We start from the raw sequence: 60,948 nt of genomic DNA on the forward strand, positions 1-60,948 counted from the left end.
CACTTCTGCTGTTTGTGTACATATGACCATTCTTATTACTCTTCTGTAAATCCTCTTATTTTCTGTAATACTGTTTTTGAGATGTGGTACTCTTCCTATGACAGTAATAATTCTTTTATTATGACACATTTGTTGGTTCTTCTGTCATCCTATTGTCTAGTTTCTTGAGCACAGATGCCACTGGGCTGCAATTTTGATTCTCCGCTACAGAAAAAGTAAACCCACAGCACTTTGCAGCAAAGCCATTTAAGTGCTTCAGTTCAGCATGTGCCACTGTCCACTCAGTGTCACTTAGAGACCACATCCCTCTGAAGGTCTCTGCTCCCAAAAGCCCCAAGTAACTGCAACAGCTATGGATTTGTTAGTGCACAATCCAGCCAGCACAATAGACAACGCGGGTGGGACCACAGCATTCTCCTGCCTCAGGGGCGCCTCAGGCCCCTTCTCACTACTGCCGCCAGGCTCCCAGTGGCCGCAAGGCCCAGACCGGCCACAACTCGCCCTCTGGTCTCGCCGTCTCTGGGGCTGCTCGGGAGAGCCGGGGACCACCGCGGCTAGCTGCGGCCTACGCGCCGCCGTGACACCCGGGAGAGGCCTCCTTTCTTGCTCCGCCTCCCAAAGGAAGGCCGATGGCTGCAGCGGTCGGGCCACAAGACGGTTTAACGGCCGCGGCTGCTCTCGGGCGCCCGGGCCAAGCGCGGACCCGCCGGCGGCACGCGCCGTTGCCAGGCGGGCCGCGTTGCCATGGCTCCCAGCCCCCTCCTCCTTCCCGGGCTACGGGACCGGAAGCCCCCGCCGCGTGCCCTTTGAACCGGGAAGTCCTCGTGGAGGCCTGGGCGGACTCGGTTTGAATGAAATCCGGCTGATTCACGGTGGCCCGGGCCGAGGCGTCGCGGCCGGGGAGAGCTCCGGGTGGAGGTAAGGGGCCGGCAGGGCGGGCGCCCTCCTCACAGGGATCCTCGGGGCCCCGCCGCGGCCCGTGGGGGCCTAGCTGCGGCGTGGGGCGGCCTCTGCGTGGCGGCGGGAGTGGGGCCCGCCGGGACTGGGCCCGAGCGCCGGGCACGCAGGCGGGTGGCGGGGACGGGAGCGACGCCGGGAGCGGTGCCGTCCCCTCCCCGGGCAGGTCTGGTAGCCCTGGGGGTTGGGAGAGCGGTTCTCCCCCTGGGGCACCGGCCCGGGCGGGGAGCGCGCTGGGCCCCGTGGGGTCGGCGGTGCCTGCCCGCGTTTGTGCTGGTTGGGCCCGAAGAAAGTTTGGGCGCTTTCGGGCAGCGGCGGTGCCGGGGCGGTGTGGCCGCCAACAGGCGGGGCCGGGCCGGGGGAACGGCGGAGGTTGGGGGGGGGTGGTGGGGGTGGTGTCCCGCCGATGGAGCGGCCCGCCTGGGCCTCGGTGTCTCACGGGCTCGGGGCGGCTCTGCTGCTTTCCCCGCTGGGAGCAGCCGCCGTGTTTCGCCTCGGCAGCCCCAGGGTTGCAGCCGCTGGCGGGTGTCCGGGGACGGCGAGCGTCGCAGGCGGTGCCTCCGAGGGGCAGTTTATTCTAGGGGAAGCAGCAGTTTGTCTCTCATCAGAGGAACTTCACGGATTTGAAATGCTTCTGCTGCTTCTGGAGCGAAGCATTGCAACGATCCGCAGTGCTGCGCGGCTCGATAGAGGGAGGGGAAAGCGAGGGCAAAGCGCTGTCTAGGATATGTGAAGGAGAAGGAATCTTTAATTTGTGTCAGGAAAGGTAAAGCAGAATCAAGTAGAAAAGGAGCACTAATCAAAACTAACAGCGCTGTTTCTAGCGCGCAGCAGACTTAAGAATCGTTTTCAGAACAAATTTTTGTGATGTAGTTGGATAGTTGTAAACAGTTGAGGAATCTGAATGTGTGCTGATGTCATCTCTTAAAGTTGTACGTGTTTCCGGTACACTGTAGAAAATCAGAAAAACAACAAGGATCGCGACTGACTTTTTAAAAAAGAAAAACTTAAAAAAAAAGTTTTATGCAGATGTGTTTGAAAGCTGCATATAGCTGAAGAGCTACTAGGCAAGCTGAAAAGTCTGAGAGGTTTGTATTAATCTTAAAGCTTTCACCTCCTGTGAGTCCAAGGTGTACGGCATGCCTCAGATATAGGGAGTACACTTGGAAGAAGATTCTGCCAGGCAGAGCACTGTTTGTGAGCTTGTGTTATGAAAGCAAGGAAAAGATTTGTGTTTGTGAAGAAATCCAGAAATTGACTTGTAAGTTGATTGCTTCTGAATCACTTAACGTGTCTGTGAGCAACCAGGTTTTGCCCATAGCTTAATGGCAGATTTGTGTTCCATCTGCTGTTATAGCATTGGGGATATTGATTTGATATCTATGGTTAAGAAAATGAGGAGTTAGAGCACACTTCAAAATTAAGATTATATAATACCAAAATATCAATAGATTTATAAACTTTCCGGGAAGTGATTCAATCTTGACAAGCATTGTGGAGTGTACACTAATAGTAGCTACAGTTATCTATCTCCTAAAGTCTAGGATGATGGGAAAGGACAGGTAGTAATGATACCCTGAGTAATAGAAAACTGATGTGATGAGTACTTGCTGGAGTTGGTGGCGAGTACTTGATGGAGATGGTGGCGGGGGGCAGTTCAACAACAGTTGTGTGCCTATCCCCTCTTCTGCAGATTTTAGAGAAATTATTTTATACATAGCATAAAATTAAAATTAATTTTGTGTGTTTCTGTTGTGGTGTGATTTGTTAATGCATCTTCCCTTGCCTGTAAATTTGGTGTGGATATACTTAAGTAGTTTTAGAGGAGTCTGCTTGTGTCTGGGTTACTTTAGTAACTCCATTTCAGCAATGAATGTAGTAGAATTAGATTTGCTGTGCTTCTGGAAATCAGAAAGCAGACTCTGAGAAGCTAACCTGCCTACTTTCTAGTCCAGCTCAGGTCTATTGAGATTCGGGTCTATACAGCCCGGAAACATGGGGTTAACAGGGCTGAGCACATTATGGAAGCAAAATAGTCAACTCTGGACTTACACTACTGAGACTGCATTAATTCATGGTGTGGTTAATCTTTAGCTTTAGTGAACAGATTACTGAGAATTGATGGTAATTTTTTTTTTTCTCTTTTCAAACAAAACGTATAGAAAGATAGACTTCCCCCCACCCCATTGTCACATGTGAAATCTCTGTTCTGGTTCAAGTTTCTGTCATTCAGCATTTGCTGACTTTACCTGCAGTGAGTTTTTGTTCTTTTCTCCATGAAATAATGTTTCTCTGCAAGATGGAATTCCTCAACTAATTTACCTTTATCACCCCTAGTGAAATTGAAAATGTTACAGTTGCAGCAAGAACCTTAAACCATGTTTTTAGTTGCTGTTAAGAAGATTGTTAATCCATCCACTAATGGAACTTCTCAAGAGGAGATCTGGAAGTGTTTATACAAAGCTTAGTATGCAGTCTCAGGTGGAGAAACTGAGTTACCAAAGATGAAATTATTTGCATGAAGTCACTCAGTGTACAAATTGCTAAGTGTGGAGTAAACTGCTGTCACCTGAGTCTAGCCTGATACTCTCTCCAGTAATAGAGCAGTTTAGTAGCCAGTGTTTTCTCTTCTGTGTATGTTGAAGCTAATTTTGATTTTATTTATTTTTTTATTTACCAACTCAAAAGTTGTCAACCCAGGAGAACCCTCTTTCCTTGAGGGATTGCCTCATGAAGTGTTAATGCTAGATAAAAATAGTGCACTGTAGTGTGAAACTCATGTGTCATGCAATGAGATGCAGTAATTTAAGACTGTGTTTCAAGTTGATTTCAAAATACGTGGTGAAACAGGCCAAGTATAAGTGTGGTAGCTATTGATTTATACCTAGATGTATATACACATTTGTGCATAATACACTTATATAATTTCATCCCTATGTTACCTAAAGAAAAACATTTTCATTATTAAAAGTCAGCATTTAAGTCAACATTTAAGTGTCTTGAAAGTAATAGCCAACAACTGAATGGTGAACCAGAGCTCTCCAAATGGACAACCGTTGCCAATTATTACAGTTACTGAGCAGTAGTATTATGAACAGATATTAGACATAGGTTTTTAAAAAATTTCTGGTTTCAGATCAGTTCTGAGATGCTCTGTGTATACTTCCACTGCATTATTAGTAACTGCAGACTTTTCCCTTTTGAGGCTCGGACAGTTAAAAGAAAATTGCAATGGTGGAGGTTTGGGTTTTCTGAATACCATCCTATAACCAAGGGTTTTTAGCTGAGATGTTTCAGTCATGGACATAAACAAGCAGAGAAGCTGCTTAACTTTTTTTAAGCCATCAGTGACCACATTGATTTCAATGACTGCATATCATCCAAATCCTGCGATGCACCAAAATGCAAATTCATTATGACTATAACTGGCCTTCTGCAATTTTCTGATATGGATATTTGATATGTGTACTCACTTCCTTAAAGCTTCACTCTAAACAGAGACTGTTAACTCTTCCTTTCAGACAGAAGGAAATATTACTGAAATACCTTTTGCTGATTTTGGAAGGAAAGGAGGCGAGTTTTAATGTGAACTGTTTATTTTTCTGTTTTTTTATATATATATGGAAGAATATATGTGTGTGTATATAGGGAAAAAACAACAGGTAAGCGTGTAATCAAAACTAGCCTTTTGCACTTTGCAGCAGAGAAAAATTCTCAACTATGGGTTACCATGTGGTCTGCCTCCCCCAGGGAACCAACAAAGCTCACAGAGATCTGTTTCTTTAATATCCTTGTAGGAAGTGGGGAAGGGAATGCAAGACCCCCGGATGGCTAAACGTGCGTTGGATTGTAACTCTGAAGTCCACTTGTGAACTGGTTGCAGTTCTGTTGCAGCATGAGCTAATACAACTGCTGGCTGTTGTGGTCCTGTCTCATCTGATCTCTCCTGGATCATTTCCTTGTGCAAAGCTGGTAGAAATGTAGCAACTTTTCTTTTGACTTGTTAGTGGAATTCTACCCCAGCCTGTCAGCATGGAGAAACTGACTTGTTCTTTCTCCTCTAACTTTCTAGGAAGATTAGCACATCTTCCTTTGCTTTTGTACTTCTGTTGTGGTTTAGCCCCAGCCAGCAACTAGGACCATGCAGCCGCTCGCTCAAGTCTCTTCCACCTCAGTGGCATGGGGAGAAGAATCAGAAAAATCAGGGAAAATCACAGGTTGAGATAAAGACAGTTTAATAGGACAGCAATGCAAGAGAAAATAATAATAATAGAATATACAAAGTGACAAAAGGAGTGATGCACAACACAATTGCTCACCACCTAGTAATCTATGCCCAGCCAGTCCCTGAGCAGTGATTCTGCCCCACCCCACCCCCCTAGTCAACTCCCCTGGTTTATATACTGAGCATGACATCATATGGTTTGGAATATCGCTTTGGCCAGTTTGGGTCAACTGTCCTGGCTGTGTCTCCTCCAGCTTCTTCAGTGCCCCTTGCTTCCTTGTTGGCTGGCCAGTATGAGAAGCTGAAAAGTCCTTGACTGCTTAGTAACAACTGAAATGTTAGTGTGTTATCAACATTATTCTCATCCTAAATCTAAAATGCAGCACTATACTAGCTGCTAGTAAGAAAGTTAACTCTATCCCAGCCGAAACCAGGACAACTTCTTTGGGATAAGGTTCAGAAGAGTATCTGTTAAATTACCTCAGTTACTAAGAAAAAAAAACCAAAGCAACAAAACCAAAAACAACCCCAAAGATATTCTTTGGGCAGCTTTAGCTTAACAATTTGACATAAATGTCTTCTGGAGGCTGGATCAGCGTTAAAAGCAATCAGCTCTTCCAAGACCTCTTTTTCTGTTATGCCAAGACAACTGTTTCTGGGATGCGGTGTGAATCCTCTCAGAAAAGTGAACAGGGTTAAAACCAACATTTTTGTTAGCCTATCAGTTTACTGCAAGGCTGCACAAATGGCTGTCCTGGCAGTACTGAGAAAGCAGCATCAAGTTGGTAAGCAGCAGCAGCAGCTTCCCCACTGCTCCTTATGTTAACATTGACATTGAAAAAAAAATGTCTATCAAATCATGGCCACAGATCATTTCACAGATCTGTTTTAAAGCACCACACTACAAATGATTCAGTGGCTGCAGTTAGTGGGCAGTATTCTCTGGGAGGAGGATAGCACGACTTTTAACCCCTAAACTGAATGTGAAGCAGCCTTTCTCAACCTGAATTCAGGCAAACCTAAAGGCCATTGTGACTTTCCCAGTCACACCAACTGCTCTTGCAGAAATAGGCAAGAATACTGTCCATCTTTGCAGACCGCTCTTTGCCTTTGTGCTTAGGTCATCTTAGCTAGGGCAAAATATTCTAAAATAGTAATAAAGGACCATAGTTTCTGTTTCTAACAGCACTTCAAATTATTGATTAGCTTTAAATTGTTTAAACGGGTTATTAAAATACTTTGCTCTTCCATGTAATTTTGAGGAACTTGGAAACTTCTTTCAGTGTTACAGGTACTTGGGCAAGACATGGCATGTACCGCTTCTAGGGATTATATGATACAGCAAAAAAAAAAAAAATAGAAGGATTCTTTGGGTGATTCTTCAATGGTGCTTTGTCATTCTGTAGGTCATCGATGTAACATTTATTTTTACATGTGCTACTATTTCTAAAGGTTATTGGTTTTCTGCCCTTCCCTTCCTTTCTGTTTCCTTCTATAGGAAAGATACCTACTGACGTCATCTTTGTAGTCAAAAGTGGGAGCTGCTGCTGAGTTTGTTCTGTGATCACCTCTTGCTGAGCACCAGGTTAGAAATCCATATTTGCTTTATTTGTAAATGCTAAAGTTATTTTAACTAAGATCTAAAAATTTTGCTCAAGCTGTTTTAAGGTTTACAAAAGCATTATTTCATAAAAGGCATTTATAGCTGAAATAATATTTGGGCACAGTGGATTAACAAAAAACAAAATTAGTTTTAATTTGGATTGCTAATCTAAATTTTTCAGATGTTTATACAGAGTAAACAAATATGTTTAGATCTAAATATACTATAACCTACTAAACCACTTTCAGTTACAAATAAGAAAGTGAAGTATTAGTTGCCAAAACTAACCAGATTCAAGCCACGGCACTAGTGAAATAATTTGCAGTGCATCTAGAACTCATGTGTGGAGACTTTCTGTCTGTGCTAATGTCTTGAGAATCTGAATATCTTCGGTTCAGTGGCTAGTCTGTGATAGTTAGGTGGGAAATGTTACATCCCTCCAGCTCTGTAAGACAATGAGATTTTGTTGTTCCAAAACATGGAAAGTTATGATGATAAATAATCAGTTTACATAACTAATTAGTCTCATCCAACTTTATTACAGCAGAATATGCTTCTATAGATGATGTACTATTCTGTTGGGTTAGAAACTGGAATAAATTATGTAAATAAAATATTAATGGTCTAGAAATAGCTATTGCTTTTCGCTTGCTGAAGTGAAATATAAATAGGTATAAGATTTGTTATTCAATATTGTTTCTTAAACGTGCATAGGTAACGCACCTCATCAGCTTATGGAAGTTGCTGTAGTTGTAGGAAAGGCCAGTTTTATGGTTACCGGCTGTAGAGACTAGGAGTTTCTTAAAATAAATGTATAACCATGATTGATTAAAATCATCATTTTGGTAGTTTAAATCTACTTCTCAGCTACTCTTCAGCCCTCATTAGTGTCATGAAAGATGAATCATTGTGGGTTTCAATGGAGGAGTATCTACCACAGAGGGGTAAAATGAAATGTAGTTGGCGTTAATTTGTACTCGTGACTGTTTTATTGGAGCCATTTACCATGTGCTTACATAATAGCTTTAAACAGCAACTTAACCTTTCCATGGAAATCCTACAACTTGATTTGGAATTTATTGTAGTTCAGGATAGAATACTATATACACTTTGTGCGCAGCTTTTGCCTGTAATAAAGAAGCTTCGTTTCAATGATTGTCTGAAAAGAAAAGCATAACCATTGGCCCTTTAATAAACTCCTATTTAATTCATATACTGCCAAGGCAGCTTTAAGAAAGTACTTATTGTTAGTTGAGGCTGCAGTTGTTGGGTTTGCATGCTCTACAGAGTCAAGGTAGTGAGTCAAATGAAGCTAATAGTTTGCTACTGTGATAAACTAGGAAAGTGAAATTAGCAAATAGAGCAAGTGTTATTGATCCATGTGTCTTAGAGATTGTTGTTTAAAATGGGTGAAATTCCATATATGATTAAAGTAGGAGTTAGATAATCTTGTCTAGTGGTGGGTTTAAACGCTGCCTCTCTGTGTGTTAACAAGAAGATTAAAATACTTGTTTTAAACTTAAACTGAAATAAAGCCTGTTAGTATATAGCCAGTAAAAATATTAGTAAATTTAGAGGGAATAATCGGATGACATTGACCTTCAACATAAAAACTTTTTTATTTCTAGTATACAGAGCAAATTTATTTCTATGGTAAGTTCAAAGTTCCTTTGCATAATTAATTTTAAAAGAAGGTTCTTGAATTAGTATTGTTGAAGTGGTCTGTTGAAATTATGTGTATAATTCTCTAATGTGTAATGTAACATCAATTTTGAGGATGAATGTATTTTGGAAATAACATTACTTACTGTTCTCAATTGCTCTTATATCACCTGAACAGGCTTTGTGTCATATTAAATCTTCTGCAATTATGGTCATAGTTTCTGGTGCTTTACTTTGTATCTTGTATTTCACAAATAAAATAAGCCAATAAAATTTACTCATTGTTGTAAGCCTTGGAACTGGCTGGATTTGCTAAAAGCAGCTGTTTAAAAAGTAATATTCAGTAGTTTATTTTATCACTTAGTTTTGTTGTATAAAGCTAAGAAGCTGAAAAAGCCAAGTAAACAAGATAAAGGTTTGTTACTGCTGGGACAGAACCCTTAGATACCCACAATTAAATACTAGATTGCCTTTCAACAATAGAAAGTGAATAAACTGCAGACAAATAAACATCAGTGCAATTTTTTTTTAGATAAGAACCTTAATAATTCTTATTCCTGTAGATCGCTCATTTGAAAGTTGCAAGATAGAAAAGCTTTTTTTTTTTTTTTTTTTTAAGTAACAAGTTAGTTACATTGATTGGAATAATCTTACACTAAAGCAATGGCACATGCAACCCTGGAAATGTATAAAATGACTGTACTGTCACTAGTGTTCTAACTATATACACATTAAATGTTTACTTTACAGTATTTCTTTTAGTATAATGAGTTCATTAAAAAAAAAAGCTTTTGATGCTAATTCAGAGATCCATAATCTGCTCAGTGTCTTTCACATGTAGTTTTGATGATAACTGACAAGCTGTAAGTTAATTAGCACAGAACTTACTAATGAGGATGCTAAAATCCTTACTTTCACATTTTTATTGATGCTTTCTGAGCAAATTGGAGTAAACTTGATTGTATATCTAATAAGTTCTAGGCATTTCCTGGATGTAGGTGCTGTTCTTAAGCAACAAAAATCCCCCAATTAACTGAATGATAGGAAAGTTTTGAAAAGTTTGACAAGAGTGCTTGTCTTCAGAACTGGGGATAACCCAAAACCAAAGCAATAAAACAAGGTCTGTTAATTAGCATGGAAGACAGCTTCTTGAATTAATATGTGGTGTTAATTAACAGGAAGTCTGATGTTGTGTTGTAATTACCACCAATATTTTTGACATACTGAGTGACTGAAGGTGAATTATATAGATAGCAATTTAGTAAACACTTCAGAGCTTGGGAACATTTTTCCTTTGTTTCTGTTTTTCTAGAAATATGGATAGACTTCTGCGACTTGGAGGAGGCATGCCTGGGCTGGGACAGGTTAGTATATAGCTTGTCAATGTCTTCTCTTTAATATTAATAAATTCTGGAATATTTCTTTTATTATACTTAAAAAAAGCATCAAAAAACAGAGTTCATAGTAATAACTGCTCGCTGTAGAGATGCTATACAAGTGTATGCAAATCATTGTTACAGCCTGACTGGGGTTTTTTGTCAGTATGAACTTTTATGTTGGCACTGAGTTTACAGAATGTTTATAAGCCTTTCATTTGGTGTCTGAACACTTTAAAGTTTGGATTGAAAAGCATTGGAAACACAGAATAAAACTTAAAAATTAATTTCCAATAATACGGATTTTTCAGAACATGAAGGTTGTTCTAAATGGGTGAGCATGCCCACTTACTCCTTCATAAATGATGTATTTTGGTCCTTGGATCGTACTGTGATGGGCATTATAAGATATTGAAGTATATGTAAATTTCAGGACGTAATTTGAGTTTATCACTTGCAGGTAGTTGTAGCCACCTCTATGCATGTTTTAGTGTCTTGTCTCGTTCGCTTTGTCCTCACCTCTGTAACTCTGCTCAAAGCAAAAAGGCCTCGATGGCAGCTGTGGTGTTCCAGTGGGAGACCTACACACATTGTATGGCTTCTCCTACCACTAAAGCAAGTCCTAGTGCTTTTTAACTTGGCCAACTGGTGTGGCCAGCAGTCTTCCAAAATAAAACCAAGCTGATCCTATTACATTGTACTGACTACTGTGGATACAGGAAAAAAAAATAATTAGGAACAGCTTTGTCTGAGGCTTGTAGGAAGAATGATTTCCTTAAGGAAAAGGCTCTGGTGTAATTTCCTTTTTAGTCTTGTCTGGCCGCAGTAGCGGGCCTTTCTCTGCTTTCCTCATCTGCCTCCGGGGCTCTGTTCTAAATCAGGAATCCAGACTCTTCTTCTGGAGGAATCACTTCTGTTTGCCTTAGGCTTCATGATGTGTGTGTGTTTGCTTCTGGGTTGACTGAAATTGCTCAACGCACAGCTTCTTTTGGTTGTCTGTAGTGTGTTTGTGTCCAGTGTAACTGGGAAAGGAGTGGTTTAATAGTGAAGCATTTGGTGAAATACTGTAAGCTGATTTACAGCCTCTAGGTGTTTCTGCCAAATACGCTTTAACTTTTGGTGCATAATTTTTTTCCTTTTTATAGCTAAAATTCTATTCACGCTCTCTTACTGAATTTTCAAGCAGCCCTTAGTTATTTTTAGTTTCACTTTCTTAAACAGTTATTTCTCTTGTTCCTCTGAGCTGCCAGCCTGCTTCATGACTCTTCATTTTTTTAACATCTGCGCAGTCTAATCACTCAAGCTTTCACTTCTTAGTCCTCTCTGAACTTGACGCATATCAAAGCTGTTTTTCAGATTTACAGTTAACTCTCTCTGCTGCTTTCTGAATTTCTCAGCTTTAACTTAAAGCTTGCTAGAAAATTGTGGCAGACAATAGAACATAACATTCAGAAGCAGCTCGCTGAACTCCTCTGGCAGCTTTGGCCTGCAAAGCTGCTCTGTGTTTGTTTAAATATGGAATTGTCTCTTAAATGAATTGATGAATATGTGTTGGATTAAAAAAAGAAAAGCAGAAAGCTGAATTGCTCTTTATGCAAGTTGCTGCTTGCACTGGATATCTTGACTACTTTTGTGGTATTTTGGTTTATTGAATCAGCAGGAAGGCTTTTCAAAAAGAATAATTTTATATCCTTAAAATATGGTGTTTCAATAGACCTCCAAAGCTTACTTCTCTTCTGGATATTGATTGATTGATAATTGAAATTGAGAGATAATCTAGAGTGAATCAGATGGCTTTGAGGTAGAAGAGAGAAATTGGGTATTTCTAGCAGGACAAAGTATGTCTAAGAAAGTAAACTAAGTTATTACCGTTCATTTACACTAGGCTGTTTTAAACAACTGTGCAAAGCTTTTTGTTTTTCTTGTTGCTGTGTCACAGTTCTGTCTTTGGAGGTTTTGCTTTTAAGGTTGAACATAGTATAAAAACACTTGACAGTCATTCTTGCTAACACAAGAATCATCTGTGTGTATAGCCTCGTAGAAAAAGAGAAGCATTTTCAAAGTGATTTTATAACACAATTTGGGGATTAATTTTTTTTTCTTGTAGCTAGGGCTTTGCTTAGAAAGCGGACTGCATCACATGAGGTTTGCTAACAGTCAGTTTGTAACTAATGTTCAAGTAACAGCAAATGCTTGGTCAGCACAGTTCCTATTTGATCGCTGCTAAGGAATTCTCTCATTGACTTTTCTTAGCTTCTTCAACAGCAGTTACTTGGCTTTTTCCCCTTAGTAAAACCACCTTTTCTGTTTATTATCTAGTTTGGGGTTTTCGTTTGTTTGCTTTTCTTCATTTCCCAACTGAAATAGGCTGTCCCAAGTGCCGTTTGGATTCATGCTTTTACAACTTTAAGTCTTTTGATGTCTTGTATTCCACTTGAAAACTGCTTTCAGTGAATTCATGGTTCTCCTCTTTTTCTTACTACTTGCTCCTTCAGCGTGCTATTGAGTGGCTGATTGGCTTCCAATGTTGAAGAGGTGGTCCGGTGCTAAATTCCATTGACCCTAAGCCTGTCTTCATGTGGCTAATAAACAAATATTTAAGTGATCTTAAAGTGATATTTCAACAATAAACTTTCCCTCCAGTGATTTATAGCTTAGAAATTTTGAGCCATTTCCTCTCTTTTAGTCTCACATGGACAAAAGACTGTCTTCATAGGGCAGCAGGTGGACAAGAGAGGAGGGAAGAGAATCTGATAGCTTTTGGTGGCATGTAAGCCATCCACAGTATTTTCTGGCAGTGAAATTGATCATTAACTTTGTGTTCTTTGTATGGGAAGGTACCTGTGTTTAGTTTTGAACTTGATACCATAGCTAAGACCTTTGCAACACTGCTTCACGTGTAAGTTGTCTTACATGCCTGGTATTGTAGGCATTTGAATTTCTGCTCTCATGATACACACATAAGAAGAATGAGTGATTGAAGCTTTTTAAAAAAGATGTGGGGGAAGAGTTAAAGTTTGAAAGTGTTTTGATGTCCCAGACAAAATGCTTATTACTTTAATTGTCCTTCTGTAGCTCATGGAAGTTCACATTTTGGCAATGCCCTTGTTTTCCTTCTTTTGTATGGTTTCTTCTCTTCCTCCTACTGCCCCTTGTCACGTTGGGGGTTTTTCAGTTATAATCTACCCTTTCCTGGTTCATTCTTTTCCCTCTCTCCCTGTTCATCCCCCAGGAATACTGCCTACCACAGAATTTCACTAGTGATTTAATACTTCGCTTTGATTGTACGTTTGCTGCAGACAAATTAACAGGCTTTGTGGGGTATGTAAAAGCATTCCACTTATGTAGCAGGCAGGAATTTGGAGCAACACTCCTCTTCATTTTGTTTGCAGAACTATTGTTTGCTGGTGAAATCAGCTCCACATATGCCTCTATTAGGCAATTCTACTGGATACCATTTAAAAGTGTAAGCAAATTAAGTGTGTTTTTAGCAGAGTTCTCTCTCCCCAATGCATTCAGAAAAATACTCTAAGCTATACAAGTTCCTGTCCATGCTTAACACGTCCTGTCTATTTTTCTGAATCCAGATGTGGTAGGAAGCAGTGAAATAATGACACTTTTAAATGCTGTTGAAATAATTTTTCGTTACTTGATGGATTTTGAAAATATTCATTTACATTGCTCTGTTGGTGCAGGCAACTGTTCTACTGCAATAAATGGAAAATAAAACTGATTCTGTATTTCTGAATTAACATATTTGATGGCAGAGGGAAAGGGAAAAAATCCAAATGGGAAGGGAGGGAGAGACAGGGAAGTGACCTGTGTCTTATAAGGAGTGTTTACACCTTGACTTGGAATATAGAAAATAGAAGTGTAGATAGCTATTTTATTTGAATAATGGACTTGCCAATTAGCCATCAAGTGCTTCCATCTGTGAAATAGTTGATCAGATGGGTTATCTGGGATGTTTCCAGATTAGGGCATTGTAAATGGCACTTGAAAACTGTCACTTTGATTATGAGGTTTCAAGTATTGCACTGCTTGATGCTGTGGAACCTTTTTCCCTCATATTATCATGGTTTTTTAGAACATGCTGATCCCATTTAGTAAATCTGTGGCACCGTGGGAACTTGGGAGACCTGCCACTGATCTAAAGTTCTGTTTCATCTGCTGATCTAGCCAGGATGGTTATTAGAAAAGAGCACTGCTGGCTTAGTATTTTGCAGGGCTTCAGAATAAGAGTTGGTAATCTGGCAGGCAGAGGAGGGTCAGGCTCAGTGTAGATCATTCCCAATTAACAATTAAATGCAAGTTTCCTTGAGTTAGTTCATTAAGCTGATGTGCCTCCTGAAGTAAATGATGTGTTCTAGCTGGCTAATCTGCATCCAAAGATTCCCTATGCAAAAAAAAAAAAAAAAAAAAACCAAAAAAAAAAAAACCCAAAACAAACAAAAAAAAACCCCAAACCAAAACAATAAAACCCTCAACAGCAACAACAACAAAAAAATCTCAAAACCAAAACAAACCCAAACAAACGCCCCCAAAAAACCCCAAACCCCCAAAACCCAGGAAAAAACCCCAACACCTTAACATCTTATTGAACATTGTTTTGATTAATTGATTCTTGAAACAGGTTGGGGTTTAGTTTGAAAGGTGCAAATGTGTTGTCTTTAATGTAATTAAGTGCTTTTTCCTTTGGAAAGCTGTAGTGTTTTGGTGTATCAGTATCTGTTGCTCCTGCATGACTTTTTCCTTCCTGTGTCTCCTGGGTTTATATGCTTTATGTGGTTTGAATTGTGGTGATACACTATTGTCTGCTTCTCACACGTATTTGAAGCTTCAAATACTCCTTTTGAGAATATTCAGCCAGGGGAATAAATCTGAATTATTGCTCTTAAAATTGTGCATCGTTTCTGTGCCATTGCTTCTGAGACATTTTCCAGCAAAGTTCTCAAGTACTAAGAATGCTAGTATTCCTAGAATTCCAATATACCTCCTAGTAGATGAGATGGTGTACAATTTAGGTGGGTTATTCCAGTTCTACTTTTTTTCCCAGAAGGTATCAACCCATTTAAAGAGCAGAAAAACTTTCTCAGTGACAAACGCTTTTCATCCATTAAAAACATCCAACATCAACTCCCATAAAAAGTTCAAAAGACTTAATCGATTGCCTATGTTATCTATCTCCTGTAGAAAGTCTCAGCGTCAGTTTATGTATCCAAAATACACAATTTTGTTTTAGGGAGAAAAAAAATACACCTTAGCTACAGTAAACTGGCTGTTTTACTTTCATTGACTGGGATGAGTATTTTTCTGCATTTGTTGGTGTTTTAATACAGGGGTGTTCGAAATATTCATATAAAATATCAGCGTAGTGGTGTGGCCTGGGTTTGCTTACACTGGAGATGATGACAGCTCCATGGGTAGTGTAGGCTTATTTGAAAGTTGTTGTGGATAGCTAAAGGCTGGGTATATTTTTTTTCTACATTTGAAACACAGTTGAGTGAGTCTAATGTGATTTATATCTAAAAGTGCTAATGGGAGAGAGAAACATGCTAGAATTGGGTTTAGGAACAGTCCTGTGATTGTACTTACAACACAGTGTGTACTTTGTGTTATAAAAGCTGCCTTAAAGTATGATGGGCTGCACTATCAGAAAAAAAAAAAAACAAACCCAAAACTAAAAATAACAAAGCTAGTGTGTTGTGCCTGAGCATTATCAGTTTCCTCTGATCTACTATTTTTCCTATAAACTCTGGAGACCATTTTTAGCTGCCTCCTCTTGGCTTCAGATCTTAAACTTCCGTATTTCTAATAATTAGGCAATTAGCTTCTCTCTCCTCAATTTAATTGCCAGTGTAGTCCAGCCGACTTTCCCCAGAAGAGACAAAGAGGCTTGGACAAGGAAATGAGTGTAGCCATAATGAGAAAGAACAGGGGAAAAAGACTAAACAAGAGCAGGCATCTTTGCCTTTTGCATTACACCTGTTCACTTGAAACATTGCTTTCTGTAAGCAGGAAACAGCCTCCTGACAGTGGTCGATTTAAGTATTTCTCTTAGAAATTGTTTCTTCTTTCTGAGATCCCATGCTATTGAATATTAAGTTGCAATGCTGCTATACAGCACCTTTGAACAAGGGCTTCTGTTTTCTTCCTGTGGTGTACAAGAATTCCCTTCAAACTTTCCTGGAAGTTTGAAGTGGTGTTCTATTAATAGTGGTGTGGGGTTTTTTTGGTTTGTTTTTAGAAAGTGTTACAAACAACTAACCTTCCTGCATTTTTGCTGCTGGGTATCCCAGTTCACCTGCTTGTGTCCTGAGAACAACAGAGAGCCTGTAGGCTTGTAGAACCTGAAGCATTCTTTTACGTATTGAGTAAATCCATTTGACGGCTCTGCTTCACAAAGTGTACTTTAGGGTGACTTCAGGCAGCACCCGCTGAAGGCTACCTTGCTTTCTTAGCAGATCTGTGTCTAGAATAAAGTAATTAAAAATCTGCATTAGAGCAAGACTTGTGGAGGCAGACAAAATGTACAAATGGTGCCTCATTATCTGCCTTGAGGCTCTCGTTTCTAAGTCCCAATACCTTCTGTAATGGTGATAGGAACAGATAACAGGTTAGTCCTGGTTTTATTCTAGAGTGAAACTGACCTTTGTATTTTCTGGCTTTTCTTTTCTCCCAGCAGCTTGAGGTTGGAGAAAACAGTAGTTCTTTTTAAAAAACATGTGCAATGTTACTGAGGATTTCTTTTGTGTCCCTGATCTTATGGCTTTTCGCGAACCATAACATTGTCATAGAATCATAGAATGGTTTGGGTTGGAAAGGACCTTTAAAGGTCATCTAGTCAAAATATTCCTTAGTATCAAGCTTAAGAACTATTAACTTCAGTGATGCAACATACCTCCCCTTGCTTTTTGCGTGTCTCAATGAACTTGTAGACTGTATGGGGTAAAGAGAGAGGAAACACTAGAACCAGGAAAGATTATACTTAAGCAGCCATTTCATGTAACAGTTGTGTTGGGAACATTGCAGAAAGTCTGTCTAATGCAAATTACATCAAGGTGATATATGTAAATAAATTTCTATCATGAATATATGTTAATATTGGGTAATAAATATTTCTAAAAAATTTAGACTAAGTAGAATGAATTTCTGTAAATTACACTTTAGTAAAATTAAGCTTATCTGACCTCAAAATAAATTCAACTAGCATCATTTGATGCCAAATCCTGCCAAAATTTGTCTTAGTAAGCTTTGAGCCTCAGCCTTCAAGAATATTTTCAATGGTAATATTGGAAAATAGGAGTGCTGGTTTTGTAGAAGAACTTTTAATTTATTTATTTTTTTTTCAATTTTGGCCAATTAGATGAGCAAAACACCAAAACATTACATTCTATAGGTATATGGGAAATCCCGCATGTGCCTGTGTTGGTGGATTACTATACCTCTTCCGTGAAACTGTAAAAGGTACAAGAGAGATTACTGATAGATGGATAGAATAGAAACATGAGCTAAACTTTGGTGGCTTCCTCTCTTTCTTTTTTTCTTTCTTTAAAATTCTGGCTGGGTTCTCTGTGGTGTATCCCAGTGAACTAGATATTTTTTTTGTTTGAAGTTTTGCTTAATTTAAAAAACCAAAACCCAGAGAAACAAACAAAACAAAGCAAAACAAACAAACAAACAAACAAAAAAAAAAAAACAAACCAGAAAAGGTAGGTAGTAAAGTTTTGGCTCTGCACAGAAGACGTGTTTGCAAACTGGTTATCCCAGCCCATTTAACCAACTGCTCAGAGCTATACAGAGTTCTGTGTTCTGTAATTTTGCTTTTTGAAAAGGAGAGATGGGAGACGTTATATATTTCAAGTCCATCTATATTGCTGTTTGTGGAGTTCTGTTGTAAATGTGAACCTGGATAAACTTTTTTTAGGAGACAGGATTTTGTAAAACATACTGAGGCGTTGCTTTTTTTTTTAATCCAGCCAGTTAAGGTTTTTTGGCAGATATTTTTAATTTAAAGTAGCAATTGATGCCATAATCCCTAGTATCTCTACTCCATTTTGGAGGCTATAAGACTGTCTATGAGACTAAATATATTACTACAATTTTTATTTCATCTGACATATGGTGTAACAAGACAATGTGATCCTTTCAGAAATCTAGGCTGTTTGTTGAGACTTATGGTATTTTGTGGTCTGTTATGTATGCTTTATTATAATTGGTATAAAAATGGGCCTAAACATACAAACTGTTTAGACATAATGCTAGCTTCAAAATATAATCCTCTTGATGTGGAACTAACTGTAAAATTGTGTGTGTACTAGCTTGAAAACTGCAATAAAATTTCAAATTGCTACTAATTAGTGTGTGATTCACAGTGCAAAGTAATATATTTTTCCCTTTTTATGAACTCTGATTTATTTTTTTTTTCAATTTTTTTTATGAACCAGATCATTTTCTCTGTCAGGACTGATCATGTTAACTTCCCGTACTGCACAAAATGCAATACATGGCTTCTGGTGCTTGTCATGACAATGTTGCTAGAACCATTGAGATCTGGGAATATGGCTTACTCCTTTCACCCCTTCCACTGATGGAATACAAGTTGGTATTTTCTGTAAGTGTATTCTCTCAGTACAGGAAAATTTTTTCCAAAATCACAATTTTGTTTGGATTTGTAGGCTTAGCAATGTGTAAAAAGCACTATGCTGATCTAAGAAATCTTTTATTCTTTGTCACTACATCATCAGGTTATACCACTTACTGACAAAGAGTAAGTAGAGAAGAGCAGTGGTACTCTGGTGAACTTTTAAGGTCTTTCTATTATCACTAATACCGATACCTCCTCTGCACACTTCCTTGAGTTTGTGTCCTCTCTGCAGGTAGTATTCTGTAATGTTATTTTCCCCTCATACAAAGCTATACGCCCACCTCCACAAAATGATAGTTTTAAGCTCACATTAAGTGCCTGATCTTTCCACACATCCTTTAATATGATAAATTGTTATTTTACAATGATTGTCATTGCATTTATACCCCAGTTGCCCTTCTCCCCCCCCCCCCCCCCCCCCCCCCCAATAAATGTCACGATTATCTGAACCACTTGTTTTGGAGGAGGTGGGGAAGGGAAGGGAAGTGGGGGGGTGAATAGTTTTTAAATTCAAAAGTAATGCAAGTTTTTTCTGTCTTGTTTTTTAGTTAATCTTTCTCAATTGTTTTTAGATATAACAGCTGAAAATATGTACTGAAAGGGTTAAGTCGGCATGAAAGAATTCATTTCCACTTTAATGACCTAGCCTTGCTGGGTTAGGACGATGGGGAACATGCTTCTGACTTGTACTCCTATTGCCAATTAACACCTCCTATAACAGGTTGCCTCAGCTAGTCATTGAAGCAGAGGCAGTAGAAATAGTTTACATGCAGCTTGTTTTTCACACTAGTTGTTTAATACTCACAAAATTAAACTATTAAAAGGTTCTTTCTTAGCTTACTGGGAAAGAAATAAACGCTATAGCGGTCAGCTTTCGCTTGTGTGTCCTATGTTCACATTTAAATTGTTCCAATTGCAAAAATAAATAAAAAAAAAGTAGTAATGACTGTATCGGCTCTTATTTTACACAGAAATATGTTGTTTTGTGTAATAAAGCTAAGATTTGCTCTACAGCACTTCAGTTCACTGCCTCTTTTTATTACAGTTCCCCTTGCAAAACTGAGTTTCTTTGAAACAGCTATGATGTATTTCAAAATCGTCTTTTGTGCTATTAGCGTGCCACCAACACCAGCAGTGTTTAAGATCCATTTAAACAATAGACAGTGCCTCAATTTGTGGAATATTTCTTGGTTGCTTGTGTAATTAATCAAGTCCACTTTCTGTACCTATTTGAATAAATGTAAAATAGTACAAATAAAGAGCAGTGCTCTAAAATGACACTTTAGTTCACATTTAATCAGCAGGTATTTTAATAACATAATAAAATTGACTAAATAATTGATACCAGTTCACACTAAGAGAAAGGTGGAGTAATATACCTAAAAGTGTTAACAAATTTGCTAAAAGGCCTGAGTAGCTAACACTTCAAGGCGTTAGTTTTTATCCTGTTAGAATGGCAAATGCCTTTAACACTTCATCAACAAGGGCTGCCCAAGTAAAGGGCTGCTTTTTATATTGGATCATCTCTTTAACTGTTTGAAACAAAAATAGTATCATGCATAATTTAATATTACAATGTAATCTTCTGTTCATAACTTGAACATGATTTTTTCCCATTACAAATATTACTGAAAAAAAAAAAAAGCAAAACTAAAATTTATTTTAATAGCGGTAACTTAATTTTATCAGTTATTACTGAAATTGGGATTCTGCCATTCTAAACAAAATTAGAGTTTGGTTGGGTTTTATGAGATGGCTGGCCATCAGGCAGCTCATTTCACTGACTGACAGCACGTATAGTTCATTCGGAAGAAACATCCATTTTCAGGAAGTAGCACAATAACAGTATTTTTTAGAACAGTTTTTGGATTTTAATAATTACTGTATCCAGCTTATACAGGAATGCCTGGGAAAAAGAATGTTCATTATTCCTTGCAGTTTCCAAATTCATTTTTCTCCAGTTCCTCAAGAAATTATCCAATAATTCTGTGGGCAGGCAGAATGATGACAATATTCGTTGTTTTGCAGTGAGATGTGGACAGTCTTACAAAACTGTGCAGTGGGAGAACTGTCTGACCTTCTTTGAATACCATAATGTAACCAACAGTACCAGCAGATCTTTTGCATTGCAAATACAAATGCTTTCTTGTTTGGGTTTCTGACACCAGTTAATTTAATTTGGTACTCTGCTTCATAAGGATGATGCTCCTTTGTTAAAGTTGGCAGGCAGTGAAGTTTATGAACAGTGATAATAGCACATGCTGTGGAGGGTCAGCGTAAAATACTTTGCTTCCATGTAGAGATTGGCTAATAAAGACTTTCTTCCTCTTTGCTTCATGAAAGAAATGCATGAACTTCTGTGGAAGACTAGCAGAAACAGACCAAAGAAATCTCAAAACGTGTAACCCGTAGCTAGCTCCCACGCACTGCGTTACTCGCACACAGAAGCTGTGGCTCTCGCTCCAAGGCTCTGTTAGGTTATCAGCCGTTTATGGAAAAGGATGTGGTCTGAGATGGAAATAGACTGGTTCCAGTTTCCAAATGTCTATTTTTTTCAAATGTCATCATCTAAAGCCAAAGTAAACTACTTCAAAGACCCAAGATCTATTCTGTTGGTTTTATCTGTTAAATCTTTAAAAGTTTTAACTTAAGAATTTGAACTTTGGGTTTCTAATTTTCTGTAGAAAGACAAGTGCACAGCTATAGTATATTATGTGCCAGTTTTTCTTTGGTAGAAAAGTAATGTGAAATTTAATCTGTTGTGAAGGTAGATTCTGGACAGGTTTTGACCTATGGATCCTTTCCTCCTCAAAATTCTAGAATTGGTACATCAGAATAATTTCAGAACTCTCTTAGCAGTTCATTCTAATCTATATTCAAAACGAAGGAATACTAACATGAAAATTAATGCACATAATTGGTACAGTGTAATGAGTTGTTCCCTTTTCTCGTAATTTAGTCGGTAATTGTAATCTGTAAGGAGAACAGAGCTGACTGAAAAGGAGATAGTGAGGTCTTCACAAAAGAGGTGTCTGTGACCAAGGAAATACTTGGTATGTGCTGTATTTTATAAGACGCCTGCGAATTAGTAAACCAACATTATATTTGTATAGTATACTACAATAGCTAATTTTGAAGTATTTGGGTAAAGTGGTTGAACTGTGTGAGAAGAGTGGAAGCTAACCTTTAATATTTTTGCTATCTCGGGCATGTGCTTAAAGTGGAATAGTGAAGTTCGCAGTTAATACCTCCCAGCGCTTAGTGTAGTCACCTTTATATCTATTTAAACTCGCATTTAGTGTGCAAAATCATTCACAGTGAATACTATGGCTTAAAAATGAAAACATGCTAAGCAACTTGATTTATACCAACGGAGCATTCCTTTATGAATTAGCAGTGTTTCCTATGCTGAGAATTAGTTGTTCACTACGGGCATTGGCAACTGGAGAGAGAACTTCAACATAAGTTTTGAAAACAGAAACTACTTTATCTCATAGAATGCCTAAAGGATTGATAAAGTATAATCCCTCTTCTCACCAAGGGAAACAAGCGTTTGAAAGCTCCAAGGAGTATAGAAATAATAAAAGGAGGAAAGATTAGGAATGAGTACCTTTTGCTTAAACTAAAGGTAATCTAGTTGCCTTGTTACAGAAACAAGATGTAATAATGTTTGTCTCCTCCCTATAGTGTTGAATCTACTGACTGATTTTAAAATAGGAAAAGTTATGAAGAGTAATTAAACTCTTAGAGTTGTGAACACAGATGCCTACACAGGGGACAGAGATGTGGTTAATGCCTCGGCTGCAGGAAGGGTGTCAGTGTGATCTGCCATCTTAACAGACATTAGAGATTCCATATGGGAGAGGCTATTTAAGAGCCATAGTCTGTGGAATAAACCTCAGGTCAAGCTCATGATTTTTGAGAAGCTAGTCTCAATCAAACATCAACATTAGCCTTCCAGAAATCACAGAACTACTTATGCTAGTTTGGGGGAGATTATTTTAATGCTCTTCTTTATCTAAAAAAAAACCAAAACGGAATGGTGTAATGGGATGCCTGCTTGCAGTGAAATGTTAAACAAATTCTGGGACAAATACAGATGTGTATGGTGATTACAGCATCAGCATGGATGTTATGGTTCTTTCTAAAGCAGAAGGTTACCGTGTTTGTACTCTTGCCCTCATTTCAGACCCTTTTTGGTCTAGAACTGGTAAAAAATTGGAAGAGATCTTTATGTATGAAGAAAGGGGTTGTTATCAAACTCATGAGTTGTTTTGGTTTCTTTTTTAGTTAAACCCCAACTCATTTCTGCTTTATTCTTAGCAATGATTAAGTGGAAATATGAGTCTTTGTGCTTTCCAAAGTATTAAGACTTCTAAGTGGAAAAAAGATAATTTAGAATAGACTTAAAATCAAGCAAGAGAGATACAGTTAAGAAAGTGAACTTACATGTTTATGGAGGAAAAAAATATAGTAACAGTATCAGAAAATGATTGGGCAGTTGAAGCTTCATCAGTCAAACAATTTAGTTGTAGTAAACTTGGAATAAATGATTCACATGCCCTGTGCAGCTGGTTCTGGGAAAGGTTCTGAAGAACTGCTCTCAGAGTTCTCATTGTAAGTGTTGGAGGAAGACTTCTCCACTGGAGCATGTCACTGTTACGCTAGGGGTAGTCAGGGAAATACTCAATGAAGAGGTGGAATTGATTAAAAATGGACCTTTGGCAAGTATATTTTAGAAGCTGAAAAGTTAAACTTGCTGGAAGATTGGTGGTAGAAAGGCCAAAGTGTCAGAAGAATTAGCAATGGGTAGTAAAAAGTGAGGGAGAGCAAATATCAAGACATGATGTTCAGCAGTATCAAAGCTGGAAATAAAGGTGTTAAGAAGCAGTTGTAGTTGACACAGATCCATGCATGTGTGTGAGTTTTCAGATATAAAGATTGGATTAAAAATATAAGGATTGGATCTGGAGCTAATAGAGAAGGAATTCATTGACATTGGGGGGTGGATGACCCCAAACTGAATTTTCTTACAGTCTTTAAAGCGTTCTGAAGACTAGATTATGTTTTTCTGTGTGTGTAAAAGTGAGAGTATGCAGAAAGGACAATTGCTATACAAATTTATGCTGATTACTTAAGTTCCTGGTTTTGTCTTCAGGGGGTGATGGCTTGTATCAATGGTTCTCTCTTCTGTTTGATGTCATGTGGACACACGTTGTACTGAATTTTTCCACTTAACGTGAAAAATCAGGAGTTTACTCCAAGTTTTTATTTTGCCCAATTTTGCTTAGGACTGTGGAATTAAGGTTCTAAGTCTACAAAATATTTGTGTAAAGGCACCATTTTTTTCTTCCTTTAAGTTAATGTGGGGTGTCTTTTTTTTTTTTTTTTTACTTTACTCCATAGTTGCTTTGTTGCCCTTCTAAGTTTACATCACTTAGTGCAGTACTAACCTTTTGTCTTTTCAGTGGAAATTTGTTGTACACAACTTGGTAATAAAGTAATGAACGTACTGTTAATTGGCTGTAATGAGGTACGCTGATACAGAATTCTGCATATAAGAGCAATATGTCTCTTGCTCCTCGAGAAAGGGACATTTAAACTGCTGCCTCCTGTGTTTTTCATTTTCAACAGTACACAGAACCTGTTTCAACCAATCATTCACACCTGGGACAGTTGTGCTAATTTTTGAATAACTACTCATAAGGCAAAGAGCAAAGTATTTTGTTCACAGCTTTTCCACCTAGGGATCGGAGGTCCGTTTTTTCTCTCACTGTACCAGTGTATCTGCAAAGTACTCCCATAGCCTTTATCTGCAAGTCCTCTTTAGCTGAAAGCTGATGAAGCAAAGGGAAATTGCTGTTTGTGTTGGTGCCAGTTAATCATGCTAGCCCAGCAGCATTTACATTCACACCACTGTAAGAAACACATAGTTAATTGGAGAACTGGCCGTATTTTGCAGCTGACGAAGGTTAGCATTGCGGCAGGGCTGACTAATGGAAACTTATCTGACTCTTAGCCTGTGTGTCTTGTAACAGGTTTGTACCCAGTGCAATACTTGCCGGTTTTTTATTTGACGGATTCTGATAAGGTTGCTCTTTAAGTTTGTATTGTTTTGGGGTGGGGGAGACGGGATGATGGCTAGGTGACTTGTGTTACAAAACAGGTTAGTGAAGGAAGGTGCTGTAAAGAAGTGTTTGGTGTTTAGGTGTGCTTTTTGTTTTGTTTTGTTTGTAAGAACTGCATCTAACACACAAAGTCGCAATTATATATGCATTTTTTTCTGCAAGTTTTATAATACGGAAAACAAAATAAAATGTTTAGAAACTGCAAAATAATAATGGTGAAGAAAATAATTATTTCTTCTTTCCATAGGGGCCACCAACAGATGCTCCTGCCGTCGATACAGCGGAACAGGTTTATATCTCTTCCCTTGCACTGCTGAAAGTAAGTGTTCTGTGTGTACTGCATCTGTGTATAGTGCTGGAGATAGAGCACCTGGCACCTATCCAGACTTTATGGACTTGTGCTCCTTAGGTGCTAGACAGACTAATTTTAAAAATAAATTAATACTGTTTGGAACACTCAGAGTAAGAAATGTATTTTAATTCTCTTTTCCTGGCTTCGTTTTTACTATTTTATGGCTCCTTACAGTTTGCAAAAGTGCTACAAGTTGCAAATTATCTATAGATCAGCAAAGGCTGAAAGAACTATCCCAAGTCAAACTTGAACTCCCTGTTAAACATACAGTGTCTTTTGGTCTTAATTCCAGATGTTGAAGCATGGTCGTGCTGGTGTCCCTATGGAAGTTATGGGTTTGATGCTCGGGGAATTTGTTGATGATTACACTGTGAGAGTGATTGATGTTTTTGCAATGCCACAGTCGGGAACGGTGAGTTCTTTACACCTAGACCTTGATAATTTTGTTTACTTGTTTGTTTTTTTCTTATGTTTTTTTTTAAAGCTTTTTCTGCTTTACCTCATTTGTGCAATCTTAAGGTATAACCTACTAGGTATAATTCAAACACGTCTACTGGATTTAAGGGTTTCAGTAAAAAAAATAAAGCAGATTTATTTTAATTTAATTTTTTTTTTTTAGCAAAGACTAGTACATGTATGTGTATGTCAGTTTATGGAGATGTTATGTCTTTACGTATGTATAAATATATTGGTATAACATCACTTATGAAATTTATGAATTGATTACTTTAAGAACTCGTATACTGTGAGTCAGGGGAAGGATTCAAAATGTAAAAGGTTTGATTAGAAGTCTATCATGCCCTTTATTGTGAGGGTGCTATAGGTATACTTCAAACTTGCTCTCTTTGACAGATCTTACAGTGACATGTCTGTTAAATGATATTTTTGTGATGTGAAAAAAATGAGGTATTTTAATTTAGAGTAAGAATATTCATGTTATGAAGAGATATTTTAAAGAGATGATCAGCCAATGAGTATAATTGGAATTTATGATGCTTTTTTTGTGTAACTTAAATGAAATACTGTTCTTAAAAGAAGCATGGATTTCTTTGTAACTCGGAGCTGCACATCAATGAAATTTTTTAATTCTTTTGTCCTGAGTTTATTCTATGCATGTATAAGTAGAATCTGCAAAGACCCAGTATGGGATATTTGTCTTGAATAAAACCTGTCAAGCTGAACTTGTGAGAAACAACAGGCCAGAGTTTGCAGAACAAAAAGAGGAGGAAAAGATTAATTCCTATGCCAATTTAGTCATGTTTACTCATAGTAGTGATACCTTAAATAGCAATTGAAAATCTTCTTTCAGCATTTTAAAGTCACATTGAAATACGTTTATAAAAATTGTACTTACATTTAAGGGTGTTCTGCCAGGTAGTTCTAAAGTAGTCAGGTTGCTGACAGATGCGTATGAAAGGTGTTTAAATTTTTGTTTTCAGAAAGTAACAGATTAAAAGATAATACTGCTTTATGTACAGCTACTATGATTTTTCTGTCTTCTACATCAGGGTGTCAGTGTGGAGGCAGTTGATCCTGTTTTTCAAGCAAAAATGTTGGATATGCTAAAACAGACGGGAAGGTAAGTCACCCTAAAGAGGGCTGACAGTAACAAGTAATCCCTGCATGTTATTTAGAAGAAACAGCTGGCTTTCCGTAAAACTAGTGATCTTGGGGCTATCTTTAAAAAGAAATAATTGGCCCAGAAATCAGGTGAGTGGCATAGCGCATAATTCAGCCCACCTTATGCATTTCAATTGTCAGGAGATTGTCACTGATGTTAAACCTACAGCTTTGGTTATTGCACAGAAAGATTAGATTGCTGCTCCATTTAGTATAGGCAGTTACTAGACAGTACCTGCTTAAAAGATTGATTTTTTTTTTTATTTCTTTTGCTTAAGGTAAAAAAAAATACAAAGTTATAGCTTATTTATGATCAATTTTAATGAAAAGGGAAAATAATTTTGTAAAAGATCCTAGTATTTAAACAAATTTTTATTTCACTGCTACCTCTCAACAGTTGTCGTCTGCTTGCTCAAATTCTTTTACTGTGGGAAAAACTTCAAAATTAATGTTAGCAAAAGGCTCAGCAGCTGAACAGAACAGTGCAAATTGCTTTTTGACTGAGTTCCTAGTTCTACTGCTGGTTTAATTGATATTTAATCCTTTCCCACCGTTGGTTCCCGTTGTCCATGTCTGAAATGGACTTTCTGCCGTGAAAATTCAACCCTCGACGCCAAGGAGTTAAAGAGTAGATATTTACTCAAGTGCTGAAAGGGTAAAAACTGGTTCAGTGAAGGTGTGGTAACAGGGTGAAAAACTGAAAGCATGATCTACCACTGCTAATGTGCATCCCTTAATGATAGCCCTCTTTTGTCGCATTTATTCATGTCCATGTTTTCACCATACTATGGTGAGTAATTTAAATATTCCTAATGGTGTTGTTTTCACAGCTCATCCTAATTTATGCCCTGATACATTATTATTTCTTCTTGTTACATGTTTTTATTCTTAAGAATCTCAATGTTCTCTTTGTTTCAGACCTGAGATGGTAGTCGGTTGGTATCATAGTCACCCTGGCTTTGGCTGTTGGTTGTCTGGTGTAGATATCAATACTCAGCAGAGCTTTGAAGCCTTATCAGAAAGAGCTGTTGCTGTGGTGGTGGATCCCATTCAGAGTGTAAAAGGAAAGGTATAGTAGGCTTCCATTTTTTTTTTTTTTTTACTTCAGTAAGATTTACTATAGAAGCACTGCAATTATATTTAAGTTCTTTGAATGTTTTGGAGGCCTGCTCTGCATTAAAAAATAAAAATAAAAAAAGAATTCTCCTTCTAAATGAAAAGATCATTTTTAGCTTATTCTGTATCCTACATCAGTGGTCCTTAAACAAGCTGGAAGTCTTTCATATTGCCGGTATACATAACCAATCATAATCCTCCCTTAAAATTTTGCTATTTGGGTGTCACTCAACACGTTTGCAACTAATAATCCAAGTATGCATTGTTTCAGATATTACATTTTAGCCACAAAATCTAAGATCAATTACTAACAGATTGGAATAGGTTCAGCCCCTTAACATGGGTACTAAGGTGGCATCGATTTATAGACGTTGCATATGATGGCTTTTAGTATTGTTTCTATTCCAAATGTTTTGGGCAATAAAACTTTGCAGAAGGCTTGGTGTCAAGCATTTGAGTTTTCGAGGAGTGTGCAGATAAATGATTAAGTACGTTAAATGATTATGAAAAGAGATTAACTTGCAAAGCATATTGGGTTATAGTTGTCCTTTGTTGAAATCTCTTTTGTTCTTGTTTAGTTCTCTTTTTATTTCTTTCTAGCCCCATATGCCATTTTCCTATTTCCTGCCTCATGACAGCAGGGAGCAGCTCTATTATCACCTTCACAGAGCTGTCTGCAAATGTGAGAGGCAATTCGATTTTGCTCAACCACAGGGAGAGTGGATTAGAAAAACTACAGAACGTACAGAAATTGGCTAGGTGGTTTACTGCTTTAAAATACTGCTGAGGTGTTTTGTTTGAGCATGCACTCCCATTGTATTGTAGAATAATTATTGAAATGCGTCATGGTATATATGGATGATATTAATATAAATTTATAAATATTTAAAAAGTGTTCATCTTCTGTAAAGCTGTAGTATCATATTTCCTGTGAGACAGATCATATTAAAGCTACCAAACAATTCCACTAAGGGTTCCCTTAATTTCATAATAAAATATTCTGAAGCTTTAGTTGCATTTTCAGTTGGGATTTTTAAGTTCTGATTTTTATAGCAAATTTGTTTATGTAACAAGCAATTGAAAAATTAATAGTTTCTGGTTGTTTGGAAGCTATTAGACATCTGAATCAATTTTGCTCCCTTTTAAATTGCAGAAAGAGTAGACAAAAACTTAGGTAGTTTTTGTGGAGGAAAAAAGAAACCCAAACCATACAGTAGAATATTTAATTACTCCCGACTTATTTTTTGTAGAACTTTTTCCTTTCGCTTTTTCTTATTTTCCCACTCCATTAGAAATGTTGAAATACTATTCTTTTAATTTTGTCAAGATATGGTTTTCAGGACTATACTAATAACTAATTTATACCTCACTCGCTATTAAATCCATTAAGGAGAAAAGCCTCATAGTAAGTCACACTACTGTTATACCACACTTGCTCACTAAGTGCTTTTTTTATATATATTTTTTGCCACTGTTGTTTGATACAGATGTCAACTTTGAGGGTCTTTGTTCTCTTCAAGAAAATAATCTTTGCCATATTTATTTTGACTGTGAATAAATTTTTGTCCATCTAAACACTTCTGGACTTTTTGTCCATCTAAACATTTCTCAAATACAGCTTTTCTTGTAGCATTGCTGCCAGTACTTGAGATCACTGGAAGTCTTCTAATGTTTGTTTTTCATGCATGTCTAGCTGCTACAGTCAGATTAAATTACATTCTTAGGTTTCACATTAAAAAAAAGTTTACATCTGTTGTGTTTCTGGCAAGTGCATCCCTAAAAGCTGAGAAATAGAAAGAATCCCCCATAATTAATTTCTTGATTTTGAGGATGAGATTGGGCTATGGAATGTCTATGACTTCTGTGATCCTGGTTGGCAAGATCACTTTTATTAAAATGTATTTTGATTTTTAGGTGAACTGAGAGAAGAACAGATACATTAGAGTGCAAGGGGATTTCCTAGGTCAGGTTTGACTGCTTCATGTGCATGGCTGCCTTAGTATGGCATCCAGTGCCTCTTCGTATGTTGGACAACTCGAGCTAAGCCTATTTCAGAGAAGTACCTGCTTTTTCTCAGCGCCACCAAAAGAACTGCTTGCAGAGGTAGTTTTGCTGGTGTAGTAGCCACTCTACTGGTGGGCTTTTGCTCGTGTATGTAGCTGTGTGAGTCCAAGATCATTCCTCATTATACCTTTTACTAGCGTAACTCTCTGGCAAAAAATTACAGTGAGCATGTGGCATAGAAGATTTTAATATGGTGTGTTTTGACTGAGATTAGATGTATTTAAAAACAAAGTCCAAAATAACACATTAGCTAATTTTAAACCTGCCTCAGGGCAGGTCCATGCCCATATAAATTGCTATGGCTTATAGTCAGTGAAGCAGTCATGGTTGTGCTCGTGAAGAATAACCGGGGCAGAGGTTATTTTCATGTGTCAGGAAGTTGAAATGAATTCTGATGAGGAGCCTCAGGTTCACCTTGACTAGCTAAAGCATTAAAAAGCAGTTTGCCCTGTCACTGGTGGAAATGGGAAACTTGTTAACTTCTTTGTTAGCTGTCCTCATCTGGATACGCATGTTCCAAACACCTAGTAGGACAGGGGTATATGATTGCAATTTAAAGATAAGAATACATATAATTCTTTTCAGTTTTTTTTTTTTTAAAAGTCATTTTATGTTGTCTTAAAGCCAATGAGCAAAAAGTCACATAAAATCCTTATATAAAAATAAAACCCTCATATAGGTCTGTAGATTAAATGCCAACTCCTTTAATGACCATTTTAGGACTGGGATATTATTACATAAATATAATAGGACACATGAAGGACAAGTAATTCTAAATACTGATCTTATTGCTTTACATATATATTCTTGCACATGCAGTATGCTTTCTTCATGACTGTGTACCATATCTTGCAATTTTTAGGCTAATGTTCTATCTGTCTGTAAAATAAACTCACAACAGATCAATGAATTTTATCTGAAGGTCAATGTTATCAGAACCCAGAGAGAAAAAAAGCTTTATGTTTTGGCTTTTTTTTAATTGATTTCTATGAATGATGTCGAAGGAAACATGCTGAAATATGGCCAGTGGGACAACCTGGCTAGTTGCTGCTTCATCTTGTACTTACTAATAAACCTTTTTTTTTTTTTTTTTTTTACCCCCTCCAGTTTTCCAGTCTGTGCAATGGAAGTTGTAATACATATTTAGAATATTCCACAGAAGCAGTAATTTCATTAAAGATCTGGAATAAAGCTAAATATTGACACTTCATATTTATTTCCAACATACATTTTGAAATGTCTGTACAGAGAACTATATACCTTTGCCAAATGTTAAAAATAATTTCTTTTTTTTTTAGACCTTAACTTAGCAGCTGTTCCTCACCTCTTAAGGAAGATATAGCTACACTAAATCCACTGTAGCATAGTATCTTTAACTCCACAAGCATTAACTTACTGTGTTGTACTCATATATGTTAAATAAAGAAAAAAATGGTGTTTTCTTTTTTGAATTGTTTTAAACTTTAAATTTTTATTATAAAATAAATCACTGTTTAAAATGGTTTGTTTTTCTGAGGCAGTTCATTGGTCTCCCTTGGTTAATAATTGCTGGCAATCAGGATCAATAAAATATCCAAATTTGACAGAAGTCCATTTTGTACATCTGAGAAGTTTGTTGGTGCTTGTGGTGTTTAGTAGGATATGTAGCAAAAGCTCTTATTCATACAGCAAAATTTCATGTCTGTTATACCATAATTTTTCTTAGCAAGGCACTGTCAGAAGTATTTGTAGGAAGATTTGTTGGTTTATGGCAAAAATCTTTTTTTTAAATTGTTTGCTGAGGAAAAGACTTGTCTATACGATAACTTGCGATAAATTCTACTTTGCATGTTAATCGCCTCCTGACAGATAAAAACAAATATACTATGCAACTTAATCTTGTGCTTAAACCACATCCTGCCAGTTTCATAAAAGAGGTTTTTGCTGTGGTATTTTATCCTTATCTTAATCTCATTCCAAGGGTACAAGAAGAAAAAAAAAATGTACATTTGGGTAGCCAGGTAAATCAAAATAATGCTAGTTGTAAATGATCTCAGGACATCATCTAGTCCAACCTTGTGCAGAGAACAGTGTCAACACTGAGTTCAGAACAGCTTGCTTAGGGTTTTGTCCACTTGAGTCTTGAGATGCAACAGCTTCATGGGAATACCTGTTCCAAGACTTCATTATTCTTCCAGGTTTGTCTGCTTGGGTTTTTTTTTCCCCTTGTGTACAGTCAGCAGCTCCTTACTTCAGTTTGTTACTGCTGTCTCCTGCCAAATAATTCATTGAAGAGCCTTGTTCTGTGGTCTGAGTAACCTCTTGGAAGGTTTGATACTTCAAAGAATAGCCAGGATGTGGGCTGTAGTCTTAAACCATTTTGTTCAAGCAGTTTCTTTTCAGTGGAAGTCATAAATTGTTTTCTTTTGTTCAATTTATGAGATCTTTAGAATTTTATTCTAAAAGGAGTAACAAATGTGATGAACTTTATCATTTGTTCTTTTACTCGTTTTTAAAGTATGAAAAAATTATTCTTGTCATGCTCCTAGAAGTCCCAGAGAGGGACAGTTATACTGTATGTTTAAAAAAAAAGAGAGAAAGAAGAGAGCTTAGGTGAGTTGCTGCTTGGAGGTCCATAGCAAAGTTATGTCTGTCCAAAACCAAGGTCATCTTGAGCAAGGTGAAGGTCTCAAAGTCTTTTTGAGCTGTAAACAAAGAAAAATAATATCTTTAAATAGTCACATTTCTATTTAGAATCATAAAGCATTCTATGCCTATGGTAAAAGTGTGGTGGCGCAAATACTATACTTGGAAATTTTAATTCTTATTTTGCTAATGAGATTTTGTCCATTTTTCAAAACAGACAAAATTTATGTAGGCACGGGATAAAATGCTACTGTGAAACCAACAGATCATATGATTGAACAGAGCTTTGTTTTTCATTTGCTGGATGACCTGTTCTGGCGACCTCTTCCATAAAACACTCCTCTTCCTCTTTTTGTGCCCATTGGTAGTTCTAAATCTAGGTATCAACCTGTGAGTAATTAGTTATGTATATGAGCAATATGGTTTTGTTAATACCTGATTTCAGTTTTTAACTCTTCAGAGTAATAGATGTTCATTTTGTTGAGTGCTGACCATAAAAATAGTGATTTGCTACTTTTATGTCCCAGTTTAGATTAAATTTTCTATACACTACACTATCTCAGCTTGGTAATATATGTGGAGGAAGGCAGCTGAACTTCTTTTCTGATCTAGGTTTTGTGTTGCAAATCCTCCCAGCCTATCAAGACAAATATTTATGTGAATGGTTTTATAACTTGGTAATTACTTGATAGTCTAAAAGAGTGAAAGCAAAAGCAGAGATCTAACAATTACTCTTCTGAATGTTGGAATTAGCCTCAAGAATTTAAGTTTTTGAGAATTTTAAGTAGGTTGGAGCCACCTAATAAGATTTTCTTTATATACCCAACTCCCCCTTCTCACTGGCATTTGTCTTAATAACTTTTATCTTAACAAGTCTTACCTAGACACAAGTGAATTCAAGAGTCATTAGGGTGCAGCTTGAACTTATCAATTAAAAATAACTGAACAAACCAGTAGATTGACTATATTGTCACTATTGCTTTGGAGACATATCTGTTTGTTGTGAATTATTATGCAGATAATATTTTACAAGAAAATATATTTTAAAACGTGATACCGACAATCTTATGTCAGAATCTTCTATACCTGGAACAACTTTCATTAGTAGAACTGGACCTGCTAACACTTTTCTATTGTAAAGGGAAAAATTCTAAAATAGAGAAGATAACTTTACAATGTGTAATTTTGGTTGAAATTTCAAGGGTACATTTCTGTACATTTTGTACAATGCCTAGTACATTTAGATACTCCTACAGTACTGTGGTATTTCTTAACGTTGACTTCACGGAGCATTTGGTGCAGTAACCTGCATATCAGAGATGGAAACATCCTGATTTGATCTGGGCAGGAACTGAGTTTCAGCAGGAGCCTGAATTGGAAAATAAGGAAGTAGATGCCTTTGTGCAGGGTTTGATTACTGTTGATTCAATAAAGATTGATGCTCTTTTTCCTGAGGAATTGCATTTATAAGAGTTGAATTGCATCTCCACTAAAGTGTAGGCCACTCGATCTTTTCAGTTCAGAATGTGTTTTTCTAAACCTGGTCATAAACTACAAAGTATTGAACTGTTTTATTACTGCCAGTATACCACTGTTTTGTCTGAAACCCAGCATTTTTTATAGTAGTTGCACATATTCAGAATAACATATTTTGCGTATTTTACTTGCTAATTTTTTAATGGGATGCCAAAACTGTTAATATCAATGCTGGTGTTCGAGAATTTGTTATGCAATGTCCTTTGGACTTGCTGTGATTTAATTAAGCGTTGTATGTTTACCTACTAAACTGTTTATATAGGTTACTTCAGTTCGTGCCCTTCCTTAAAATAAAAAAAGTTCCAAGAAGACTTTTGTTGAAAAGTACTGAATGTTTCATTTCCTTTTGCCGTGGTGGATGTAGAATAGTCCATTTATCTTCATTAAGGCATATAGCTTTAAAACTTGTGGCTTTGCTACTTGGGAGTTATGGATGCATGCCCTCACTTGTCAAGATAAATGTATTATACTGTAGTTCTCTCCCCTTCCAGTATGGATATTCAAGTTGTACTGCGGATTTGACCACAAGTAAGCAATTCTCTAAGGAAAGAGAAGGAAAATGCACATACTCCTAGGAATATATTTTCCAGAGCTAAAATTGACATTTTATAAATAATTTCCATGTTGCAAACTTCAAACTCACAATCACAGCAATTCAGTGATATGCATTTGGCATGAGTCAGTTTCAGTTCTTAGTGCTTTTCATTGGAAATGGCATAAAAAGTAAGATTTCTTTGAATTTTTTATGTTGTGGGCTTACAGGGGACAGAAGATGTTCTTCACTTGTAGTTGTCTAACAGTGCATGGCAGCATAAATAACGAAATGGTCATAAACCTGAGCTGCACTTCTCAGGTCACATGTTCCATTTCATTTTTAAAGAATCTAGAAACAAACTAAGCAGTTGATAACAGGTCAGTTGCAGGTGATAAAAGAGATTTTAGATGGGACATTACTTCTTTTTCCACACCTGGCATAACCACATTATATCCTTTGCACAGTGTGCTTTAAGCACTGGTATGTTTGTTCATAAACATATGGCATAAACAATACATCACTATTTGAATTCCAAGGACACAATACATTTTTAAAGATAGTCACCATATGCCATAGATTCTTCACTGGAAAAAATATTGATGTTAGAATTTTTTTTAATTTAAACAAAAAAGGCTGACTTATTTCTAACTGAAGTTCACCATTAAAATATAGTGGGTTTTGCAACTTTCAATATTATTTGTAGATTTGATATCAGAGGGATTTAATGGAATCAAGTGTGCAAAGTACTCTTGGAGTTCTCTTAATATTTTTTTTTTTTAAAGAACACCCCACGAAGATATGAAGACTGTTTTAGAAAAAGTGGTAGTATATATATGGCATTCACAATCTCAGAAGAAGCTAAAATATGTCTGGCTACGAAGCATCCTAAATTTTAATCAAGCCATTATTTTTAATAACTATGTGCAGACTATAAAAGGCCAGATTTTTATCTAGTTAGCAATTGAGGAGTCCAGCACTTGTCTCTAGGTTGTGAATAACTATGAATCATATTAATTATAGCTATCCTCAAATTTAAGTACACTGAAGATAATTGTAAATTTTGTTTCTAAAAATACATTATACGGGCTCTACTGTGGGTTGTTGACCCCGGGGAAGTGCTTTAAAAATGCTGTATAGTTATTGTTTTTTAGATTATTATGCTTTTTGAAGCTAAGACAGATGTACAAAAAGATGCAGTTTGTATTTTGTATTGGCAGCTTCCAAATATTTAGTATCTATTTCCAAGAGCTGCAATTAGTAAAGCATCCATGGTACTGAAATCCACACATCCCACAAGCTAATTATATTTGCAAGGTCAGATTGAATACATATTTTCAGAAAAATAAAGGGTTATATAAATGTGTCTTCTACTTGGCTGTTATATCACAGTTTGTTGATCTGGAGTATAATGTGTACAATTCACAAATTTGTCTGATAACAGAAAGTGGTGTGTGATTGTGTTTATTTTACTAACCAGTATATTCACAGCAATCACTTCCAAATATCTCTCCAGTAAAGATGTGTTAATTACAAAACAGACAAGGTCTTCTATTATATTAAAGCTACTAACAAGAAGACAGCAGGAATCACACATGTAAATAGCATCATCAACCCCTATTTTAGTCCTCTGTTTTGATCTGTGAGTTGCGCATAGACCAAAGGTGCTATTAAAGACTCAGTATATGAAATAGGCAGCATTATATGAACAAAATTTATTCAACAAGAAAACAGACCTTTAACATGAATTTAACAAGCCTGAGAAATTATAAACTCTCATATGCTGCAGATTCATGCAGTGATAATAAACAAAAAAGGAAAGTAAGAGGTTTCCTTAAGCTAGCCAAACTGCTAATGGTTTTGTTATAAGCTGTCTGCTGTTGAAATGACCTCTGAAAAGTCTGAAGACACTTGTACTACGAAAAATTAAATGGTCAGAGTGGTGAAAGAGTTGCACTATGGAAGTACATTTAAAAAAAAAAAATCTGCCTTCATATTTCTGGAAAACATCCTGGTGGCATAGACTTTTGTTAACTTTTTTTATGTTTTTACAGAAAGGGAATTTAGCATGAAGCTTGGAAACTTTAGTTTTTACCTAAAACAGTGCACAATGCATTAGGTAATTTAAGTACAATGAAAGCTTAATGGATTTAGATGAGAAATGCTGACTTCTTACAACAAAAATCTAAGTAAGTGAGTGAGTTTTTGTGCTGCTTTTAATTAATCCTTAGAGGTTCTTTGTTCAGAATACTGTGTCTAAAGTTTCCACTGTAGGATACGGGGTGACCATGTCGCTGTCATCTGGTTGCATCATGCTGTACTTCAAAATACACAAACGTAGAGAGGAGACTTCAGCTTGTACACACCTCCAGGTGCTCACCAGGGTCTTTTTCTTGAGTCTTACTGTGGCGTAATTAACACCTACTTTGCCCATTGCTCATTAGTGCACTGGACATTAATGAGTCTATTTATTTTGATATAATCCTCTAAAGGGGGACTGATTTGTGCTCACTCTGAAGAAAAGCAATTACATTTCATAGAATTGATTATGTAGGATTTATTGTTGTATTTATGTTTTTATTGCGTATTAAGTCTAAATTTAGCCTCCAGGTTGTTGAGCATGTTAGTTTCTTTAAGATGGTTGCTATAGTGATAGCAGCAAATTCCTTTAATCTTAGTGTAGTTAAAGTATTTAGTTACCATTGGTTGTCACAGTGCAACTGAGATGAGAAATATCATTCACACACATACTTTTTGTACCCCTCTGAGATAGCAGAAATTGCAATTTTATCCCTTTTTAAAGCTTAGTATTTGTGATTTTCATATTTCATATACTTTCTGTTAGATTGATATTTGTTCTGCTTAGGAACTACTTGCATTTCATTCCTTCAGGAGGACATACAGAGCTGGCCGTCCTTTCCCACACAGGTACTACCTGAAACATAACGAAAATTACTTCTGGTCAGAATTAAGATGCTGGAGTAATAGTCAGTATCACTCAAAAATATTTTAGCAGCTAGTTCTCATGTTTTAATGTGAAATCCAAACATAACCTTGAGAACACCAACTGAAATGTTGAATTTGTTATCCAAAACAATTTTAATAATTTTTTTTTGTTTGGGTTTTCTTTTTATTTTACATGACTCGGTTGCAAAACAAATCCATGCTGGACGGTGCCATTCGTTCTTGAATAAGCTTAACATTGTCTAGTGAAGTTCTCGGTTAAACTCAAATCTAGAAGCATGGCCGTTAGTTAGTTATAAAGCAGTGCCTGGTGACTGTAGTGTACTGCCAAGTTCATGTTTCTTACTCCTCAGGGTAAATTTTTACTTGGTTGGGTTTTTTTTCCCCTTATCTAGCTAGTCTCTGGAGAATCTGTGGTGTGGATTTTTTTTGCTTTGCTTGACTTTTTAATTTATACTGCCTGCTTGTTATGGCTGGGCATTTCCAGGTGTTCCTGAATTAGAGCATCTGGTTAAAATGGAACACAGAAATATATACAAAAGCTTGTCACAAGTGTTTTGAGATAGGGAAAAATCTGATAGTGATAAAAAAGGAAAAAAGACAATTATTTTGTATGTTACCACAAAGACTGTATAGCTATACAGAAACTGTTTCAGATATTTTTCAGAATTACAGGCTTTTTTTAAATGTATCTTTAGTATCAGGTAGCATGCTTCTGCTGCATAGTAAATCTGAATTGTGTTTTGGTTTTGTTATTGTTCAGAAAAAAATGTCACTGTTAAATCACTTTAATTGGGTCACAACCTAACATTTTTAATAAATAAGATTATTTTTTTGTACGTTCTGCATGCAGTTTTAAGACATGACATATGCGGTTGGATCTGGCCAGTCAGCTGAGGGTCCAGGCAATAGCCCTTAGTGGCACTGAGTGACTCAACACAACTGAAATAATTGAGTCTCAAAAGTAAATACAACAGGTGATAAGTTATTAGGCTTTTTCAGTTCACACTTTGATAACGTTTTTTATTATAAATACTTGCCAATTAATTTTATTTCCACATGAATTACCTCAATATTTATATTGTGCTCCTAATAAATTGCATATGTATTTAGTTATTAATATTTGCGTAAAAGGAGAGGAAAATGCTAGAACAAGGTGAGGGACTCGATGTTGCTTTCTCTGCAGACTTTCAGTGACAGTGGTTGATTTCTTGTTTGTTCAACGGAAAAGATTTGGTTCGGGTCTAATTCCTCAACGTATCAAGCCAGCCATGTAAATGCATCTGTTGTTGTCCAACCCATAGTATGGAGAGGATGAGAATAAAAATGACTGTAGAAAAGCTGTTAAAAGGAGATTTAAACTGTTTAGTTTAATGAACTAGAATAACTCTTCAAACATGTGTGGACAAGATGCCTGCAAAGTGTGCCTGGTGCTGTTTCTGTGGGTGCGCAAGCCTGTACGTGCACTGGTCCAGCTAAAAGACTGGGGCCTAAAGGAGGAATCTGACCTTGCAATTATGACTCTGTAATGGCGAGTACCCGGTACGAGTGGGTTTGAGAGTATTGTTGGTATGTTCTCAGTTCTGTTCCACCTCATGGAGGTGTTGGATAGGGGTGTGGGGTTTATTGTATGGGGCCATGAAATACCGTTTCCAAAGATTTTCATAGACAAATTCAGCACAGGCCAAAATAAAAATCAGTGATGTTCTTACTGTATTTGCAATGAAATAGCACTGAATACTACCCACCATGTAGCTTTAAATGATAAATGACCTTGGTTTTCTTTTACTCTATTTTTTACTCCTGAGCATGACACTGACAAGGACTTTTTAATCCATCAGACAGTTTATAGACCCTTTCGTAGTCACAAGAAGCAAAAAGCATCTGACTAGAAGGGAATACATGGGGCAAGTTCCTTGCTGGCTATAATTTTGTTGTCATTTCAAGTATTGTGGTAGTATAATTGATGTGACAGGACTGGGCTTTAGACTCGGTCCCTTAGCTTGTGCTCACTTTCAGTTTTAGTCTCTCTCTGTCATTCATTTTGATTGGATAAGATTTAGGTGACAAACATATGCGTACCTTTGAAACTTAGAGTAAGTGTACATAAAAATTCAATGTTATATGATGATATCGTGTATATAAAACTTACAGCTCCATGGAAAAGGTAATAATTGGTGTCACCTTACAGTACAAGGTAGTGTAGTGTGCTGATAGCATAGCCAGCAGGAGGCTCTTTTTTATTAATATTATAATTAAATGATTTTCTGGATAAGGGCCAAAAACAGATGAGAGTTGATTGTGCCTTGTCCACTGTTGCTTGGCACTATTAGTTGCATTTTCTAAAAAGAATTGACTTGACATCTTGTTTTTACAGGTTGTTATTGATGCCTTCAGATTGATCAATGCTAATATGATGGTCTTGGGACATGAACCAAGACAAACAACTTCAAATCTGGGTCACTTAAACAAGCCATCTATCCAGGTAAACCCAGTGTTGATAGTCCTGTAAATTGCAAGATTTTTTCAGCAATTTTGGGGAAAGGTACTGAAAAACAGTAAGCTACTAATTGTTCATTGTTCTCTCTATAGCATTTTTCTGCATGCATTTATAATTGATGTGATTCATCAATGGAGTTATATATGTGAAGGGTTTAAAATTGAGACCTAAATTAGCTACCTAAGTGTGAATGCGTTTATAAGTATATACTGCAAAGGTTAAAGTACAGATTTATGGAAATGCAAACTTTTAAAAGTGACAATTGATGTTATACCATGTGATGCAAGTCAGGTACTGTTTTCAGGACTGCAATTTAAAAACTGCTGCTTATTAACATCTTGGTTTTCCTAACGATAAATTATTCTGCAGCAAATTATGGAAGAAGTTCCCTTTTTATTAATAATCTTGTCTTTCTACTGTGTGCTTGTATAGGTTCTTGCTTAATCTAGATTTAACCTTGTATTGTGTCTTAAATAATTATTTTAATGAAATAAATAATAAACCTCTGATTTTTATATAATGCGGTAACTTACTGAAAAATGGTGGAGTGGATAAGATGGATAAATAGGATGTTTGATCGGCTTCAACTGTAATGTTTCTTTTGAGTATGTCATCTTATATTTTTGCAAGCACTTGTGAAACTAAATATTCAAAGTTTGATTTCTGAAGTTGACTTTCACTAATAAGACAAAAATGTTGGTCTTCAACGAAGCGAACCTTTATTTTGAGAAATAGCTTCTGTCCTGAAACAAGTATCCTCTGAAGTGATTTACGCTTTTATCTGTGTCATTTTTCTGCCTCAATGTTTTTCCTTTTTTCTCTCCAGAAAACTTTTTTCTCTTATTGTGCATTCTGAAAGGCATATGCACTTGCAACCATGAAGCCTAATTCTTGCTCTTTTTATCCGTTACTTGAACAATAAAAGTAATATTTGCTAGATAAACATCCAAGAAAAAGACCGTACGCTAGTCATAGTAGAACTGAAACAAGGGCTAAACTTCTGCTGTACGAGAGCCATCCTTTGGGAGTTACTAGGTCACCATACCCTTATCTTTCAAAAGATCAGTTGTTTTTTATTAGTAATGCATCGAAGCCCTCCACTATTTATAAAAATGCTAGCCAAAAAAATCAGACAGTTAAAGAGCGTCTGCTTCAGGAGGTTGTTGTGTTCTACTTTTGATTTTTGAATCGGTAAAAACTGCGAACTAATGAGTATGAAATAAGCAGCTAATACTCTTGATTAGATATAGGCAAGCCCGTGCTTGCACCCTTTGGGGCTTTTCTAACTGGGCTTTTCTGGACCATGTGTAATGACCTCCCTTGTAAACCCCTGTAGTATAGTTCAACTTCATTATTTTAATATCACTGTCACTACAGCATGGCCTATTTTGGCCATGGGAGTTTTGCGTTTCTGTTGTTGCAGTGGGTATTTGTTGTTCGTGTTGATTTTTTGCAAATTGGCAGTGAGAGGTTGCAAATGTCACTGTTAATCTAAAAATCATAGTTCAAAATTCTACTCTGTTCGTAGAACTGCAAGGGCTCTTGCAGTGTTGTTTTGCTGTTATCCTGAGGTCGTGAATAAAATTCTGACCCAGTTGAGGTCAGCAGCAAACTTAATACTGACTTCAGCTGGGCTAGAAGCAGGGATTTTAAGTCATTCCTTAAAATCTCAGGAATAAGAATAGTATATGGCTTGACTTCATTCCTTTTTTTTTTGTGGTTTTTCTTGTGTCCCCGTATCAACATCTTTTTTACTTGCTCTTTGTGCATCGAATTTGTAAGGCTTGTTGGAATGATGGTTTCCATTTGAAACAAAACATAGGAAGAACCAGCTTTGCTTTAAAGTGTATTATAGGGTTTAATTTAACCTGTTGCAGTGGCTAAACTACAACTATTGTTCAAGTTTGAAGTGGAACAGTTGTTTACCTTTTACATTTGTCCACTCTTTTAAAGAGTGACTTCAGAAGGGGAGAGGAGAGAGAGAGGATAATGGGGGAAGGCAAAGATGTTTGTCAAATTTTAGGAGCTTTAGACACCCTAAATATCTACAACTGAGTTGAAACACAAACCCCAAAACCTCATATGCAATCATTTTGATTGGGGTAAGAAAATGGCAGTGGAAACTACTTATTGCTGATAGTTTCAACTATAAATTACTTTATTGATGATAAAACCTGTATTTTACAATTTTAATTACAGTGAGTGGCACAAGTAACGGTTATCTGTAACTGCTGGTTCCTGTAAATGTAACCATTCAAGTCATTTTGTATCTTTGTATATATGTTCGCAAAAGAAATCTGTTTAAAATGTATGTACGAGAACATTTTCAGCTTTCATACAGATAATTTTGGAATGCCGAAATATTAAGTTGCATAAGCTGCAAGTACACATTCATTCTGTATAGTTCTAAAGACTATATTTAAACATAAATACATGGAATGATTGAAACATAAGAAATATTTACCACTAATTCTGCATATTGTATGTATGATTTATTATATCTCATTTCTAAATGTGTAGTTCACATGTAGAACTTTATTTGAAAAATAGACAATTTTAGTTGTGATGAGGATTTATCATAGAATTTTCTTACCCCTGGGGTATTAATCCAACTGACCATCAAGTCATAAATGTTAAAAAAAAAAAAAAAAAAAAAAAGTAGTGCACATGAGCAAAATAGAAGATACATGCATAAAGGTGTCAATTAACCTAATCTCAGTTGATCAGATTGTGACACAAGTTTAAGGACAAATTTGCGAAGGACATAAATATAACGAGAGAGGCTTTTTTTCATTTAAAGTTAAAGAAAATTAGCTTTAATATGCAAGGTTTATTTGCTGTGCATGTGCATAGTTTAACCAGTACTTGACATGTTTAATCACTGCTTCAGCTACTCTCTCTTTGTATTGTACCTTAGAGAATGAACTTGGGAATGTTGGCAGTGGCTGTAAATAAAGAGAGAGCTAATATTCTTTTGTAACAGAAAGAGCCTTATATTTGAATAGAAGTGATAACTGAATTTATTGAGAGAGGAAGTATTTGAGAGAAATATGTTTGTGCATATGTATCGGTCAAATGTTTGCAGGCAGTTACCACTTTTTCCCATGATAGTTGTTACTGTGTGAAAAAATCCGTGGTTTAGAAATAGAAAGTATAACTGTCAGTTAATGAACACTGAAAGAGAAATAAGAACAGGTATATTTACTTGATGCCTCCTTACAGTCTCTGTGTGTTTGCTTATTTGTGGGTTTTCTTTTCTTTAAGTGATGTTTGAAGATGGCTTTATTTAAATGAACTCTTCCCTTCTAATATTTCTTCATTTTAATGGTGGGTAATTTTTATGCAAACTTTCCCTGAATTTTACAGGCACTAATTCATGGACTAAACAGACATTACTATTCTATCACCATCAACTACAGGAAGAATGAACTAGAACAGAAGGTAATTGTTTTAGCTTTTATTGAGAGGACAAAGAACACTATACAAACTATTTAAGATTTGTGGCAATATCCTGATTTCAGCTGCTGATATTTTCAGTAGTTGTTTTAACTCTCCTGGAGTAGATGGCTTCTCTTCCAGAAAGCACTTAGATGTGTAGTCATGATGATGAAACCTTCCAAAACCACGTTCTAATATCCATATATAGAGTTTGACAACAATTTTGTCCACATGTTTTATGGAAGTCCTTATCCTGTTCTCTGCGCTTAACAGGTTTGTGCAAAGTTCCAAGTTTTCAGTGATGAAGCCAAAAGACATGCTAGCTGCCTTAGGTTTTCACAGGCTGGAAGTCCTGAAGTTAGAAACCCATATTTTCCAAAATCAAATTGTATAACCAAGGAATCTCAGGTTTTTATTGGCTGTAATCACTTTGACAGAAAGGTGCTTCCAGTTGGTATGAATGGAGCTCCCCAAGACTTCATTGAGTATCAGGAAGTAGTGACATCCTGCGTTTACAGAAAAAATACTGTTCGGTTACTGACAACAAATACTGACAGTTACTTTTGTACCAAACTTCCTGAGTTACAAGTAAAACCTAGCTTGACAGTCTCGATCGGGAAAACAAACTGAAAAAAGCTTATTTAGCATCTGCAGAAGTTAATTCTTCCGGATTCTGTCCTCAGTTATGCCTGTGTATGCTCATGGCCTTGTTAGGGTTACAAATTGATCTCAGAGTTGGAGTTTATGATGAAATGGTCAGAACAGTTTTCTCACTTAATTTTGACTTTTAGAAGGCTAGAAGTAATTTAAAAACCCAATTTTGAATAATGGAAGAGTATGCATGCAAATCAGGGAGCTGAAAAGAATTTGTGAAGTGCATAACCCTTTTAAGAATGGTATCAGGCTTTCAAGGCCTCTCGGTTACTTAAGAGTAGCTGATTCAACAAAACCAGCTCTCTCAGAAAATGTCCGTGAAGCTTCTGGAGCTGTTTCCGTTCAATACGACAGTGTTGCCGATCCAGTCTTTTCTGAAGTTCCAAGTGTGTATTTTCTTTCATGGCTTTACATATGTAAGTCATTACCTGTGCAAGTGGGAGAATAATCTTGACCGAGTTAAAGAAACTTTAATCTGTGAAGCAGCAACTATCTCTACGCATCTTTCATAAGGCAGGTTCCTACATATCTCAGCCCCCCCCCCCCCCCCTCGTGTGGTGGTGGTGATCTGTTATCTCCATCTGTAGTAAGAAGAGTACATGCTTCATGTATTAGATGAGGAGCCCATCACACCAAACCATAATTTTAAAATCCAGATAGCCTAGCTAAACTGTCCATATGCAGTTTGCCTACAACTCCTTCTGTCAGTAACTAAGATCTTGTTAATACAAATTATGACACAAACTTTCAACTCAGTTCATATGTTCCAAAGCCAGGTTTCTTTGGAAGCTGTACATAGGATGAAACAGGCACTTTTATTCAGGCGATAGCAATTACAGGGCTTACGGGTTCTCAAAGACGTCTGTAGTGAGTGTTCGCAAATTGAAGGCAAGCTGAAACTGTTTGCTTGAAAAGGTCCTCTCTGCGGTCCTCAAGTGTGCGGAAGATCCACAAAATATGCTTTCTTTATTCGTGAAAATCAGGAAATTGCCTTTGTAGCTATTCCTTCGCTCTTTCAAGAATGACGTCAGAGTAACAAGTAAAACACTTCAGATATTTCTAATAGTCCCCACGTTTATCACCATCAAAACTCTGCATCACTTTATCGTGTTGTTTTTAGGGCTGTTTACTTTGTCGGAGGACAAACACACGCAAGTCATGCTTTGGTTGCTTTTGAAGTTCACTTTGTCACAACTGTGGCAGCTGCTTGCATACAGTTCAGGATAATTAGTGAAGCCTAAATAACTACTTCATACATTTAATCCAAGCATTAAAATATTTTTCAACTTCATCAGAGGCCAGAAGCTTCAGCCGTTGCTTATTTGGCAGCTAAAATACTCGCCTTCCTGTTAGCTCTCCTGCAGTGCCATTATGCATTCTCAACCTACAGCAAAAATAAAAAATTACAAAAGAAAACTTAAGTATTCCCTTCAAAGTAAATGAGTGACCCTGGTTTCCATGCCTCATTTTCATATTTAGGGTTCAAGAAGCTTTATCTTTAAAAACTTAGGTGAAATCTATTGCCTGCTCTAGCAGAGTAGTTGATTATTGTGTTTCCTGTGTGTAACAATAATGTTTTATTACATTCTTGCTATTATAAATGTTTTTTCTGTCAGAGCTCTTCATAGTATTATGAATGCATTTTACGATGAACGCTCTAAAGAGGTTTTGTTTTGCAGATGTTACTAAACTTGCATAAGAAGAGTTGGATGGAAGGTTTGACACTTCAGGACTACAGTGAACATTGCAAACTCAATGAAACAGTAGTGAAGGAGATGTTAGAATTAGCTAAGAATTATAACAAGGTATTCATATCCCTTGATGATAGTATAACTGTAGCTGTGTTTATGAAGAAATTTGCTACTTAATTTGAGAAGTAAAGAGTTGGTTATCACAAGCTTTATTCAGAATGATTTGTAAAGGACCAGACTATAAGAACAAAACAAGCGTTGCAGGAACTCTTTTGGACCTTGGTGGTTGTTTGATTTGTATAATCTGTTTTCAGCAAAGAGTTTTCTGGGATTTGGTTAAATTAAGCGCAAGTGTGGCTTTAATGGCCTTGTGGAGACTGTTTCTTATTAATCAGCTATGTATCATTTCTATCTGAAGTTGCCTATTAGCTCTTTGGGCTTTGCCACCCGACTCTTTGCCCTAAACTAGCAAAGCGTTTAATTACATGTTTTGCTTTGAAATCTGAGTAATCACATCAAATTTGTATTTCTACTTAGTAAAGAGAATATAAGATTCCTGTAGATCAAAATAAGCAGTTGATTGTATTCTTCATGCTTTCAGTCAAGGACTACTTGACCAGTATAGCAGAATAAAGGTTATTTGTCTCTGTCATTCCAGTAGACAAGATAGTAAGTATTTCAAACACATTCTAGAGCCCAGCGTAAGATAAAGAAATTATCGTTGGTGTTGTAAGAAAGAGGAATCACAGTTATTTGTACAGTTTTAATACTGGCACTTACACTTAGAAATATTTTTTATAAATACTAGATCTCAACAAGCACTCCCTGAGTAGTAAGCATGTCAGTCATTCTTGATGAGTGCTATTTTTTTTAACTTCTTAGAAGTCCTTAAAAACAAAATTCAATATTACCTTCACTAGTTAAGTTAGTGGATTTATATAGACACCGTGTTTGAAAGCAACAGAACGTTATAAAAATGTATCAAAATAAGTGACTTTAAACAGTATAACAGTTTATTGAGATCAAGCTTCCAGTAGTTCAAACAATGTAGGTAATGTTCTTTTTGTTATGCTTTACTAGTTTAACTATCTTCAACTGTCTTTAACTATTGATACTGCTCATTTAAGATTTTTGCTTAAAAACAGTTTTGTGAATATCTGATAATAAAACCATTCATGAGTATTTGCCTTGATCTTTTGCACTAACACTTAGTAATTAAAACCATGTCTGCTGAAAAGCTGAAGTACCTTTCCTTTTGACTTTCTGAAATGTGTTGCTGTTTGATTTTTTTTTTCTTTTTTTTTTTTTTTTGAGAACGAGAATTATATTTTGAGAATCTTGTGGCTTGGGGAAAAAGTAAATGAAATCTGAAACACTGACCTTTTCTGTGTTTCTTTCACAGGCTGTTGAAGAAGAAGATAAGATGACACCTGAACAGCTGGCAATAAAAAATGTTGGCAAGCAGGTGAGGTGTGATGAATTAGAGTGAGGTGGAATGATATGCTTCGTTCATTCTAAATATTAATTTTTTTTTTACATGTGCGTAGGTGATTTTTAGTTCTACGTGCAAGATATTCTCAACACTCCAAATAATGAATTTATTTTTGTTGAAGATTGTTGTGTAAGGAACAAAGCTTTTGACTATAGGTAATCGGCAGAATATTTGCAAGTTGTGTTCTGCGTGTGTTTGTATTACATGCTGAGGAGCAGTGTTGCAATTTGGTAGTTTTTCTTTTTGGTTTGTTTTTTTTTTTAACTTCTTTCCAAGAAGAGGCATAAAGATATCCAAGTCTGTGTCAGAGAGGCCAAAACTGTGGAGACTTTGAAAAAATAGTAATAATTGAAAAAAATGTAGGAGTGGTGTTTATACGTTATCGTGGCTAAAGAGCCATCTCATCCCTGTCCTCAGTTCATGAGCCCACTGTCAGTGCTTAGCTCCAATACACACGTTTGCAAGTGAGCTGCATTGCTTTGTATTGCTGTTGAAGGAAAGCAGTTTAGGACCATAGCCGAAACTGAAAACACCCACTCAATTCATTCTGTGCCTTTGCAATATGAGGATATAACGTCTTTAAAGAAGACTCAACAGAAAACTATTTCTACGTTTGATTTCAACATAAAGGTTGAGGAAATATGCTTTGGTGAGGCAGAGGAGAGCAAAACAAGTTTGTAAGAGGTTATGTTCAAATTCAAGAAGGGCAATGGAAACAAGAAATAGCTTTAAAATTATCCAGCATGTCCTTAAAGAACCAGTATTTTTTGTATTGCTAGTAGCAGTAGCAGAATTTAAAGGCTTCTGGATTGCTCTTCTGTGTCAGCTTCTAGCAGCTATGTCATAACACATCTGCACTATTGTTCAGTCACTCGTGTATTTCTGTAGCATTCAGAACAATGGAGTTTATGCACACCTACACATACATAAATACATATATAAAACAAAACATGTAAGAAGGGTTGTATTTTAAGGGTTATGATGTCATCTCAATCAGAACTTGAACTTCACTAGTTGTTTAAAACCTCATACATAAGTAGAAAAAAAATCTATTTTGATATTTTTAAAAAACAAAGATTTTTTTTCCTGATAAAATTGTTAAGTTTTCTTTAAATTACAAAAGGGTTCAGTTAAGCAATTTCCGTGTAGGTTTTTATACAATTTATACAAAAGCATTGTAAACCAACAGCTGCTCACAATAGGGATATTATGTTATTAGGTTGCATAATTTGCTAGGAACAGAGAGAATATTGGGGAACTATATGATCTTTGAAAATTAGCTATTTAAGGACAGCTTACACAGATTTTTCTAGTACACTTTTATGTAAACGTAGATGGGTTCATCAGATTTTGACAATAGTTCTTTTTTAAAAAAGTTAAAATTCCCACACATGATTGTCTTCCATGTCTTCATTTCTTTACACACAAGAATGCTACAATAATACTACAATACAGTTGAGAGATGTTTTTTAAACGTGCCTGATAATTTTGCGGTATTAATTACTTAATCTCAATTCTGAAAAAGAAGTAATGTACGAGTTCGTTTTTTCACCAGAAATAATCATATTGTTCTACGCAGATGCCCACAAATGCCTACATCAATTGAGTAATAGTGTGTGGGGATGTGTATTTTCAGAACACTGCTAAGGCTTAACATTCAACTTTTCAGAAAAATTGAACATAGCATTGTGCATTTTTTTATTTTTATGGGTATAAATATGCTAATTTTCTTGCAGTCAACACAACTATTCAAAGACTGTGTTAGATCATGCTTGAGTCTTTACAGGATTAGAACACACATTTGTACAAAGATCTGAAAACAAATTGCAATGTACCAGAACTAAGATTAAAATATTGGCCTTAGTGAGATGCATAGTAAATTCCACATATTGTGTGTTGTCCTTAAAACTCACAGCTGTCATGGTTACTCTTCAGATGCTGGATAGAAATTTACTTCCTAAACGTATCCTTAACTTATCTGAGTGATAGTACGGACTAAATAAAATCTTACTCATGGAAATGCAGTCATTTGCTAGGTCTTGTCAGAATGGAAGATGTAGGAGCGTTACTGGACTGTGTTCCTTAATTCACAATCATCTTTAATAGACCTGAAGTAAATTAAATCCTTCCGAGATGTGTTTCGGTCATTTCTCTCATGGCATCCTTTGTATTTCAGGACCCCAAACGTCATTTAGAAGAACATGTGGATGTGCTGATGACCTCAAACATTGTCCAGTGTTTAGCTGCTATGTTGGATACAGTTGTATTTAAATAACCAATTTACCGTTTGTGATGCTTTCTGTGTATATTTGTTTATTGTTTCTAATACTCACAAAACAGAGACTGTTGAGGCTATATTTGATTAAACAGAGACATCTGACTTCGTTTGCAATGTAAGTGCAGCACTATAACACCTCTCAGTCTCTAATTGTGCAGTTGCTTCAGTTTCTTTGTGTCAGGGTCTTTACAGACTTCAAAGCATTCAAAAACACAATGTGGGCAAAAAATGTATTACCTTTTCATTTAATATTTGGGGGGAAAAATCATTAGTACATATATATTTTGATTGTTGCAACATAATAAAAATACATTTACAAACCTGTCTTAAGTTCTGGAAGGCCTTTTTTGAGAAAGGATGGTGGGAATTAACAGTGTAGGAAAAGTGTTGGTAAAGGTTTATGGCTGCATACTGTAAAATTACTGATATATTAATTGCTAGGACAGCAAAAATTCTCTGATGAAATTCGGCTCCCATTGATTACCAGATACTCTCACTGAGATTAAAAAAAATAAATAAATAAATTTATAGTAGCGCTGAATTCTGAATGTGTACAAAAACCAAAATGCTGAAAATCCCCCTGCCAACTCCTTTTCAATATTATTCAAACCCTAATATCCACAGAAGACAATTGACCTTAAGAAAATGAATTCAGTTATGCTGATAACTGAATCGCACAACTCTCACAAGCGGTGTCATAAATAGCAGTATTCTGAGAATAAACATTAAAGTGATAGAGGCTGTTCTAGGTTATATGAACCCTCCCTCCTGCGAAAGCGAACATACACGAGATGTCCATATATATAAATATATGGAAAGAGTCCCAACTGGAATATGACATTTAAAACGGTTTCCACTGACTAGAGAGGGAAACACTGACAGGAAGGCAGGTGGGTTGGCTGCTTGGTTTTAAGCAAGCAAAGCCAAGTAACTGGGTTGGGGGAGGGACTTTGGGTTTCGGGCAGGGGGTTGGTTGGGGTTGGTTGGTTGGTTTCTGAGGATGGTACTTAGGCTGAGCTGATTCCTTTGTCAGGGCAGAAGTGTTCTCTTTTTGCGTCACTCGCAATATTTTGTTTACTGGGTGGTTTGGTTTTTGTTTTGTTTTGGTTTTTTTTAAGAACAGCAACAATTGTGGCAGGCAAATATTTTAAAACTAGATGCATCTTTTTGTGTTGAAGATGATTTTTTAAATTTATTTGACTTCTTAATTGCATAGTAAAAAAATAGCCCATAAAACTGTCTTATATTCCACTTTGTGTCCAGTAATTTTCTATTTACTTATTCATTACCATTCAAAGATTTTTCTTTTGTTTGGAATTTTTTATTTAGGCCTTCTAATTTACTATTTTAGACTAACTCTCTCTCAAAGTATATTTAGCATGCACTTACTTCAGAGGGAAACATGCAGATTTTTGCAGCTGCCCTCCTTATGGCCTTCCCTCTGCCCCCACAGTAGGCAGTAGAATATCAGGCTGGGAAAATGGAGACATACCAAACGACATTTGCCTGCATGTAGTTAAATGGAAGCGCTTTCTGGCGACTCGCACTAAAAACCTGCGTATTGTCGAGGAAGGCTGTATTTGGGCCTTGCCGTTGTCCGATGTGTGCGGACACCGCTGCACCCCAGGGTGAGATGGGGCAGGAGCCGATCGGAGGAGGGGGGGAACCTGCCCTGGGGCTCGTCTGCCGGCAGGGCTCTGCATCCCTGCCGCTATCTACGCCCACGCACACGTGTAACACCACGAGGGAGACATAGTTTGGCAGGTCGTGGGTAACATGGCACTGCAGAACAGGAGAGAAGCTATCGCAGTGCTGCAGCGTGTACACGCGTGAAAGGCTGGTGTAAGCAGGGAGACAAACCAGTGAGTCTTGCATCTTCGAAATTAATTTTGTCAAATGTACATCTTGCAGAGGATAGCTGAAGGGAGTCCGTTGGAGATGCAGTTCTCCTGTAGTGTGAGCCTGTGCCGTGGTACCCTGCTTTCTATCCGCTCCTCAGTTTGACTTGGAGGCATGATTTTCCATTTACTAAGATGTTTCATGAATAATCAAAAGGCTGTTTTTCGGGGCGTTTTTCCTCATTTTTGTCCAGTGCTTTAGGAGCTACGCAGAGGATTTGGAAGAATGTGCGCATGCAGTAACCTGAAAAGCAGCAGCCCATATACCATCTTGGAAGAAGAAAGGGGTTTTCAAGCAGCCACCTTCTGAGCCTCCAGCCGCAATGGAGCAGACCTTCATTAGCAGCTTGACCCCTCGTCACCTGCCGGCACGATGGACGGGCATATTGTATTAGCAAACCTCTCTCCTCCTTTCTATGACGATTCTATAACACCACCTGCCATTGCATATCCCCCTATTATACCAGTTTAGGAGTTGTGCACTGAGGATTTTTGGCATATATTAGCACTTCCATGTGATTGGCAGGATACCACTGAATTCATTGCAGCTCTGCATCGATATGGGTGTAGCTCCATAATTCAGGGCAGCGTTTCCCAGGGTTTATCTGCGTTTTGACCCATCTCCTGCCTCCATAAGTCCATTACCTTTCTGTCGGTTTCAAGCAGAGAAAGGGAAGGGTGAGCACACTGGTAAAACAAGTGTCGGAAACAGTAGCTCGAACTAATATTAATAAAACTATTTTCTTAGCACTGAAAGGAGAAGGTGTAGTGTGGAAAGTTGCACGTGCCGTACCACCCGACTGCAAGTAGAACGGTGAACCCCTTGCTTTTTGCATCGTAAATTATTTCATTAGAATAATTTCCTTGCAGAGAGCGTGTGTATGCTGGCTTCTATGAAGCACCAAATAACCGAACTAGCTCACAGTTAAGTAACAGCAAAATAAATGGCCGTGAGATTTGAGAGTGTTGAAATACGCATTGTGACAAGTCATCATCCTGGTTCTGGGCTTCTCTGGATTTGAGTTTGCAAAGTTTCAGCCTGGCTTCAGATGATTGTACGCTGGTCTTGGTTTTATTATGCAATGGTCCAGGCTGCGATAACTATCGGTGGAATTTGAAGCCGGCTGCTGATGTCACCTGGAAAGAGGCGCGATCTGTAAAATACCTGAAGTCCAAACCGCTAAGGGGAAAATACTAAGAAAAATGGCACAGGAGAGCTCCTCCCCGGCCAGAAAAAAAAAAAAAAAAAAAAAAACAACAACCCAAAACAAACCCAAACGGTGCTTTTACAAACTCTCAAGCTTGCCTAGGCAGGGCAAGCGAGACTGATGCTGGGCAGAGGTGGGGTGGCAAGCGAGTCCCCCGAACTGTGCGGGCGCATCTTCACGCCTTGGAGGGTCCCGTTCCCGGTTAGCCCGAGGCTCACACGGACACGCTGCGGGACCCGCCGGCCGGTCCCTCCCGCTCAGGGGGGGTGGTGGTGGTGGTGGTGGGTGTCCCCAGCGGGGGGGTTGGCAGCCGCAGCCGCCTCCCCGAAGGTGCGCGGCCCCCCCCGGCCGCCCGCCGGTGCGCAGCCTGGGGCTCGGCTGGGCCCGCGGCTCTTGCGGAGCTCCCCCCCGGGCAGAGGGTGCCGGCGGCTCCCGCTGCAGCACCGTGGCGGTTCGGGGCTTCTCGGCTGCCGGTCCCAACCCGGCGGCCGAGCGGCAGCGCGGTGCGGGCAGGCGAGGCAGCGGCTCCCGACAAATCTATTAGGAAAGCTCTCTCCCCTCCCAGCGCTGCCGGGGGACCGAGTCACGGAGGGAGAGCAGGCACCGAGTGGAAAGCAAGCCGGAGCCGGATGGGTAGATGGATGCCATCCACGCTGTTCCGCTGATAATCTCCGGCATTACGGCTCCCGGATGAAATATTTATTTACTAAAGAACCCGTAAACACCGCGGCAAATACATTAGGGCACTTCGGCTGCGCGGCTTATGATTATTTCAGAACTTAAAAGAGATGATGATAACGCGGTCGCTGCCAGCGGGGACGCAGGGTGTATTTTCCCCCCGCGAAAGCAGGCACGGGTGGGCAGGGGAGGGTGGAGGGGGGGGAGAGGGGCTGCGCGCCCCGAAAGGGGAGGCAAATCGGGGGGGGGGGGGAAGCGAGCCGAGGGCAGCGGCCGCCCAGCCCGGCGCCCCCCTGGCAGCCGGTCCCTTAAGCCCCCAAGCACCCGCGCTCCTCCCTGGCACACAAAAGCGGGGGACACGGGCGCAATATTTGGGGAAACGCAGGGGGGGTGATTTATTTTCCAACCGTAGTAAAAAAAAAAAAAAAAAAAAAGCTGGAAAGGTCACATAATAATGAGCTCTTACAGCAAACACACTCTTCCCTTCCCCCTTCCTTCTATCTCACAATAAAATCATCTCCTTCAATTTGCCATGATCGTCGCGACCAGGAGCCAGGTGATTATCCTAATTAATGTCTATCTAATTAAATTACTGTCAGCGGTTAACCAATGGCAGAAGCCGTTTCATCCTCTCCACAAGCAGCAAGATCAAAAGTGAGTCTTTCCTGATTGCTGCATAGTGTCAATTGGCCAATCTCTTCTCCCAGGGAAGGGAAAAAAAAAAAAAAAAAAAAAAAAGTAAATCAAACGTTTGGGAAGCATTTGGTGGATGAAGTGCTTTCTGTCTAGTGAGGGTCCCAGGATGTGTAGCTTCTGATACTAAGGAGCCCTTTCAGATCCAGGGACTGAAGGGTTATTACTGTGGTGCTAGAGCTATGCAGCTGGAGCATTGTCTTTCTCCCTCTATCATGCTCTCCAAGAAATTTCTCAATGTGAGCAGCAGTTACCCACATGCAGGCGGATCTGAGCTTGCCTTGCATGATCATCCCATTATCTCGACCACTGACAACCTGGAGAGAAGTTCACCTTTGAAAAAAATTACCAGGGGGATGACGAATCAGTCAGATACAGACAATTTTCCTGACTCCAAGGACACACCAGGGGACGTCCAGAGAAATAAACTCTCTCCCGTCTTGGACGGGGTCTCTGAGCTTCGTCACAGTTTCGATGGATCTGCTGCAGATCGCTATCTGCTCTCTCAGTCCAGCCAGCCCCAGTCTGCTGCCTCTGCTCCTAGTACCATGTTCCCTTACCCCAGCCAGCATGGACCTGCTCACCCAGCCTTCTCCATCGCCAGCCCCAGCCGCTACATGGCTCACCATCCTGTGATCACCAACGGAGCTTATAACAGCCTCCTGTCCAACTCTTCTCCGCAAGGCTACCCCACGGCGGGCTACCCTTACCCCCAGCAGTATGGCCATTCCTACCAAGGGGCACCTTTCTACCAGTTCTCCTCCACCCAGCCGGGGCTGGTTCCCGGCAAGGCTCAGGTCTACCTGTGCAACAGGCCACTCTGGCTGAAATTTCACCGGCACCAGACGGAGATGATCATCACGAAGCAGGGGAGGTAAGCCACCGCGCGGACCCTTCGCCGGGTGTCGGGGCTGAGCCGCCGGGCTCCGCCGGGGGAGCCGCCCGGAGCCTCCGCCGCCCCGGGGGAGCCGCCCGCCCGGAGCCTCCGCCGCCCCGGGGGGAGCCGCCCGCCCGCCGCCGGGGCCCCTGCGCTGGGCGCTGGGCGCTGGGTGCTGGGTGCCGGTGCCCGCCGGGGCAGCCCTCCCTGCCTCCCCCCGGGTCCCCGCGCCCGCTGCCCGCTGTCCTCATGCCTTCCCCGCGGAAAGCCCGACGCTTCGGGGAGGGAGTTTCTTTTGATTTTTTTTTTATTTCCCGGTCGCTACCGGGAGCCGCGAGGATGAAGCACAACGGGCTGGTTCGTCCGCGGGTGCCTGTCGCTGCCGGTGGCTTGCTTTCCTTCTTTCCTTTTTTTTTTTCCTTTCCTTTTTTTTTTTTTTTTTTTTATAGGCGCATGTTCCCTTTCCTAAGTTTTAATATTTCTGGTCTCGACCCCACGGCTCACTACAATATTTTTGTGGATGTAATTTTGGCGGATCCCAACCACTGGAGATTTCAGGGAGGCAAATGGGTTCCTTGCGGCAAGGCGGACACCAATGTACAAGGCAAGTTCCTCCAATTAACACTTTTCCCGACACATATGTAGGTGAGAATGATTAATTAAAGCCTTTGTGGACTGGCTCTGGCGACTTCTGAAACGAGAATGGGCCAATGCTTTTTTTTTTAAAAAAAAAAAAAAAAAGGGTGGAGGAGAAAGTAAAAGGTGTTCGGAAAACGCTGTTTTAATCCTTTTCGGTTAAAATAAGGGGAGTTTCGGCAGTGAAATGCTGCTAACTTTAACTGTGTCCTTCGACCTCGTGTGCTTGCTGCAGTGGCAGAACCGGGGTCTACGGGAGAACTGTGATGTGGTTGTGTTTTTTGTTGTTTTGCTTAGGAAACCGGGTGTACATGCACCCCGACTCCCCCAACACGGGAGCCCACTGGATGCGCCAGGAAATCTCCTTTGGGAAACTAAAACTCACAAACAATAAAGGAGCATCAAACAACAACGGGCAGGTCAGTGGGGGAAACGCAGACGCTCCGCCAGACTTATTTTTATTGCTTCAGGCAAAATCCTGCCGTTTCCGAAAGGACGTGTATATATACATTTTTTTTTTTTAGATCCTGTCGTTAGGTGAAAATAAAAGGGTGGTGGTGGGGGGGAAAGCTCTGCCGTTCATTTCGCCACGGGCCTCGTCGATTCCGAGCGCGTCGCCCAGGCTGACACCGCTGCCCGCTGTGGCCGGGGGAGCCCGCAGCCGTCCCGGGGAGGCGGCGGCGCGGGGCTGGGGGGGGGGGGGGGGGGGGAGGTGGTGTCCCGGGAGGGGACGGCGGCGGGGTCCCGGGGAGGCGCAGCGTTCCCCGCCGCCCGCGGGCATCGCTCTCCCCGTCCTTCTCGTTCTAATTTCCTCCTTTTCCCGCGGCCCCCTCCCTCCTCTTCCTCTGCCTGACAGATGGTGGTTTTGCAGTCCCTCCACAAGTACCAGCCCCGCTTGCATGTGGTGGAAGTGAACGAAGACGGGACGGAGGATACCAACCAGCCGGGCAGAGTGCAGACCTTCACCTTCCCCGAGACCCAGTTCATAGCGGTCACCGCCTACCAGAACACCGATGTAAAGAGCTCCCCGGTTTATCCCACTCCCGTTCGCCCGCGCTCCCTGCAGGGACCCCGCCGAGGCCGGCCCGGCCCGCCCGCTCCCCTCCATCCTTTCCTCCCTGCCTCCCCCGGCTCTCCGCCGCCGGGCGATGGGGCTGCCTATCTCCCCCTTAGCGCCGTTCTGCCCCGGTCGAGGCTGGCGAGCCCCGAGCCCCTCCGCGTTTGCCCCGGGAGCCCGGCGAGGGCTGCCCGCAGCCCCGCTCGCCCTCCCCGCCAGGCCGGGCGGGGACCCCGCCGCTCCGCCGGGAGCTGGGCGTCTCTCCGCGGCGTTTATCTTCCAGTCGGAAACGGCTCAGTTAGCTGTTAAGCTGTTAGCTTAAGCTTTAAGCCTGCAAAGATCAATTAACAACCTCATTGATTGCGCCGGGGGTGACGGAGCAACTTCCTCAAATTAAAAGCTCGTTAATGCCTGGCGACGTTTCGGAGTGGTCTGGCTTCGCTACAGGCTGGTGTCCCCTTTTTCAAATGACATATGTTCAGTCCGCATTCTGGCTTTAATTATTTTGCTCGATGCAAATGTAAACTCTTAGCTACCGTTCTGCGGTACGCTTTGCCTAATTTCTGGTTTTAAATATATTCCTACCCGTGCAGTAGGAATACTGACACGTCTCAAAACGTGGGGTTAAATATTGAATTTTATTGTACTTTTTACAATAAAGTAAATCTGAAAATTAGACCGCGATATCTACAAGCACGCCAAAGCTTTATTTTTTCACGTTTTAAAGGCAATTTGATGGACTGGAGTTAAGCTTGATCCTTTTCAAAACGTGTTGGCTGCAGCAGGGTATATTTTTTTCAGGTTTTCACAACATGCAAATCCTCTCTTTCCCTAGATCACACAGCTGAAAATAGACCACAACCCTTTCGCAAAAGGCTTCCGAGACAATTATGACACGTAAGTAAACCGGCTTTTTATTACCCTTCTGCCGGCTGCGCACACATGTCGGGGTGGGGTGGGGGGAAGCTTTAGGACGCGGGCTGGCTCCATTTCACACGGCAATGTGTAATATCAGGCTTTCCCAGAGCCCTCCGGGGGGCGGGGGGCACCCGCAAGCTCTCCCGGCGGGGCCGCGGGCGCGGAGGGGCTGTCCCTGCGGCCGCCCTCCGCGCAGCCCTGCGCCCACCTCCGCGCCCGGGGGCCGCGCTGCCCGCACCTGAGCCCGCATCTCGCTTTGGCGTTTGTGGCGATTTTGTTGTTGGTCTTTTTTTTTTTTTTTTTTTTTTTTTTAAATCCCTGGCACGTATCTTTGCGCCCCTTTCCAAGTTTCCGTTTCACTTGCGCGCAAGGGCTCCGCAAGCAGCCCCCGAGCAACCCGGGTTGAGCCCCCGAGCAACCCGCTGGGTTTGCACAGACCCGGGCTCCGCAGAGCCGGTGTCCGGAGGAAAACGTCTTCGTCTCGTTTTGTTCTTCTCTGGGGTTGGATTTTAATTTTTTTTTTTTTTCCTTCTGGGTGGAGCTAAAGCCTCCTAAGTTTTAATCGCGGTTTGCCCCCGTGCTGCCTCTGCCCGTCCGCCTCGGGTCCGTCTGTCCCCAGGCTCAGCCCTGTGTCCCACCCGGCTGTGGCCCCCCACGGGAGCTGCGGCTGGTGCCGTCCCGAGTGCTGCTCCGTGGGGGCGTCAGCCCCCGATCCCCCCCGCCGGCCACCGGGAGCCGAATGGGGACATCCCGGCCCGACAGGCTCTGACCGCTGCGGTTTTCCCCGGGCCGGGGCACGGTCCGCCCGGCACCCCCCTGCCCGGGCCGGGCCGGCGGGAGATGGAGGGCACAGGGCGGCCCACACGCCCCGGGGGGGCGGGCGGCTTTGGTGCTCACCTGCCTCACTGCAAGCTCCGGGGCTGCGGCTTTGAGAGGGGAAACCTCCTTTTTCCTCTCTAAACTGCGGCAGGGAGCGGCCTCCCTACGCCCGCGCGGATCTTCAGAGCCCGCTTAAGTCTCCCTCGACTCCGACAGCGGTTCAGCATCCCCCAGCAGCGGGACTTCGGTCCGAGGGTGCCGAGGCCTGAACTAGTGCGAGAGGGGCCCGGGGCCGAGCACCGGCTCTCCGCCACGGGCGGGGGTCGCGGCGGGGGAGCCGGGCCCCGCCGGGAGGGGAACGGCGGTCCCGCTGCCGCGGAGGGCGGCATCCGCGCCTGCCCGCTCTTCTGGGGGCTCTGCGAGGAAGATGCGCGGCCTTTAGACAGGCTGCGCGGCCTTCGGCCCCAGCCACGAGTGCTTTTCTCTTTTTAATAGGAAAAAAAAAACTTTATAGGGCGTCACTTGAAAGGAGACGGGGGGAGGGGGAAGCTTCAATGTTGTCTAGCACGTTGAATTTGTTTAAGGGCCAAGTTTATTTTGGATAAGAAATTCCAGGAGGCGTGGAGGGTTAATTAAAGCACAGTTTTAGCCTGAATTAAATACAGATAGTAGTTATTCATCCATTAAAGTTTTTATAATCGCAAATTGCAGCCCAGCATGGGAGAATTATATATAGGCCACGCAGGGAACACTGGATGCGTCTGGTTTTACATTTCCTACAGTAGGTGTTTAAAGATTAGCTTAATTTAACTCGGTAAAATGTTGATGGTTCGTCTGTGACTCCCAATAATAAGTGTTAAACAGCCGATAGAATTCCGTAGTCTGCCATTCACGCTGTTGGCGGGAAGTGACCGGGTTGCCTGTTGCGCGTATGACGGGACCGGTCAATGTGTCCCCGCGCGGGATTTCACGCCTTTGGGATGCCGGGCTGGCACCGGAGCAGGGGATCTCGGCCCCGCCGACGAACGGCCAACCGGTTCGGAAAGATCTGCTCTCCCGGCCGCCCCCCTTTCTCCCCCTGCCCCGTTAAGGCCCTCGGCACTGCTGGCGCCGGAGGCCGAGCCGGGAGAAGAGCGCAGGGCCCCGGGCAGGGCAGGAGCCCTCTGTGGCGGCCGTCTGTGGCGGCCGCCGTCCCGTCCCGTCCCGTCCCTGCCCCGAGGGCCGCGGCCGGCCGGGTGCCGCGCCGAGGAGGGCGGCGGCGGGCACCCAGCTCTCTCCCCTTCTCTTGGGCAGGATCTACACGGGCTGCGACATGGACCGGCTGACGCCTTCCCCCAACGACTCGCCCCGCTCGCAGATCGTGCCCGGGGCCCGCTACGCCATGGCCGGCTCCTTCCTCCAGGACCAGTTCGTGAGTAACTACGCCAAGTCCCGCTTCCACCCCGGGGCAGGAGCCGGCCCGGGGCCCGGCGCCGACCGCAGCGTGCCCCACACCAACGGGCTGCTCTCCCCACAGCAAGCCGAGGACCCGGGGGCCCCCTCGCCGCAGCGCTGGTTCGTCGCCCCCGCCAACAACCGCCTCGACTTCGCCGCCTCCGCCTACGACACGGCCACCGACTTCGCCGGCAACGCGGCCACGCTGCTCTCCTACGCGGCCGCCGGCGTCAAGGCGCTGCCGCTGCAGGCGGCCGGCTGCGCCGGGCGGCCGCTGGGCTACTACGCCGACCCCTCGGGCTGGGGGGCGCGCAGCCCCCCGCAGTACTGCAGCAAGTCGGGCTCCGTCCTCTCCTGCTGGCCCAACAGCGCGGCGGCGGCGGCCCGCATGGCCGCCGGCAACCCCTACCTGGGGGAGGAGGCGGAGAGCCTGGCCCCCGAGCGGTCCCCCTTGCCGGGCGCCGAGGACTCCAAGCCCAAAGATTTGTCCGACTCCAGCTGGATCGAGACGCCCTCCTCCATTAAGTCCATCGACTCCACCGATTCTGGGATTTACGAGCAGGCCAAAAGGAGGCGGATCTCCCCCTCGGACACCCCGGTGTCCGAGAGCTCCTCGCCCCTCAAGAGCGAGGTGCTCACCCAGCGGGACTGCGAAAAGACCTGCGCCAAGGACATCGGCTACTACGGCTTCTACTCGCACAGCTAGGCGCGGCCCGCCCGGCCCCGCCGTCCTTTTGCACAATAACTCCTCCGCGTTAGCGCACTGACCCCCGCCCCTAGCTGCCCCATCCGCACCCCCGGCCCGGCAGGCAGGCAGGCAGGCAGGCAGGCAGGCAGGCAGAGTCGCGGCTGCCGCCGCCCCCGCCCCCCCCCGCCCCCCCCGCCCCGCTCCGCTCCGCTGCCCGCCCCGGCCCGGCCCGGGGGCGCGGGGGGCACCGCGCCGCTCCGAAACCCACTGATAAGTAGGATGCTTAGACTCTCTCCAAACCGTACAGCGCTTCCTTCCTTTTACCACGGATGGATACTAGGGGATAACAGTAATAGTGGGGGAAAAGAGCCTGTGAAATGCCTGTACATAGTACTTAATTTATTGTAACCGATTACTTTTCTTTGGTTCCGTTTACTTATTTGTTTGGATTTTTTTTTTTTGTTTTCATTGTTAAGTCACAAAACTTAGATCCTGTTTAAATTTCTTTATCCCTCCCCCTTTGCTCCCTCTTCCCCCCGCCCCTCCCCAGGTGAACACTTTCTAAATGCCTCTGGAAATGTA

The 60,948-nt window shown here is 40.1% G+C and overlaps 2 protein-coding genes across 2 annotated transcripts; both read left to right on the top strand.

The window, feature by feature from the left end:
- Nucleotides 1-834: 834 nt before the first annotated feature.
- On the top strand, nucleotides 835-49,785 carry PSMD14 (proteasome 26S subunit, non-ATPase 14). Its single transcript, XM_082484262.1, has 12 exons — nucleotides 835-918; nucleotides 6,681-6,767; nucleotides 9,760-9,811; nucleotides 24,846-24,917; nucleotides 25,243-25,362; nucleotides 26,459-26,529; nucleotides 27,489-27,639; nucleotides 39,785-39,892; nucleotides 43,274-43,348; nucleotides 45,679-45,804; nucleotides 47,093-47,155; nucleotides 49,359-49,785. The coding sequence occupies exons 3-12, from the start codon at nucleotides 9,764-9,766 to the stop codon at nucleotides 49,455-49,457; spliced, it is 933 nt and encodes a 310-aa protein (XP_082340388.1). The 5' UTR covers nucleotides 835-918; nucleotides 6,681-6,767; nucleotides 9,760-9,763; the 3' UTR covers nucleotides 49,458-49,785.
- A 4,334-nt stretch (nucleotides 49,786-54,119) lies between these two features.
- Nucleotides 54,120-60,384, top strand: TBR1 (T-box brain transcription factor 1; the record flags this gene model as incomplete). Its single annotated transcript, XM_082483861.1, has 6 exons — nucleotides 54,120-54,811; nucleotides 55,264-55,418; nucleotides 55,748-55,869; nucleotides 56,307-56,465; nucleotides 57,343-57,404; nucleotides 59,538-60,384. The coding sequence occupies 6 exons, from the start codon at nucleotides 54,120-54,122 to the stop codon at nucleotides 60,382-60,384; spliced, it is 2,037 nt and encodes a 678-aa protein (XP_082339987.1).
- Between the last annotated feature and the right edge of the window lie 564 nt (nucleotides 60,385-60,948).

This window comes from Vanellus vanellus, assembly GCF_965231255.1.
Source record: "Vanellus vanellus genome assembly, chromosome: 5".
Classification (NCBI taxonomy): domain Eukaryota; kingdom Metazoa; phylum Chordata; class Aves; order Charadriiformes; family Charadriidae; genus Vanellus; species Vanellus vanellus.

Coding starts and splice junctions, on each gene's coding strand:
- PSMD14 (XM_082484262.1), top strand. CDS start 9,764: ATGGATAGACTTCTGCGACTTGGAGGAGGCATGCCTGGGCTGGGACAG. Junction 39,893..43,273: donor TAAACAAGCCATCTATCCAG/GTAAACCCAGTG, acceptor TGAATTTTACAG/GCACTAATTCATGGACTAAA. Junction 43,349..45,678: donor AGAATGAACTAGAACAGAAG/GTAATTGTTTTA, acceptor TTTGTTTTGCAG/ATGTTACTAAACTTGCATAA.